This window comes from Typopeltis vanoorti, chromosome 24 (genome assembly GCF_054136105.1).
Source record: "Typopeltis vanoorti isolate ZY-2024b chromosome 24, IOZ_Tvanoo_1.0, whole genome shotgun sequence".
In the NCBI taxonomy this organism is placed as follows: Eukaryota; Metazoa; Arthropoda; class Arachnida; order Uropygi; family Thelyphonidae; genus Typopeltis; species Typopeltis vanoorti.
Window position 1 is genome coordinate 22,773,548 of NC_143572.1, and position 72,089 is coordinate 22,845,636.

A 72,089-nucleotide genomic window follows, 5' to 3' on the forward strand; every position below is an offset into this window, starting at 1 on the left:
CCCCAGATAGAGTGATGAATAGGTGAGATAGAGGCTAACTTTTTATCCCAAACTTCGTTTCTGTGTGTTGTGTTTTAAGTGCATCTCTTACTGCTCCATTCAATCTGTTAAGCACTGTCTTAGGCTGAGGTGCGCGAGTGTTATGAAATCTCTTCCTAGCTCTGATCTTCTCTCTGATCAGGTCCATAATGTCCTCAGGCAAACGATCAGGCTTGGAACACTCTAGTCCTTATAAGGACTGGCTTAAAGGGGTGAAGCAAGAATGCTTTTCATCTTCCCCGTTATCTGTAGAGGACAGTGTAGGGATAAGGTGTTATTGAGCAATTAAAGCTCTGATCATGACAGGAGGGTGACAGCAATAGCCGAGCCTCAGTTAGAACTTCATTGGCTACAGCATTGCCATCCATTACCCTCCAAGGGTATTGGATTTGACAGTACACTCTAGTCCTTATAATAAGGACTGGCTTAAAGGGGCGAAGCAATAATGCTTTTCATATTCCCCGTTATCTGTATCTGTAGAGGACAGTGTAGGGATAAGGTGTTATTGAGCAATTAAAGCTCTGATCATGGCAGGAGGGTAACAGCAATAGCCGAACCTCAGTTGGAACTTCATTGGCTACAGCATTGCCATCCATTACCCTCCAAGGGTATTGGATTGAATGAATCAATCACCGCATCTCACTCAGTACACTCTAGTCCTTATAAGGACTGGCTTAAAGGGGCGAAGCAATATTGCTTTTCATATTCCCCGTTGTCTGTAGAGGACAGTGTAAGGAAAATGTGTTATTGAGCTATAAAGCTCTGATCATGGCAGGAGGGTAACAGCAATAGCCGAGCCTCAGTTAGAACTTCATTGGCTACAGCATTGCCATCCATTACCCTCCAAGGGTACCAATTTTAGTCGCCTCGTACGACATGCATTAGCTACATTGGTGCTATTCTTATCCCGGCAACCACACGGGGAGTACACTCTAGTTCTTAAGTTCTTAAAAGAACTGGGCGATGGACTGAGTCCTTGACTCTTTATCCTGTCATCTGAATGAAGAAAATCTGTGTGGATGAGATGTTATTGAGCTAAAGAGCTCTAGTTATGGCTGGGTAACGGCAATAGCCGAGCCTCAGTTAAAACTTCATTGGCTACAGTATTGCCATTTGTTTCCCTGGAATTCATTTTCCATTTAGTACACTCTAGTATCCATTAATCCTTATCCTTATAAGGACTGGCTTAAAGGGGCGAAGCAAGAATGCTTTTCATATTCCCCGTTATCTGTAGCGGACAGTGTAGGGATAAGGTTATTGAGCTATTATTAAAGCTCTGATCATGGCAGGAGGGTAACAGCAATAGCCGAGCCTCAGTTAGAGCTTCATTAGCTACAGCATTGCTATCCATTACCCTCCAAGGGTATTGGATTGAATGAATCAATCACCGCATCTCACGGTCGATTGATTCCCTCTCCATTGTAGTACACTCTAGTTCTTATAGTTCTTATAAGAACTGGGCGATGGACCGAGTCCTTGACTCTTTATTCCGTCATCTGAATGAAGCAAATCTGTGTGGATGGAGTGTTATTGAGCTAAAAAGCTCTAGTCATGGCTGGGTTACGGCAATAGCCGAGCCTCAGTTAAAACTTCATTGGTTACAGCATTGCCATTTGTTACCCTGGAAGTCCTAAAAAGGACTTTTTTTCAGTACACTCTAGTTTTCTTATAGTCCTTATAAGGACTGGCTTAAAGGGGCGAAGCAAGAATGCTTTTCATCTTCCCCGTTATCTGTAGAGGACAGTGTAGGGATAAGGTGTTATAAAGGGGCGAAGCAAGAATGCTTTTCATCTACCCCGTTATCTGTAGAGGACAGTGTAGGGATAAGGTGTTATTGAGCTATTAAAGCTCTGATCATGGCAGGAAGTTAACAGCAATAGCCGAGCCTCAGTTAGAACTTCATTGGCTACAGCATTACCATCCATTACCCTCCAAGGATATTGGATTGAATGAATCAATCACCGCATCTCACGGTCGATTCAGTACACTCTAGTCCTTATAAGGACTGGCTTAAAGGGGCGAAGCAAGACTGCTTTTCATATTCCCCGTTATCTGTAGAGGACAGTGTAGGGATAAGGTGTTATTGAGCTATTAAAGCTCTGATCATGGCAGGAGGGAAACAGCAATAGCCGAGCCTCAGCTAGAACTTCATTGGCTACAGATTGCTATACATTACCCTCCAAGGGTATGGATTTTCATTCAGTACACTCTAGTTCTTAAAGTTCTTAAAAGAACTGGGCGATGGACTGAGTCCTTGACTCTTTATCCCGTCATCTGAATGAAGAAAATCTGTATGGATGGAGTGTTATCGAGCTAAAAGCTCCAGTCATGGCTGGGTAACGGGCAATAGCCGAGCTTCAGTTAAAACTTCATTAGCTACAGCATATTGCCATTCGCTACCCTGGAAGTCCTAAAAAGGACTTTTATAATTCGGGGTCACCACCCAGTACACTCTAGTTAGTTCTTAAAAGAACTGGGCGATGGACTGAGTCCTTGACTCTTTATCCCGTCATCTGAATGAAGCAAATCTGTGTGGATGGAGTGTTATTGAGCTAAAAAGCTCTAGTCATGGCTGGGTAACGGCAATAGCCGAGCCTCAGTTAAAACTTCATTGGCTACACATTGCTATTTGTTACCCTGGATGTCCTAAAAAGGACTTTTTTATTTTTCTGTACACGCTAGTCCTTATAAGGGCTGGCTTAAAGGGGCGAAGCAAGAATGCTTTTCATATTCCCCGTTATCTGTAGAGGACAGTGTAGGGATAAGGTGTTATTGAGCTATTAATTAAAGCTCTGATCATGGCAGGAGGGTAACAGCAATAGCCGAGCCTCAGTTAGAACTTCATTGGCTACAGCATTGCTATCCATTACCCTCCAAGGGCATTGGATTGAAAATCAATCACCGCATCTCACGGTCGATTGATCTTCATACCTGTACACTCTAGTTCTTAAAAGAACTGGGCGATGGACTGAGTCCTTGACTCTTTATCCCGTCATCTGAATGAAGTAAATCTGTATGGATAGAGTGTTATGGAGCTAAAAAGCTCTAGTCATGGCTGGGTAACGGCAATAGCCGAGCCTCAGTTAGAACTTCATTGGCTTTAGCATTGCCATTGGTCACCCTGGAAGTCCTAAAAAGGACTTTTCCGGGAATCAGGTGTTCATTCCCTGTACACTCTAGTATGTCGTGATAAAACTATTTCAAGTTTAATATTAATTAATTAAAATGGTATATTAACATTTTTAAACTTAAATTTCAAATTTCTCTTTTTTTAAAAATATTTTAAGAATATAAATATATCATAATATTTGACATATTATATTATATAAATACTAATAATTAAAAGAAAGCTCAAAAATATCGAAAAATGTTAAAGAAACTTTATTTACACCGTAATAATGTGTTAAATATTATATTATATAAATACTAATAATTAAAAGAAAGCTCAAAAATATCGAAAAATGTTAAAGAAACTTTATTTACACCGTAATAATGTGTTAAATATTAAAACTAGTTCTTTTCGTGGTGATATAAAATTTGAATTATTTGAATATAATATAAATTTGATAATTTAGAAACAGGTTTTTAACCTCGACTTTCATCTTTTTATTTTCATTTGTAGAACAGTTTGTGGTTCTAGTTGTCGTCGTCGTCCGGTAGTATCCTCTAAGAAGAGGGTTGCAGCAGATGAACAGATCTTCACCATTTCTCTCTGTCTGTCGCTTCCATCATTCTTAAACTAGTCCATTCCACGATGTCATTAAACCACTCTCTAGTTGGTATTCCACGTCTTTTCTTCCCCTCAACTTTCCCTTGTAATGTAGTTCTTGTCAGGTGTCCCGAAGAACCTCTCAGAAGATGTCCTGCAAATCTAGTCTTTCTTTGCATAATATTCTTTAGCAGTGTTCTTTCCATCCCAACTCGTCTAAAACTTCTTAATTTGATATTCTTTCAATCATCTGTACAAAATCCACAGACAGGTTAGGCATGCACTAAACCTCCCGGATACCAGTGCTGATCATATAGCTAATCTTTTCCATCTTTCTATAACACCACATTTCCAATGGATTAATTCTTTCCATATCTCTCTTTCTTAGTGTCCATGACTCACTTCCATAACTTACAATACTCCAAACTGTTGCTTTAACTATTCCAATTCTAACGCCTATTTTAGTGTTCTTGTTTATTAAAATTCTCTTCATTTCCATAAATGCCGATTTAGCTTTGCCTCTTCTATTTCTAATGTCCAACTCTGAAGTTCCTTTCTCTGAGATCCAGCTACCTAAATATTGAAATCTTTCCACTTCTTCTAAAATCTTTCCTCCACATCTTATTCTATTTTTCTGCCCATTATCATTATCTTGGTCTTTTTTGTGTTAATTCTTAGTCCATACTCTTTACAAGAGTTTTCAATTCTTTGAATAATTTGTTGTAACCCATTTTCACTTTCTGCCATCACCACTACATCATCCGCATATCTTAAGTTATTAATGATTCTTCCGTTTATTTTTATTCCTTCTTCAACATCCTCAAGTTCCTCTCTAAACATTTGTTCACTATAAAAGTTAAACAATAAGGTGATAACTTGCATCCTTGTCTGACTCCTCTCTCCACCGGGAATTCTCCTGTTTCCTCTCCATTTACACATACTAACGCTATTTGTGACCAATATAATCTCTTTAAAATTTCCAAATCATAAGAGTCAATATCAGTATTTTCTAGAATGTCAAAAAGCCTTTCATGTTTCACTGTATCAAATGCCTTTTCAAAATCTAGAAATCTCCAAAACACCTTTCCACCATAGCTTAGTGTTTTCTCCCTAATAATTCTTAGACAAGTTATAGCCTCTCTAGTTCCTCTGTTGGTTCTGAATCCAAACAGTTCTTCATTCATTTCTTTTTCTATTTTACTCTTAATTCTCTTTAAAATTATTTGCACCAGAATTTTTGCTGTGTGAGTTATAAGACTTATCGCTCTAAAATTGTTACCGTCTAAAACTCCCGTCTTTTTTGGAACGGGCATAAAAATTTATCTTCTAAACTCCTCTGGTAATTCTTGTCCTTCATAAATTCCGTTAATAATTTGCCATAACACTTCCATACCTTTTTCATCCATATTCCTTATAAGTTCTATCTATATACCATCTATTCTAGGCGATTTTCCTTCTTTCATCTTTTGAATCTAGTGGTTCTAGTAAAAATCTATATATTTTTTATTTTGTTCGTGTGGAGTTCCCCCTGATCCTTGACCGCCCTTTAGGACTGGCCCTCTCCTAATGAGGGGATTAAGTATGTATTTTTTGACTGTAGCAGCGTGTGTTCACGAGGAAGGTTTGCCTGTTCTGAGGGAAGAAAAATCCGACTGAGCTACGGAGGCTCAACTCTATACCGACAAGTACAGATTCCTTCATTGGTCTAAATCTAATCTCTCTCTCTCTCTCTCTCTCTTTCTCTCTCTCTCGATATTGCAGATTTTTATGCGACTGCTTCATAACCTACCAGTTTGAACAGTAATTTATTATATAGCACAATAATCGTATTTTAACTATTTAATTAATAGTTTCATTTAATAGGTTTATGTGATTAACTAATTAATTTTGTTTTGTAATGGAATTTTTCTAATATAATATAATATATAATTAATGTGATTTGTGGTTTATCTGATGCTATAAATAAATTCCCAGAAAGAATATTTGTAAAGTTGAACACGTGCCTAAAACTTATTATTATAGTTTGGGCATCTGTACTAAGTGAACTCTGTAAAAAAAAAAAAAAAGCTTACATCAGGGAAGCCGAAACAAGCTAGAGCAGGTAGTTCCTTTGAAAAGGTACTAAATTCTTCATATCTTAATGCAGATACAAATGGGGTTTTCATTTTGATAATCTCTTTCGTATAAGAATACCAGATATCAAAGATGCATTTCTATTTATTCAGTATCGTCACGATTCTCCCCCAACCTCCCTTTTCACTTTATTAATGAGAAATAATTAATATTTTCATTCAGAAAAGACCATTAACTGTACCAGTTGCTAGGCTTAACACTTATTGCCATTCTATTTATTCCTATCTACAATATTTCTGCTGAAATGGCATGCTTGACAGAGGTCAGAGGTGAATGACGGAGAGATGCCAACACTTTCGAGATATCTTTCCGTCCTTGGCCTTGTAAGTCCTGGCGAATACCTCCATAATGCTTACTAAGCGGTTGATGTCCAGTAGTGCAACGTCACCTTCACGTGTTTCTATGCTATGGCTAAGAGGGGAAGTATAAAAAGTGCCCTTTATCTCTGTGTCCCTGCAGTGGATTGCCATCAGACACCACGATGAGAGTCCTCCTCCTTGTTCTTTCGGTTCTATGGGTCGCAGGTAAGCGAGTTATCTTCTCTTTGTATGTTGGCATTGTCTTATTCGACAAGGTTTCGTAGTGATTACTTTTCAAAGAAATGAGCGCCATGCATATTAAACGACTTAGTATTTATTTAAAAATTCATACACTATTGTTTTTAAAATAGTGTTAGTCCTTCTTCCCAAAAGATTACCGTTTGACAATCGCACTTGCAAATACAGAAACAGTTTTGGAGACAACTTTTTTTTTTTTTTTCGACCTCAAAGATTATAGCATTGGTGCATTCCTTTTATTGATGGACATTATTGGTTTTAAGAAAAAAATGTTTGCTGGGGATGGGTTCGAAGCACAGGTCACAGGGAGTAGAAGAATGGGAAAAAAGAGTATGCAGGATATTGCAATCATTTATATTTATAACAGCTGACGATAAAAATAGAGAATGCTAAACATAGCACAAAACTTAAGACCATTCAATAAATCCCCGTATTAGATATTATTTATCATTTAATATATAAAAAACAAAACACTGTATTAAAATAATTTAAAAAGAAAAATAAATAATCAAAAATTATTTTATTTTTTAAAATATTTGTTAAAAGTTAAAACTTACAATACTGTTATATATAAAATAATTGAAAATTTTTAAATAAATATAACATAGTCAAGTATTAAGAGTTATGATTAGTATTAACTTATGAATGGAATTTTTATACTTAACTACTATTTTCCATGTGCAACTACATTAACGACATTGGATTTCGTGATTTATAAAAGTAGTGGCATATTTAGTTTTAATATGCTACTAAAACGATAGATATTAATCATTGCTGCATTGATCAGAACATTCAAAAGCGACACACACACACACACACACACGCACGCACGCACGCCTGCGAGGTTAGGTTTATTCAGGCTATAAGACTAGTGTATCATGTCTGGTCTGTTAATTGCATGTATTCTGATGGTTGGTTTGGCTGCTTTGTGGGATGAAAAACCCTTCATCCATCGCATGAGCCCTGTTAACTCATATTTAGTTGAAAAGCCCTGCTAAAGGTTCTTTGCGTCTTAGGCGACCTGGAAGCTCTGCTGTCAGGTCTTAGGAATAAAAATATTCACATCGGGACTACGTGTGGAGCAATCTGGCCCGTATGCACTCTCGATGTGAATCAACAGAAACCAACTTAAAAAACTGCTATAATAAAGTTACATTTTACATTCCTGAACACAGCGGTGGCTTTAAATAAAGCTATTTTGATTTATCGTTTTTAAAATAGGGATTTTTTTTTTGACGTGAATCTCACCCATGAAAGGTTGTAAACCTATAGTATAGTATTAGTACCAGAGATAGGCAAAGGACAAGATAATTCCAGAAAATCCATTCTCTAGAGACCAAACATGGATACTTTTCCCATATCACTTCAAGTCTCCAATAAGCAGGTTGGTGATCTCTCATAAGGATATGAAATTCATCTACCATCTAAAAACATTCACAAACATGCATGCTCACGGTGGGATTCGAATTCGCAGCCTACTGGCTGGAGAACGGATACGCTCGCTACTGAACCAACCAAGTTGTACTTGGTTGAATAGTTTGCGTAATTTTCCCGCAGAAATCTAGTTCTTCTAAAACATACTTGTCAAATGGAGCCAATCATTGTATTGATATGGATTAATGCAAGGATTAGCTTGTTTTTTTTTTTTTAATTATTCCACTAAGCAGAAAAAAAATATCCGAACGGATTGCTATCATATCAGAATTTGGGACATCCCATTTTACCATCTATTGAATGAGCAGCGAAGATCTGTGTAATTCCCTTGTTCTATTAATTTTCCCCTACTCCATTTAGATCACTATAAACAAACGTTTAGTTTAATCCAATGGAAAACATGCTGGGAATTTCTAAGATAGTAGATTTTATTATTTACGCAGTGCGTAAATACTATTGAAGAAAAGTGAAATGCATCATGTATGAGAATTGTTACCAATAAAAATAAATGTACATGTGTACACAAACGAGGTACAGGAATTACTACCAATTAATAATAACAACAACGCTACTGATATGATGGGTGAAGCGAAGTGCTTTTCATATTCCCATTTATCTGATTAGATAGGCAACCTGATAAAAGAGTAAATTGTGAGCTTCAAGCTTGTCCTATGAGGACTGTGGGATTAGATACAGTCATTGGATAGTAAAATGGCATTAGATCTTCTATGCTTGTAGTGGCCATATTCATTGTAGTGTACAGCTTGTTTGTTCAGCTAACTTGGGTGCATGGCCGAATTTGAAACGAAGTTGACTGCTAGAGAATGAAGAAGACAGGAGATATATGGGATATTGGTATCACGGTGAAAATGTTCATTTCTAATGAACCATGAGGCATCCAGTATCATCTGTAAGCACTTGTTTTGCACCTTGTAATCTTAGTACGTTGGATTTGGAAGTTGGCTCCAAGCTGGCGAGGCATAAGTAATTATGGGTCTTATCGCCATCTGATAAAGTAATAGTTTGTTTCTTGTGTTTAATTTACTGCTTTAGTTAACCATGAATGAAGATGAGTTGAGCTATAGCTTTGGATGCTTTCGCACAGATGATCCTGCTACGACTAATTAAATCGCAGACCTATACCAAATTGTATCCCAAAATATCTATTTTCTGCTTGCCATGGGAGTTTGGCAATCATCAGTTCGATATCACCTTTGGGAGATGCTAGCCATCTAGTGAAGGGTATGGCTGCGCTTTTTTTTTGATGGCTTATTTGAAGCCTCCAATCTGATAACCATTTTTGCAGGTGGAGATACTGTCTTGGAGTTTTTTTGGTTACCAGACAAGGATGGAAAGATCTTGTTAATATCGCAGTATCGTCTGCATATAGGGCTGTGATGGAAGTCATTGGATTTTGTAGGATATCTAGCGTGTAGATTGAGAATAAAAGCAGGGCCAATAGGGAGAAAATTGTGGAACTCCAGCTAAAATTTTGAGTTGGGTAGAATTGTGCTACTAATGTTGACCTACATTTTCTGAAGTATGATTTAATTAGATATATCATATTTATTGGTATGTTTCCTCTGATAAAGGAGACCTTGGTTCCAGATATTATCAAAAGCCTTTGCAATCTCCAGGGAAAACAGCACCGATGTGTTGTTTCCAGTTATATCCTATAATAATATATTCGACAAGTCGATGGAATTGCTGGACAGTACTATGATTTTTATCGGAAGCCGAATTATTCGTTTGGAATGATGTTAAATTTGTCTGTTGATTCTAGCAATCTAGATAGGATGATTTTTTCTGCAATTTTACCTAGATTGGATAGTAAACTGATGGATCGGTAGTGTTGAGGAAACTGCGGATCTTTTCCTGGCTAATGAATCGGAATAATGTCAACAATTTTCCATGTTGGAGGGGAAATACTGCAATCTAAATATTGCTTTTATGGTGACAAGATACACTATAGCTTGCGAGGTGATGACTTTGTAACACCGTCCCGACTGGTACTTTTTTATTGTTGAGATGTTTAATTATGTTAATTATTTCTGCTGGAGAAGTGGGGGTTGATTAGCTGTAAATTGTTTTGGGGTTGTCATAAGGTGCGTCTAACATGTTGATGAACCTTGTAAATGAGGTTGATATTTATGTTTTTGTATGATGGACTGTACAGTTTTTCCAAATTGCTGACTACAGCTTCGCTTTCTCAGCATCTGTACATAAATACCGTGCTGGCCTCAGTGGCGTACTCGGAATCTTTAGTACCCGGGAGGGGGGGGGGGTTGTCCCACTCCAAAAACAACACATCTGTTTTAACTTTCAACACACATTTTATTTTACATTCTGCGGCACTTAATATCTACGTAATGTTCAATAATTTTGTCAAAGTTTATCTTGCTGGCATAATAATTTTGTATAGAAAGTATGGATAAATTACTTAGTCTGTCTTCTGTCATATTGGACCGCAAGTAACTTTTTATTAATTTTAATTTAGAAAAATTTCTTTCACAAGAATCCACTGATACACAAATAGTTAAAAAAAATCTTAAACAGCGAAATATTTGGAAGAGATTTCACAAAATTCCACTCCACAATGAACTGTAATAATTGAAGAGCTGTCCACGTTCTTGTTTGCTGATATTAACAGCTGTTAGATGTCGCTGAAGTATTTTTATTTCAGGAATTACATCTTCGCTAAATTCATCATAGACATTTGTTAAATTTGCGGATGCAATTGTCGAAATCTTTTTCTGTGCTATGTATAAAAATATTGAGTTGTAGAATCCTAAAAATCGTCATTATTTCATCCGTTGCTTTGTTACGGCTACATAATTCTAGAAAAAAGCGACGGAGGCACACAAACATTGATCTTCTCACCTCCTCTTGAAGTGTAAGACCCAACATCGTCCAACAATTCTCCCGGCATTTTTTTTTAGACTTTTTCTGCCCCCACCCCCTTTTTTTTTCTATAGGAATGTCCAATTTATCACATTTTGTTGTTGCATAATCGATTGCTCTATTCACCATTCCTTCTCGTTCATTTTCAAGAAAGAGTTTCAGATTTTCAAGTATTGCACTACATTTTTCTAAAGTTATTCCGATAGTTTGCATGTATTTTTGAGTACCATTTGCTTCTTCATTCCAAAAACAAAACAAAAAAAAATAACACAAAAAAGTAAAATCGCAACTTGCACCAAGTAAATTTTGGCTGATCCTCGTGTGTCAATATTTTCTTTTATATCACATCGTGCTTCTAAACTTAAAATTAACTTTTCGATATTATATCATGCATTATGACCTGCTTCATAGTGAGCACTCCATCTTGTGTTTGATAATCTTTTTACTGTTAGTCCTACATTTTCTTTCAATACTTCCTAACGATGAGTTGAACTTGAAAAAAATGAATAAAATTTTTCCAAAACTGCAAAAAATGTTACACAAGTAGAAATGCTTCCAAAAGCATGAACTCCACAAAGATTAAGTGAGTGATCTGCACATGGTATAAATAAAGCTTTAGAATTGATACTTTTTATTTTACGTTGAACACCACCATGAATTCCAGACATAGTTGCAGCATTATCATATCCCTGGCTACGGCATAGGTTGATGTCAAGTGTGTCCTCTTCTAATTTCTTCAGAAGCTCAGAAGTAATTGCATTTTTTCCTGAGATAGAAAAAAAATCTAAGAATGACTTCCTTACTTCAACTTTTCCATTTTCGATGTGCACGTATCTGATAACTTCACGCATTTGATCCACGTGAGATACATCAGGAGTACTGTCGAACAAGATCCCGTAATATTTAGCCTTTTTTATGTCCGCCAATATTCCGTCTTTTACATGGTTTCCTAGTAAATTTATGAATTCATTTTGGATTCTGGGAGATAAGTATGAGCTGAATCTTCAATTATGTAAAGCAGAATGTTCAGTTCTTAATAAATGTTCTTTTAGAACATGATCATAATGAGATAGAAACTGAATTGACTCCAAAAAATTTCCTTTATTTGTCGCTGACGAATCTCCTCTATGATCTCGAAGAGAAAGATTTTGACCAGCTAAAAGGAGAATTCCAAAAACTCTCTTCAAAACATCCTTCATTCTTGTCTTTTCCTTAATAATTTGATCTCGAGTAACTTGATCTATAGTCTTATTTAATTTTAACCTCGTTGCTAAAGTTTTCCACATTTCTAAGCAATTAAGGTGTTGTTCCGAAGTTATGTGGTGTTTCATGTTGCGAAATCTTTGGATTTAATGTCCACCATTTATTAAAGCCATTCACAAAACTCGATACTTGAGTTGTGTCGCCTCAGGCAAATAAACGGCAACAAAAACTGCATAATTTTTTTTTTTTTTTTTTTTGCTGTCTGAGAATAACCCATCCAAGTTCCAAAAACATTTTCGCCATTTGGTAGTTCTTTATAAAACCATGATTTTGTAAGTTGGTGACGATCTCCTTTAAATCCTATTCCAGATCTTTGTGTTGCATCAAAAGGTCCATCTTTATTTTGAAATACTTCACTTCCTTGCTTAGTAATATCAATTTTAATTTCATCTGCTACTGGGATTGACCAAGCAGCAACATCGCAGAATATTTCATTTGTATTTGTCAATTCCATTTCCTAATTATTGACGTTCTTTACTTGTTGTTCTATTGCTTCTGTCGTATTGAGTTCAATATTCTTTTCATCATCAATATTTTCCTTATCCTGCTGGACTATTGGTCCCAAAGTATCTTCCATTTCTTGCCGTTCTTCCGCCACTATTTCTTCTGCTATGGTTGAAACTGATGTCACTGGCATTATGTATTTTATAATAGCTTCCGACATATTTGTAACAGCTTTTTCTTTCATTTTTCTCCTTTGATATCCACTTGGTCTTTGTCGTTTCATGTTCCTATAATTTTTAAATAGGGTTTGATTAGTGTTTGATTAATATAGATTGTATCGATCAGAAGCAAATAAACAAATAATAGTAAAAATAAGTTTTAAATTTGTGCTTTTAAAAACTGTACTTACGACTGTATCTGCTATGTAGTACAACACAAAAATACTTCTTCTTCCAAGTTTCCTCTCAACATCCCTTCACAGTACACCTTGAAACCCACTTGAAACGTCACCAGAACAAGTTTCTTTTCCTTCTCCTTCATCCCTGCTATTGATGTATTGTGGAACAGTCTTTCCCTGAGGTATTTCCCAAGGAATACAATATACAGGCTTTCAAATCGAATGTTAACAAGTTCCTTCTTTCCCATCCCACTACCCATATACGGTACTAAAGTACTATAGGTTGACCAGCCAACCTCTTGTATATGAGCCCAACATAAAAAAAAAAAAAAATAATAATAAATAAATAAAATCCCCGCTAACTGTAAAATAGAATATTACACGCTCTGTAGCTTTGACGTTGCAATAATGCAAAAGTAACTAAACAAAATTCGCGCGTTTTGATTTGAATGCGAATTAACTATCTACATATTGTATATGTATGTCGTATTTAGCACCAAATTTTAAGGAAAATATTTACGAATATCAATAATATTAAACAAGTTTTAAGAACTGAAAAGATACAAAAATTTTTATTCAAATAACTGGTGAATAGTAATGCTATTCCATGCTCTTGGCTCCTATTCAGCTTGGTGCTCGGCGCGGACCCCCCCCCCCCCTCTGGGTGCGCTACCGCTCGACCTGATAGGGGGAGGTGAAGATTTATGTTTGTTACGAAGAGTTTCAAAAATTTCCATATTGTGTGGTCTTCAGGACAAAGAAATGTTAGCTTAGTTTCCCACTCGTGATCTCTGAGAGCTTCTCTAACTTGGTTCGTTTTGTTAAGGATTTTTCGATCCTGCGCAGCACGCGTGTTGTGATATCTTTTCCAGGCTTTGTTCTTTTCTCTGATTAATTTCATAATATCATCCTGGAGATGGTTGGGCTTATACGTAGTTTTAGTCTTGGTGACTCTGCTAATGCTTTGTTAATTTGATTTGTGAAGTTGGTTATTGCTTCGTCTTTCTCATCCTTTTTTGTATGGTGCGCACTGCACCAATGTGTTCGGGGATTACTTTCGATAGTTTTTCCCAAGCTATGAAGGAATGGTGGAGAGAGAATTGTTCTTGAGTGCTTAATTTAAGTAAGATGGGGTTCTGATCTGATGGCAACTCGTTAATCGTTTGTAGCTGATACTGATATCTGACATTCGGTAGGATAGCAATATGTAGACCATCCGGACTGCCAAAAGGACCATGATGAGTAGGTTCTGTGGGACCAACTAGCTACTGCAATGTAATCGAACTCATGTAATTGTTTTAGTATACGACCATTTCTATTGGTCGTTTTACTATTCCATGCTGAATGCTTGGCATTTAAATGATGGTGGAATATTTATTTACTAGAATCGCGTCTAGATCTGAATCAGTAGAGTTTTACTTGGCGAGTTTTATGCAACATAGATTTTAAGTTTTCTAGCGTTGTTGATGTAAATTTCAATGTCTGTTATCTCTCGGTTCTTGGTTTGGTTGTGGCATTATGTTTAAGATAGTTTTGAATATAAATGGCAGTGCCACAACCTCAGGAATCAAGTCTGTCCTTTCTATACATAGTGCGTCTTCTTAATTTCAGATTGTTTGCTGGCCTAAAATGCTTCTCAAGATTAGAATTAAGTCTGGGTTGCATCAGACTGCGAATTCTTGCAGTTCAAGGATTTTGTTGGTGAGGCGGTTGGCATTCCGAGGGGAGATCAGGAGAGAGTTTTATAGAATTTTGTTTCTATTCATTGCTAAGTGCAGTTAGAATGGAGTGGGTCTCTTGTAGAAATCAGTATTGGGCTGGATTTACTAAAGTACGTAACGTGGAATGGTAGCCAGTGGAGTGTTATGACCGTAGCGTTATATTGGGATTTATTTGTTCATGGCGTGTCGATTTCTTTGAACGTACCGCATTGTCTTAAGTTTTGTTTAGTAGTAGCTTTCCTTCCTGATTTGTAGAGTTTATTTGAGTTCAAGGATGCTCAGCTTGAGTGATGAGTGGACGACTTGTGGGAGGAGTCTGTGGATTTCTCTCCGTCAATCGATTTTTTTTGGGGTTCCATGAAAATTCATCGAAAAGCAGTTAATTGAAAGACAATTCATCGAATGAACAATTCACCGAAAATTTTAACTAAAATTTCATCAAATTGATCCAGCCAAAGCAGAATTGCTAATATCATTTCGAAATTTTTTTTCGAAAATGGATGATAAAAGTGATCCATTTAGAACAAGAACTGAATCGTGCAGACAGCTTCTTGTACTGACAACTTCTCCTGATTCCGCTAAGTCAGAGACTTATTGTAATACATAATTTGGACACGTGATTTCTTTGTTGTCCCGAATATAGCTGAACTGAAAACTGGAACGGTTCGACATTTTCTTGTAAAAGTTTCAAATAGTGAATCTGAGTAAAATTCATCCCATAATAATTGCTCTATTGAAGTAGCATATTACTACTAGTAGCAATAATAATAGTGAAGCCTGCGTAGGCTGGGCATTTCCTCCCGGAAACAGGCAAATCATCCCCATGAACGGACATGAAACAGTTATCGGACAAGAAAGACAATAAGAAACTGTATTGTTCTACAATTATTCCCTATTAAAGTAGCATTGCTATCTCGCTCTGCACGGTTCAGTTTTTGTTCTAAATGGATCACTTTTATCAGAACATTTTCGAAAAGTTGAAATTTTTGGTGAATTGTTTTTATTATGAATTGTTCATTCGATTAATTGCCTTTTCGATACCAATTTTTGGGTAGAAACTACATCCTTTGCAATTGGCAGGATGAGGCCCGCTGCAATTGGCAGATATGGTTCTGGGCTTGGCACAGGAGTTAGTTGGTTGGGTGATTTTCACCACATTTCGAACATCTGTAGTCAGCCCTACACAGCTTCAGGGCATGACCAAATTTTTGGCATCTATTGCATTGCCCGGATGATGCTCTCTTTCTAAGGGGTTTCCACTAACTCAAGTGCCATTGGCTTTTTTATCTCGGTACATTCGATTCACCTTTATTGGAGTGAAACTATGATTAATAAGATGGAATATCCTTTACAGGAGTATCATCTTCCATGTGACTGTCTTTGTGAACTTCTTCAGTCCTTTGCTTTTCGCAAAAGATCAAATAATATAATATAATATAATATAATATAATATAATATAATATATATATAATATATAATATATATATAATATATATAATATAATATATATATAATATATATAATATAATATAATATATAATATAATATAATATAATATAATATATATATAATATATATATATATATAAGATTATTATCATAAAAGACGTTAAGACTAAGCTTACATAAACATTCTCATTCACCAGTAACCTAAAAAGTGTCCAAATAACCAAATTTCAAAAAGTCGGCAAATACCAATCAATATATATACCAATCAATAAAATTAAATTCTTAAATAAATATTATATATGATTATTATTGGTGTATTTTTTGATTTACTAAAATAAAATCAAAACATTTTTAAGCAACAAAAATATTAATAACTAATAATATAGTATGTACTATATTTAATATAATATTATAGTGGAATATAATGAAAAATATATATTGAACAATATAATTAAATAACTGTTCATTATTTATTTATCTATTTCATATTATATAATTTATCTCTTTCAGATGCGGCCGAAAGGATCGTATACCCAAGTAAATATTTAAAATTTTTCGTATTTATTTCTTTCATATATATATAAAGCTAATTATGGAATATAAAACACAATTGGATGATTACTGTGGATAATTCACCAGCAAGGCCACCTATGTTATCGAGCGATTTATTATTGAAATTAAATATAAATATAAAATTATCTTTATTAAATAATCTACTATTATTAATAAATAATAATTATCTATTTTGTAACATATATATTAAAATGTATAATTAAAACAATAATTTGTATTTGTGTAATTTTATAATACACCTATAATATATGTAAATTGAACTACATTATTAATCACTGCCTTTGAGTAGTTTGGTTGGGTGTGATGGCGGTTGCCAAGTGTCTATCTATTTATTATATGATCCTTCGCGGCTGCGGGATGATATTATATAAAAAAAAAAAAAAAAAATTCTGCTGTTAGGTCTTCAGACCTGCGGGATTTTTATTAACGCTCATGCGCAGTTAAAACGATATGAGCGTACCTGATCTAGACGTATTCACTGACTTGCTCGATAAAGAGCCGGCTCTTGTACTTATTGATAAACTCCAAAAGAAGTTCAAACTGACAACATGGCCTACTAGCACGATTGACCCCGACATCATTATCGAGTCACTCGATAAAAAGCTAGCACTCACTTTTATTAAAAAGCTTCTCAAAAAGTTTGAACGGGATTGGCGCGGCTACCTAAATTTATATTCCTCACCTGAAGTCGACGTCGAGGAAAATGAAGACTCTCCACAAACGGAGGAAAAACTCAATCTAGTTGTTTCTACCTCTAATCCTTCTGATCAAGGAGAAATCCACGTTCGTAAGAAGAGGAAAACTCTCGCTGCTGAGCCAACAAATATTGGTATGGATGAGGATGTTCCCATTTCAGATCCCTCTGCTTCCTCCAATGAAAAGGTGCCACCGATCATCCTAAGGGAAAAGCAGAGATGGACAACACTCAGAACCATCATGGCTAATTTACAAATAAATTATACATCTGCCAAAAATGTAGACGATGGGATAAGAATTCAGCCCTCCACGGTGGCTGATTATAGAAAGCTAACAAAGGAATTGGATGGAAGAGGAACTCAATACCACACATTTTCACTTGCTTCCGAAAAAAATCTGAAAGTAGTCCTAAGGAGTCTCCGAGGATATTGACACGGATGAAATAGTTACTGACCTTAACTTACAGGAACTACCTCCCATTAAGGTCACTAGAATGTTTAGATCAAATAAGACACCTATGCCTTTGGTCTTGGTTGAGATTCACAACATTTACAAAGACATCTATAATTTAAAATCAATCTGTGGACTCAAAATCACCTCAGAACCATTGAGAAAGAAAGCATCTTCTGGGCAATGCCACCGATGCCAAAAATTTGGCCATGCCCAGAAGCTATGCAAAGCTCAGTTCAGATGCCTAAAATGTGGCGAGAATCACCCCACAAACACCTGCGCCAAGCCAAAATCCACCCCGGCTAAGTGCGCTAATTGTGGGGGGTCCTCATTCTGCTAATTATAGAGGGTGTGTACATCACCCCAAAAACAGATGGAATGATCCAAATAATCAATCTAACTCATCATCTAGTGCAAGAGTTCCTGAAGCTCAGGCTCCTCAGTTCACCAATAATGAGGTCATGACAACAGGTGCTCGCCCATCATTAACTGAGCCCCTTAAGAAAACGAATCTTCAACATCAAGCGAGAACATATGCTGATGTGGCCCGCTCCAAACAGACAGTACAAACTCAGAACCTGAGTAATCCACATTCAAATCTATCAGCTGTTATCACCTCTTCTCTTGCAAACATGCTGCAGGATTTCAGCAACTCAAATCCATCCTTAAGTGTCACAAAAAGATTCTTACAGCAAACCCAGTCCATACTATCAGCACTCTCTGATGCATAGGAAAAAAATCACCCCAAACTCTCTTAGGATTATCAGTTGGAATGCCAACGGTATAAAAAATAAACTGTTAGAAATCCAGGAATTCAATAATAGATACAACCCAGATATATTACTAATCAATGAAACTCACCTGAGGCCTGCTGACACCCTGAAAATCAGAGGGTATCACATTTACAGAAAGGACAGACTTGGGTATAGAGGTGGAGGTACAGCCACCCTTATCAAAAACTATATCAACCATCATTCAATAACCAACCCTAAACCACTAACCTCGAAATCACAGGAATTATTGTCTTCACAAACTCAATTGGAAGCCTTAAAATTTTTTCTGCATACAACCCTCCATTAAAGATATTATTGACCTCAGATCTGGATGCCATCTTTGGAGTAAAAGGACCGGTCGTCATTGCTGGAGACTTCAATGCAAAACATCCAGCTTGGAACAGTAAATCTACCAATAAAAATGGCCGCATCCTTTCTAGCTACACAGGATCAAACTATGCTGTTGTGGCTGGACCTACCGAACCAACACATCTCAGTACGTCTGGCACTGCTGACATCCTGGATATAGTCATCCTACAAGACATTAGACTACATTACAGCCTTATATCACTAAATGAGCTGTCGTCGGATCACAACCCAATTCTACTGCAATTGGGAGAACAAGAATGCCTGTATCCTCCTCCCTTTCATTCAGGCATATCGTGGGAGAGATTGTCTAAAGCACTTAGGGATCAAATAGGACCCGTCCCTCACATAGGCACACCAGAAGATGTGGAATCTGCAGTGGCTAGCCTCACCCAACAGATTAAGTCCGCTATAATGGTTGCAACCTTCCAAAAACCTGTTCCCAAGCCTGATCATTTGCCTGAGGACATTATGGGCCTGATTAGGGAGAAGAGCAGAGCCAGAAAGAGATTTCATAACACTCGCGTGCCTCAGGACAAGACAGTGCTTAACAGATTAAATGGAGCAGTAAGAGATGCACTTAAAACACACAGAAACCAAGTTTGGGATAAAAAGTTAGCCTCTATCTCAATTATTGATCACTCTATCTGGGGACTATTGAGAAGCATCAAAAATAAAAACAGATCCCCCCTATAATCTCAAACCAGGACCTAGTTCACACAGATGCAGATAAGGCAGAAGTTATACTAAAAAATCTTGAGGATCAGTGCAAGCCTTCCTATAACAATTTATATTTCAGTCATCTCTACAAAATCCACAGACAGGTCAGGCATGCACTAAACCTCCCAGACTCCAGTGCTGACCGTATTACACCCGTATCACCTGTTGAATTATATGATATTATTAAAAAACTTAAAAACAATAAAGCTCTTTGACCAGACAACATCTCAAACAGGGTGATCAAGCTGTTGCCCCAAAAAGCTATAGTGCACCTGACCAGTATAATAAACGCAATCTTAAGACGTCACTATTTTCCTTCCTCCTGGAAACTGGCTGATGTGATTCCTATACATAAGCCAGGCAAAGACCCACACTTACCGCAGAATTATCGTCCAATCAGTCTCATCTCCAATCTGGGTAAGGTTGCAGAGAAGGTCATCCTCTCCCGACTCCAAACCTCAGTAAATGATCTAAACATCTTCCCTAAAGAACAGTTTGGATTTCGACAACACCATAGTACTACCAAGCAAATCCACAGAATTGTCGAATACATCACCACCAGCTACAACTGGCGCCAGTGCACAGGAACAGTTTTCCTAGACCTATCCAAAGCATTTGACAAAATCTGGCATTTTGGACTCCTGCACAAACTTATCTCAGCCGGTACCTCACTAAAAATGGTTCATTTAATCCATTCATATCTTCAGATAGATCAATGCAAGTAAAAATTAACGCTTCTACATCCTCCCAGCGCCTGGAGTGCCATATCTTTGCTGGAGTGCCGCAGGGATCTCTACTGGCTCCATTGCTGTTCTCTATATACATGTCAGACATCCCGCACAATCCGATGACTCCCATTTTGGCCCTGTATGCGAACGATACGGCAATACTAACCAGATCTCTCAGACCTCATCTCATTACCAGAAAGCTTCAAGAAAGCATTCTAAAGCTAGAGGGCTGGTTCTCTAAGTGGAGATTGGAAGTCAACCCCCAGCAAAAGTCAGCTGTTCTCTTCTCAAAAAGGCCAATGTCTCCTGCAGGAGATGTGTTACTATTCAATTCTAAAATTCCCTGGCAGACAGAAGCAAATTACCTGGGTATGATTCTCGACAAAAAGCTATCTTTCAATCAGCACATCAAGTCTCCGTGCGCAAAGGCATCTAAAGCCATAGCTCAGATCTATCCGCTAATTAATAGAAATAGCAAGCTCAGCAACAGAATCAAATTGCAACTATACCAGATGACGATTCTTCCTATAATCACCTACGCCTCTCCGGCCTGGAGCCACACCTCTAATGCTAACATTATCAAAATACAGCGAGTGCAGAAGAACAAGTGCTTGAGAATGATTCTGAACGCTCCATGGTATGTTAGAAACAACCAGCTCCACAGAGACACAAACATTCCCTATATTCTCTCTTTTCAGCAATCCTTAGCATCCAAGTTTTTCTTAAAGACGTGTATGCATCCTAATGATTTGGTTCAACAAGCTGCAGCATACGAGTCAACGGACATATTCAAATATAGAAGACCAAAAGCTATAATAGCCTCCTATAACGATGCATAATCCCCATGCCCATTCAGGGCGGCAAACTGCTCGTAAATTTTACCCTCACTGTAACCACAACAGATAGCGGGGAATATGAAAAGCATTTTGCTTCACCCTTAAAGACATAAATGTCAATTGTTAATAGTCTGGTTGGGATAGGATGAATCAATCGACCGTGAGATGCGGTGATTAATTCATTCAATCCAATACCCTTGGATGGTAATGCTGTAGCCAATGAAGTTCTAACTGAGACTCGGCTATTTCTGTTACCCTCCTGCCATAATCAGAGCTTCAATAGCATAATAACATCTTATCCTTACTAGTTTAATTGGAATATTGTTTTCAATTAGTTTGAAGATGAGACCTTGATGCCAGACCTTATCAAAAGCCTTGGCGCGACCAGACTATTTTTTTTATTTAATAGTCCTTATAAGGACTGTCTTAAAGGGGCGAAGCAAGAATGCTTTTCATCTTCCCTGTTATCTGTAGAGAACTGTGTAGGGATAAGGTGTTATTGAACTATTAAAGCTCTGATCATGGCAGGAGGGTAACAGCAATATCCGAGCCTCAGTTAGAACTTCATTGGCTATAGCATTGCCATCCAAGAGTATTAATCACCGCATCTCACGGTCGATGAAAAGCATTCTTGCTTCGCCCCTTTAAGACAGTCCTTATAAGGACTATTAAATAAAATAAAATAGTCTGGTCGTGCCAAGGCTTTTGATAAGGTCTGGCATCAAGGTCTCATCTTCAAACTAATTGAAAACCATATCCCAATTAAACTAGTGAAACTCATATATTCATATATTAATGAAAGATACAGGCAAGTAAAACTCAACGGAATTGTGTCATCAGAGCGCAAAATTCTGGCGGGAGTACCTCAGGTTTCTCTTCTGGCCCCAATACTTTTCACAACTTACATGGCAGATATTCCTCTCAATTCAAGAACAACTACTACGGCCCTTTATGCCGACGACACCGCTATTCTAGCCAGATCGCTCAGCCCTCTCCTAGCAATCACTAGACTCCAAGGAAGTATCAATGAGCTAGCAAACTGGTTCACCAACTGGAGGATTCAAGCGAACCCCCTCAAAAGCTCAGCCATGCTGTTTTCAAGAAGAAAGGTCTGCAACAAAGAAGACATCCTGCTCTCTGGTCATAAGATCCCATGGCAATCAGAGACCAAATATTTTGAGTATTAATGGATAAGAAACTCCTTTTTAACAAGCACATCAATCTCATTTGCTCCAAATCTTCCAAAGTAATAGCACAACTCTACCCATTGATCAACCGCAAGAGCAAATTGAACTTACATAATAAATTGCTTCTTTACCGGATGGTAATACGTCCAGTCATCACCTACGCCTCACCAGCATGGAGTCACACTTCAAGATCAGACATTTCAAAATTGCAGAGAATCCAAATGATCCTGGATGCACCGTGGTTCATCAGAAATTCACAGATTCACCGAGAAACTGGCACTCCATACATTTCCTCCCTTCTTCGTGATCTTGCAGAAAAATTCTTCATGAAGTCAAGTTCACATTCAAACCCACTGATCGTACAAGCTGTCCATTACAATGAGACTGATTACTACAAACAAAAAGACCGAAGGCTATTCTTCTCTCAACTGATCATAGCTAACACAACTGCCCTCAGAGGGAGAGCTTAACTGCTCACAAATCTCCCTTTACCAAACAACTCTCATTACAAATAAATGGGAATATGAAAAGCACTAGTGCTTCACCCATCCTGTCAGTAACGTTAATGGTAGTCTGGTTGTAAATGCCATTAATTACTCAAATTAACACTGTGGCTTCATCTGTGTAGGAAGAAATCATTTAGATTTATTCGAAATATCTAAAACACTGGCGAATCGATTTCTATTTTCGATTTCTTTTTTTTTTCCTTACAAATATTTTAAAATTCAATTATTTATCTACTTATTTTATTTTGTGTTTTGCAGACTGGCCTATAAACCCAAGAGTTGTTGGGAGTAAGTATTTTATTTATAATATAATATTTGTTATATAAATGCATAAATAAATAAATCGAAAAACCTATCGTCTTTATGCAGAATATTTCAGATGAGCAATGGTGTGAAATATCCAATAACAATTCCACATGATTTTTAAACGACTCAAAATTTTCTCAGTTTCATGCACAGTATCACTGTATAACATTTCACACACTTCAATATATTATAACGTTTATTAGATATTGATATCTGATACGTATGTTGCCGTGCGTTCAAGTGGAGCGCTTCTTCACTGTCCAACCAAAGAGGTTGCGGGCTATTTGCAAATTTAGCCATGCATGATTATTTGCAAATATCTTTAGATGACAGAATTCTCTTGACGACCACTTTTTGATTTTAATGCCACTTTACCGTATACCTTCTTCAGTTCTAACTGCTGACTCACAACTCAAAAATACACCGTCTGTCCAAAAAGAAACCGAACGTTTAGAAAATAGAAGAAACTAGTGGTGCCACCTGTTGTATCTTTTTGTTATCGAAACCGGCAACCATCTTTAGTGTTGCGTCAACTGTTTATGGCATTTGTTTCATTAGAAGCCGAGTTATAGTGCAAAGAGTGACAGTGTGTTTTGACGAACGGTCGGTCGTCACGATATTCATTCCGTACGCCATGAATTCTCGCTATCAATCGCTTCAAAACTTCGAGATAAAACTTACCATTGACCGTTTGGCCAGGAGGAACGAATTCTTTATGGATAATTCCCTTGGAATCGTAGAAACAAATCAGCATTGTCTTTACTTTTGACTTCTCCAAGCGACTTTTTTTCGGATGCCCCTCTTCTGGTGGTCTCCACTCAGCACTCTGTTTCGGTCTCATACTGAAAACACCACGTTTCGTCACCAGTAACGATCGTTTCAAGGAAGTTTAAGTCCTTACCAGCGGTTTTAACGAGGTCCTTGCAGTGTTCAATTCCATACATTTTTGGTGGTCGGTCAACTTGTGGGGAACAAATCGCGAATTCAATTTACGAAGGTCCAAACTCTCGGTCAAAATGTTGTGCACAGTTGATTTTGGAATCCCCAATTCATCTTCATTCAATCTCACAGACGATTTCGGATTTTCTTTGATGAAATCACGCACTTTTTGGATGTTAACTTCGCTCAGTCCAGGTTTTGGACGGCCGGCTTTTCGTCGTCCTCCAGCATGTCACGACCACTTTGAAATCGCTTAAACCACTCGTAAACTTGAGTACGGGATAAGCATTCATCACCATATGCTTTTTGAAGCATTTGATGCGTTTTGGTAAAACGTTTACCAAGTTTAACACAAAAGTCAATCGCAGCTCTCTGTTTGAAACTCATTTTCCGACCGTTCATCAAAACACACTGTCACTCTTGGCACTATAACTCGGCTTCTAATGAAACCAATGTCATAAACAATGACACAACACTAATGACGGTTGCCGCTTTCGACAACAAAAAGATACAACAGGTGGAGCCACTAGTTTCTTATATCTTCGAAAAGTTCGGTTTCTTTTTGGACAGGGAGTGTAGATTATGCATTGCCTCTGTTAAATGTTTCATTGACATGTTAGTTATAACTTTAATGTTAGTTATAAGAATTTTCTCTTGGCACCTTGTCATATGCCTTTCCCCGATCTACAAAACCTAAATACAAATCGTTATTATATTATATTCCTATGATTTCTCAACTATTTATTGTAAAGTGAAAATCTGATCCTGACAATTCTTATTTGGTCTCTACCTTCTGCTTCTCCTCCAAGTTTTTCTTCTACAAATTTTCTTAGCCTCTTCTTAAGTACACTTTGCAACATTTACCAGAAAAAATTTCCTCTACTTCAGACATTCAGAATACATTAATACTATTCAGATAGAATTACTTCAGATCAGACATCCTATTCATTTTCAGTTTGCTATTTTCCAATATTTATTATACAAATTTATAAATGGTGTTAAAGCTATTTTTAAAAATTATTTGAAAATTCTAAAGTTATAACAAAATATCTATTTCCTTTATGTTCCTAAATTTATATTAAATAAAGTTTTATTTTAAATTTATCTTTATTTATCTTTTTTAACAAATTATATATAATTTGTTACATAAAAAAGAAATATGATGTTATCAAAGATGAAGCAAAATGTTCGCGGAAGCACGATATGTTTATTTACATGTTACAGTACTAATTACGTAAAAGTAGAAATTTATAATCTCATAAATTCAATATATTTCTTTAATTTTAGGCACAGTACCATACAGAAGAGATGGAGGTTATATACGTAAGTAATATTTGATTAAACACTATAAGTAAATTTAAAAAGAAGATTGAAAGCTTTTAAGTAATTTCAATTTTTCTGGCAGTTATTTTTCAAATTTCAAATATAACGTTCATATTTTGCTCATATCACATCTATCGAACTGATAGCTTCGATAGATGTGATATCATACGAAAGATGTGAAATTATATAATATAATATAATTTCTTTCATATTTACATGGCTTTTCCAGGCCACACGCTTAGCTGGAAATATTAACACCGCCATCATAATTTAGTAATTAACGCCCGCTTTACAGGACACAGGACATATATGGCGCAGAGAGTGAAGCTTGACGCTTTTCGTATTCCCTGTTGTCTGTTTCGGGAGCAGTGATGGGGGAGATTTGTGAGCTATTTCAGCTCGCCCTGAGTGGGCAGAAGTGGTTATTCGTCGTTGGGTGTTAGGATGGCTTTCGGTCTTTTGTGTTTCCAGTGGTCATTACCGTCATAGTTTCCGGCTTGCTGTATTAGTTGGTTTGGATGGATAGATGTCTTCATAAAGAATTTCTCTGCTAGGGAGCGTAGTAGTGGAGAGATGTAGGGGATATTTATGTCCCGGTGGATCTGGGCGTTCCTGATGAACCACGGGGCGTCCAGAATCATTTGTTCTGTAGTCTTTGTAGCTTGAGGATGTTTGTCTTGGAGGTATGGCTCCAGGCTGGGGAGGTGTATATGACTGTGGGACGGATCACTGTCTTGTACAGTAGTATTTTATTTGTTGAGCTTAGTTTGCTGTGTCTGTTGATCAAGGGGTATAGCTGGGCGATAACTTGAAGCTTTGGTGCATATGCTCTTGATGTGGCTGTTGAAGCATAATCGTTTATCGAGAAGTATTCCTAGGTATTTTGCTTCAGTTTTCCAGGGAATTTTAGAGTTGATGTCTCCTTTAGGAGATGCTGGTCTTCTTGTAAAGAGTATCGTTGTACTTTTCTGGGGGTTTAATTCTAGTCGCCAGTCTTTAAACCATTTTTCTAGATTCAGGATGGTGTCTTGTCGTTTTTTGGTGACGAGAAGTGGTTGGCGAGATCTGGCTAGAATAGCCGTGTCATCAGCATAAAGGGCGATGGTGGACGTGAGAGGATTTTGAGGGATGTCTGCCATATAGATGTTGAACAGGATCGGGGCTAGCAGTGATCCTTGAGGAACTCCAGCGAGGATTTTCCGTTGGGTTGAGACTGTTTCATTGATTTTGACTTGCATCCTCCTGTTGGAAAAGTATGATTTGATCAGCTGTATCATGTTTAGTGGAAGGTTAGCGATGATAAGTTTGTAGAGGAGGCCTTGGTGCCAGATCTTATCGAAGGCCTTTGAGATGTCTAGGAAGACAGCTCCAGTGTGTTGATTCCAATTGAATCCTGTGGTGATGTATTCTACCAGTCTATGGATTTGATGGGTGGTGCTGTGATTTTGACTGAAGCCGAATTGTTCTTCTGGAATGATATTTAATTGGTTGACATGATCTTGGGGTCTGATGAGGATGATTTTCTCAGCTATTTTCCCTAAGTTGGATAGCAGGCTGATGGGACGGTAATTTTCAGGTAGGTGTGGGTCTTTGCCTGGTTTGTGAATTGGGATGATGTCAGCTATTTTCCATGACTGGGGGAAGTGCTGCCATTTGAGGATGGAGTTTATGATGTTTGCCAGATGTGCTATGGCTTTGCGTGGTAGTGCCTTGATGACTTGGTTAGTGATGCCGTCAGGACCTGGGGTTTTTTTGATCTTGAGATGGTTGATGATGCCGATTATTTCGGTAGGTGAGGTAGGCATTATAGGACTTGGATTGACATCGGGACGATTTACTGTGAACTTGACTTTACGATGGATCTTGTATACGTGGCTGATGTTTAGGTTCTCATATGCAGGACTGCATTGTTTCTCTAGGTTTCTTGCTATGGCTTCGGCTTTGTCCGCATCTGTGTATGCAAGTTGCTGTTCTGCTTGCAGAGGGGGGAGGGATTTGCGCTTGATCCTGAGGTTGTTTAGGAATTTCCATATAGAATGATCTGCTGTGGATGTGGAGATGGAGGTAAGCTTGTTGTCCCATTGTTGGTTCCTGTGGTTCTTTAGTTCTAATAAGAACTGGGATGGACTGAGTCCTTGACTCTTTATCCCGTCATCTGAATGAAGAAAATCTGTGTGGATGGGGTGTTATTGAGCTAAAAGCTCTAGTCATGGCTGGGTAACGGCAACAGCCGAGCCTCAGTTAAAGCTTCATTGGCTACAGCATTGCTATCCGCTGACCTGGAGGTCCTAAAAAGGACTTGATATATCAATTTTCTCCAGTCTTCGTGGTTCTTTAGTCCTTATAGTCCTTATAAGGACTGGCTTAAAGGGGCGAAGCAAGAATGCTTTTCATCTTCCCCGTTATCTGTAGAGGACAATGTAGAGATAAGGTGTTATTGAGCTATTAAAGCTCTGATCATGGCAGGAGGGTAACAGCAATAGCCGAGCCTCAGTTAGAACTTCATTGGCTACAGCATTGCCATCCATTACCCTCCAAGGGTATTGGATTGAATACTCAATCCCCATTCAAATCCTCGTGGTTCTTTATGCATTTTTTTTTTTTTTTTATCTTATAAAAGTAAATTATAAAAAACATTCTTAATTTTTTTTTTTTTTCTTATAAAAGTAAATTATAAAATTTAAAAAATGATATATAAGTAAAACTTTAATTTATAATTTAATTATATTTCTTTTAGATGTATTAAATGATACTTAAATTTTATTATTATATTTACAATATTATTATAGATAAATTCTTATTTTATTACATTCTTAATTGTTTAGAATTTAGACCGGGAAGAACCTATCATTACAATCTAAATGCCAGTAGCACAATTGCTGTTCCTGATATGTCCGAAGAAAAAATCGGAGGAATCATTTATGCTGATTTATTTCTACATGTGGACAATGCAGACACCATTACCATGCACGTAAGTTCAAATATATTTTTAAAGACCGACATTGTTTTCTGGTAGAAATATATAGTGTAATGTCTAATGTGTGCCAAAAAAAAAAAAAAAAAAAAAAAGAAACAAAGGGTTTTTTTCTTTGTAATTATTATTTTTCACATGTAATCAGGTTTAACTAATTGGTTTACACAAGGTCCAAAAGATGGCGATATTTTTGGCACGTGGCAGTGCGGGATTGGTTGTGATATATATGCGAACTATTACGTTATAGAAACAGCGCTGCTTTTAATGTTTGACTTTAAATGCAAAAAATCGACACACTTAGGCAATTAGGAGACTAAAATAAATAAAAATATTAAAACAGAATTATATTATATTTTTTTTCCTTTTTATTAATTATCAATGATTTTAAATAACTTCAAACAGCGTTTAACGTATATTTTAAACTTAAACAATAATTAATTTTTTTAAAACGTATTTTTTTTTATGATAATTACCCTAAATATGGTCAAATTTCTATTTTGATATTTGTCCGAAGATATTAAATCTCTTAACGGAGGAGAAATTTATTTATTATTAGGTTAATTTTTTGATAATGTGTATATCCGAATAAATACTGTTTCAATTTTAATTTAATTTTATCATCATCATAATCAAATACCTAATATATGTCCTCAAGTTTGATTTGTACAGGATGCTGGGATAGTATGGCATGAAAGGTTTATATTATTAATAACTTCCTTTCGACAATTTAATTCTGTTCAATATTTTATCAATCCTGAATGTTTTTTAAATCAAAGTACAAATTAAAAATAATCGGTTTTTTTTCTGTTTTTTTTTAGATGATTATTTGCTAACCAAATTTGTTAGAGCAGTTATTCAGTTTAGTCAAGGAATCCTACAGAATGCACTGGATTTATTTAGGAATATAATTATTATTACTATTATTACGGGCAACTCCAGGGAGTCATTAGACTCATCGAGGGAGGCCCCAAATCATATTCATCACAACTATTTGACATTTCATACAGTATCTATCATACCTCGCCTTAAACTCATTCACTGTCACAGCATCCACCACAGACTCAGGGAGCGCATTCCACTCATTCACTACTCTAAAAGTAAAGAACCCAGCTCTAACACCTTTACTAACCACGCTTTTGTCCAGTTTCCATGGATGTCCCCTAGTCCTCCCACAACCAGCCCTGTTCTCAAAAATATCTTCTGAATTAATTTTATAGAAACCCTTCAGTAATTTGAATGTCTCAATCATATCTCCCCTCCTACGCCTATCAACCAATTTTTGCAACCCACAAATCCTCAACCTGTTCTCATACGGTTCATTCCACAGACCTGCTATCATCTTGGTCACTCGCCTCTGGATCCTCTCCACCTCCTCCCCATCAAGAAGAAACCTAGGTGACCAAATCTGAGCACAGTAGTCTAGATGGGGTCTTATCAAGGCTCGATACAGAGGAACAATAACCTGCTTGTCTCTGCTTGTCAACGTATTCTTCAGCAACCAAGTGATTTGATGAGCTGATTTGGCCACTTTTGCAATGTGTCCCCTAAATTTCAATTCCTTATCTTCCAACACTCCTAAATATCGTTCCTCATCAATTTCCTGGAGCACGGTTCCACCAATGCAGTAAACTGCCGCCAATCTTTTCACCCCAAAATGCATAACCTTACATTTTGCCACATTAAACTGACATCCATTCTCCTTAGCCCAGACCTCCAATCTATCCAAATCATCCTGCAAAATTTTGACGTCATCTGCATTCACTATTGCCCTACCCAACTTCGCATCATCCGCAAACAAATGAACTGTATCATTTATGAACAAATTAAACAGCAGTGGTCCAAGAACAGATCCTTGTGGCACGCCACTAGTCACAGGCCGTCTTGTGGACTCTACTCCTGAGTAAACCACTCTCTGATATCTCTCCGTCAACCACCCTCCTATCCATCTCACCAATCCTATGTCCATCCCCATATGCCCCAATTTACTGATTAGAATTCCATGTGGTATCCTGTCAAAGGCCTTGGCAAGGTCCAGTAGAATCACCGTAAACCCATTACCCTTATCCAGTTCAGCCGTCACTGTGTTATAATGCGTGAGCAAGTTACTGAGGCATGACCTACCCTTCACAAAACCATCCTGTCCCCGATACAGTATCCCATTTTCTTCTATCCAATCTTCTATTTTCCTCTTGACTATTTTCTCTAAGACCTTGATAATGATTCCTGTTATGCTGATTGGCCGGTAATTTTCAACAGCAGCCTTGGAACCACCTTTGTGCAGTGGAACTATTTTCCCCTCTTTCCACCCCCTTGGGACTGACCCAGTCCTGAGGCTCAAATTAAACAAAATGGTCAAGGGCACTGACAATTCTTTGGCCGCTTCACGTACGACACGAGCTGGTATACCATCCAATCCCACAGATGTATTGACATTCAGGTTCTGTAATAGACTAGTTACCTCTACTTCATTCATCACAATTCCAGTATAAGCTGTTGGTTCTTCCATTCCTGCAAAGTCACCACCTGGATGATATACTCTTGCAAAGTGCTCGCTCAGTAATTCCACAATATCGACTGATTCGGTTACCTCCCTACCCTCAGCATTTTTTAAGATCATTCTACCATGAGCATTTTTCCTTTTACTTGCAACATATTGAAAAAACTGTTTGGGATTCTCTTTAGCCTGCGTGGCCAATTTCCTTTCGTAATCTGCTTTTGCTTTTCTTACCACCCTTGTTACCATCCTGGCCTGAGCTTTATACTGTTCCTGCGCCTGATGGTCACCCTTCTCCTTAAATTTCCTCCACAATTGTTTCTTTTTTTGCAGCTCAAGCTTAATAGTGTTATTCATCCATTTAACCCCTAATTGATTTATTATTCGGACTCTTGGTATACAGTCAACCATTGCCTCCTGCAAACAGTTCTTAACCACCTCCCATGCACTATCAACATCCAGCCCTTGCAGTTTTACATGCCATGGCATTGAGCCAAGCACACACCTAAGCTTGTCATACTTACCAGCCCGGTAATTCCACATGTACCCTGTCTTAATTGTAATTTCGACTCCTTTAGCCACCTTCCAAGTCATGACTTTATGGTCACTCTCACCAATTGGTGGCAACATGGTCATGTTCGTTACAGCCACATTCTCGGTTGCAATTACTAGGTCCAGCACTCTCTGCCCCCTGGTATTTTCCAATACATGTTGCCGTAGATAGTTGTCCCTTAATAACCGCATAAAATCCAATTCCTTCCTCCCATGTGCCCTCTCCTCTTTCCAGTCAATGTTACCATAATTGAAATCATCCATAATAATCACCCTCCTTCCACTCATTTCTTCTATTTGCTTATGCATACTATCCCCACCATCCACTCCATCACCCGGTCTATAGCAGCACCCAATTGTATATTTTGTTCTGCTGGATTGTATCTCACACCAAACAGCCTCAAATGTGCTTTTTCCCCCATCATGCAGTTCAACTACTCCTTGGCTGAAGATCATCAGCTATCATCAATAACACTCCTCCCCCCTTTTTATTCACCCTGTCACTCCTGAACACGCTATACCCGTCGCATTCAATCCCACTAGCTTTATCATCTTCTGTCAGCCATGTTTCACTAATACCGACAACCTGTGGCCGAAGTGCCAACCATGGCCAAAAACTCTTCCTTCTTGTTCCTAATACTCCTGGCATAACGTTGTTGTATTTGTCGTTTTATCATGTAATCATTTTAAAAGGGGGGGGGGGCACTCAGTGTTATTAAAAATGAGAGAAGATTTATATTTATGTAATATAAGCAAACGTTTTTATATTAAAAATAACAACGATGTTGCCCAGGGTTCTGTACTTGAACCGGTATTGATTCTCTACAATGGTCTAATTTAATAACTAGTTCTACGTGCTTTAAATCTTACCAGCCGGTTTGGTTACTTACATCACTGGTTTGCCGTTTTTAACATGTACAGTTTACATAATTCTAGTTATGCGACTTGCAAACTACTTCATATTTTTATCAGTAGATGGCAGCACAACATTTATGTACTTTCTAGTCAAAACTTCACTAAGAAATACTTCAAGTTTACAACTTTAAATTCATACACTGGTGTCCAAAACTTAAGGATAAGCTGACCACACGTACCGTTTTGAACGGGACAGTACCGTTTTTTTTTTATTTCCCGGTCGTCCCGTCGTTTTAATAAAAATGTCAATTTTATCCCGTTTTTAATAAAACCTGTAAATATAAGTTAAGTAAAGGGGGGGGGGGATAATAAATCCCTCATTATTTTAAAGCCGGATACGAAACTCGGAGATCGAAATCTAAGAGTTTCATGACGAAGAACTATCGGCGAGTCCAGGCGTAAGTGCTCACCTGGGTGGTACAACACTAGGGCAACTCGGAGCAAAGGTGGAGCAAGCTCCATCACTATCCTTAATATTTTCTCATAATGTAAAACGCAGCTCCTAGGAGATGTATTACTGTTTTACATTATGAGGAGAGGTTACTACCCAGACTGGTTTCGACCTTTATTGAGGTCTCATCAGTGAGTAGGTAGACCTGGAATACCAAGGTTTAAGTGAATCGAACTTACATATACCCCTACTTGCCACACTCTGATGTACCCACATATTATTATTACTACGATAAATATACTTTAATATTAGTCGATCACAAATTATTATCCATAAACTATAATCGTATATCAATATCATGGATACCAGTAATTTGTATAACCATGGAGTCGCATTGTTCGATACTAAATATCGGTATCTGCAGCGATTTATTCAGAGAAAATAATAAATACATTTTGGCAACACCTGCATCTCCGAGTTTTTGTTTTGCCTGTAGGCTAACCAGTGGCTTTTGTTATTCAATGGGGATGGTTTAAATTTCATATCTTTAAAATTTTTACATTTTACTTTTTAAAGCTTCAAGTCTATTCTTGCAATATCAAAGAGGCGAAACTGTAATTTTAATGACGATCTCCAGAAAGAATTCAAATTTATTAAAATGGACAAGCTGTGTAGTGATGGAACAAAAGTGGTATGCCAACATTGTAATGTCCATTTTTGCGTTGCTCATGGAGGTAGAAGCGACATCTGGCTATGTAGCCAGAAACACAAGAATGCTGAAAAGACTCTGGCTTCAGTTAAAAACATCAGCTCGTTTTTGTGATACGTGATGGTGATAGCGACATTGTTAAAATTGCAGCAAGTTAAGCTCTTGTTGTTTATCATACTATGCATCAGGGCCAAAGTTCCCGCGCAAGTGACTACTCGTCGACATTGATTAATAAAACGCATGAACCAAAATTTTCTTCAGCACGTACCAAATCAGAAGCAATAATAACGTTTTATCACCCTACATACTGGGCAAAGTAAAACGTTTTTTTATCGTCTTACTTTTTCATAAATATGGTGATAAAAAAGTACATGGTTAAAGAAATATGGTCAGCCTACTTAAGGATGAACATTATTTCTCAAGATTATAACCGCAAATTCAGACAAATCAGCTTGTCGCAATTTGTATAACTGACGATTTCGAGTAGAAAGCGGCTACACGTTCAAATTTTCGATTAATTCGATATTATATTTCGAATTAAACATGAAATATAATATCGACTAAAATTATTTATTCGTTTAAAACTGTTGCTTTATTGGATTTCACATCGTTTTTCTGCTTTTATTTATTCGTTGTTGTTCTTATATTTTCACCCGTAGCTGAGTTGGTTTTGACGAAGTTGTTTGTTTGAAAAAAAAAAAATAATAATAAAAATAAAATAAAACACTGGGTTCGAATCCCGTCTCATACGGGAAGGAAATTTTTTTTTCCCGGAAACACGGAGTTTTTGTCCCTTAAAACAGGCAAACCGTCCGCGTGAACACATACTACAGACATAAGATCCCTTAGGGTTACAGCAGAGGTGTGTCAGGAATATTGAATAGGTCGGTCCACCCTGGGAGGATAATGGATGGCAATGCTGTACCAATGAAGTTCTAACTGAGGCTGGGCTATTGCTGCTACCCTCCTGCCATGATCTGAGCTTTAATAGTTCAATAACACCTTATCCCTACACTGTCCTCTACAGATAACGGGGAAGATGAAAAGCATTCTTGCTTCACCCCTTTAAGCCAGTCCTTTTAAGGACAGAGGTGTGTCAGGCTGGCTATATTAATTGCATTAATCCCTTAATTAGGGGATTCAACCTGTCTCGGTCGGACGAGAAATGGATGGATGGATTTTGCCACAAATTCCATGCTTTATTTTGAATTCCAAACAATGGTATTTTTAATTATATTGCACGGTGTACATCATACGTCCGAACCAGAATAGCGTGTTTCTATTCATATAATACGAATATGCATATCCATTCTTCTTTTAAATGTCCACATTTCTAATCCATCTACATAGTAAAAATGTTTATTTTTCTATAATTTCCAAAACTTCATCTTTATAATGAGATAATACTGCAATCATTACAGGAATTTCTCTGTTTCGCTGGAATTTTCCTAGCTCATAAAATCGACTGCAGTTGCTGCAGAGCTCGTTACCTGTTTGGTTTAACTACATTCTATTTCCGATTTCCTTTTTAACTTGCTCCTATTGTAGATTCCTTATTATACCCAACATCTCAACTACGTTATCATTTTTAAGAGTTTTTTCTTTTTTTAACGCAGATCAGAATTAGACATTTCAAAGTACTAGACGTCAACACAAATTACAAAAGAGCTCGTTACCTTTGCAGGGCCGGTTTTATCATTAGACGAACCAAGGCAATTGCCTAGGGCGCTATTATTTTTATAAATATTCACATGTGTAGGTGTACGTGTGCTTGTGTTAGTATGACAAAATATAGAGAGAGAGACAATGTATAGGGGCACCTAAATTTTCTTTGGCCAGGGGCATCAGATACTCTCGGACCGACCCTGCCTGTAGCTAGTAGTCTGATGCAAGAAGCATAACATTCCCAAACAATGTCCAAAGCTTGGACATTCAAGGTGCCAGGGGATTTTTTCCTACTGTGGTTGTTCTATAGAAACAGTGCGCTTGGCTATCAACATAATAGTGTCACCACGTCATAGAAGTAAGCCAAAGTTAGGCTAATAGAGAATCTCCATTAAAAAAATGGAGAATCTCCCAGGGAAGTGAAAACTCCTTCTATTGAGAGTTGTAAAACTAATGGGTGTATTAAACACTCAAATATTAGCATAACATTTGCATCACGATGTATTATGTTGAAAGTAATTCTTTATTTTTTCCACTCGATTTCCTTAAAATATGCAATATTTCTCCTTTCTTAGATCAAGAACGTATGGGCAGATAACGCTGAGACTGATTCCGAAGAAGCTCACTATAGGCGAGATCCTGAAATGGAAGCTGCACTAGAAAAGCCGGTGATCTTTCAATACAGGAACGGAAAGGTAAATGGAGCTTCTTTATTTTGTTTTAAATCACTTTTCTGTATTTCTCTTGTGATTACCAAAGTTTAATCATTGAAATTCAATTTTCAATCGTCAGTTAATCTTTAGCCTGAATCCATTAACTTAAAGATGGATTTCAATCTTAGCTTATGATCAGTAATACTATTTTTTACGTCAATATAAAGTGAATATAAATATTTAAACTATTTTATAATTAGTTATTATTTATATATATTATATATATTATTTATAATATTTTATAAGTAAGTTAGCGATGAAGAATAAGCTTCATAGATTGTTAGTGGTTTTTAGTAGCGCAGTTCAAGTCTGTTACTAACTCCTTCTTTATATATTGTTGACTTTAATTATTTTGCTAATCAGAGCTCTATACTGCTAGCAGTAGCTTAAGCAGGAGTAGCTTAAGTTTTCAAAAAATAAATTACTGAAGAAATTTTGAAGTCAAAGTAATAATACAGAAAATGATTGGTGAATTGAGTTGGTGTCGAAAAAAGTATGAAAAAAAAAATTTTTTTTTTCTTCCTTAGATCGTGTCCTATACGATGGATGCTCAAGATGACATCTGGGGAAAGAACCTGAAGAGGTCCATCCTCGAAAAGCTGCAATTGATGACCAATATAAGCGAAGAATATCCAACTCTGTCATCCAAGGTTTACAACGTCATGGAGGTAAAAGTGTTTCCTAATTACAAGCCTTAAGACACTCGTAAAATAAGTCACTTGTATGTCTTCAACTATATTTTTGTTTACTTCTTATTTCTATAGAGTGGCGTGAATGGTGAATGTGAAGTGTGGTATCAGGAGGATACCATTCCAAGTCCTGATCTTCCTGGCATCTCGCATCCTAGTGAATACTTCAATTTGACAAAGAACTGGAATTATGAGAACTGCAAACGAAAACGTCTTTACGAAATCCATAATTTTGACTCTCGAGGATGTCCTGGTGCCTGTGGACCACTTCCGGAAATACACGAGGATAAGAGACGACTCTTTGAGTGTCCCATCAGCGCTGGATGTCCCTATAACCAAAAGCCTGTAAGCAAACATCGATAATTCTGCTTATAAAGAAAATTTTGTCTCTAATTTTTCTAAAGTTAATTGTTGTTTTCACAGAATAGCATTAATGGAAATTCATCTTAGTTTAATGAATTTATAGAACAAATTATTAATTAATAGATTCACAAACGTCTTCAGTTCTCTGTTAAAATAATAACTTTGATGAATGACATAACTGAAAGGCTACGTCACTGTGTAATGAACTGTTGAATGAGTCTTTATCATTAAAAAATAAATGGAATTATTATTTTTTTTATTGGAGTTTGTCGTTTTGTTTTGATTGTGATTTTTAGAAAAGAGTGGAAAACAGCTTTACATTTTGGCAATTTTCAGTGACTTATTATCAATAATCGTTTTTTTAGTTGATTAATATGTTTCTGTTCGACAAATTAATCAATTTCTTTGCTAAAAACTAGACAATATTCAAAGCAATTAAGTCACCATTTTAATTTACTTGCTTTTAAGTAAGTTTTAAATTTTTTCGCAGTTTCAATTATTATTTTTTTCGTTATAGGATCATCATCTGATGAAAGTGTATTCTTCTGCCCGCTATAATATCACTGGCCCAATAGGAGCAGGTCGTCTCGAGGAATTTTATAGCATAATGAAAACATCCTATTCGTTGTTTGACAAAACAATTGTACACCATGTATAGTGAGTATTGTCAATAGTTTCTCTCTTTCTCTTAATTCCCCTCTATGCCCATATAAAAATATAACGCCTATAAAAAATCTTTTCGTGACTTATAAGATAAAACCTGTATTAGTAATATATATTGAGTTCGGATTTTATTTGAATTTTTTGTAATGAGCTTACTATATTATACTGACAGCTCATGGACTGATTTGCTAGATCGCCATGTAGGAAATAAAAATTTCAAATAAAGAATTCCCTTGTAATTGAAAACATTTATCTGAGCAAAGAAGTGCTCGGATTTGCTAGCTAATGAATGGACGGTTACATTTTTGTGTTCACACTATAAAGTAAAGGAGTATGCATAATCAATGAAAGTTAATCATACGGATAATAGATGGCGTTACGAGTTTCTGGATTCGTGAAGGAGCTTTTTTTTTAAACTTTCGTAGGACAGAGAAGAGTATACGATACTCATCTGAGTTTATTATTATTATTATTATTATTATTATTTTAAATAACAAAAACGTTTTAATTATTTAATTTACTTGTTTAATTTTAATTTAATTATTTAATGTGCATACTCTTAAAATAGTTATATTGCAAATGAACTTTTTATTTATTTATTAGTATTTAAAACGAGTCGGATATCGTCATTTCACTGAAAACATATCTTTGCAGCCATAGCGTGAGTCTAAAAGCTGTCTACGAAGGCTCAAGAGAAAGTCCAATTGGAATTTCCCAACCAGTCCAATACACTTCTTTAGAATTCGAACTTCCCGATATTAGTTCTGGTATTAGTTCTTACCCTCTCCCAGTCCCAACACGTGGATACGATGATCGAAAATATCCATCAAGTTATCGGCGATCCCCATCTAGATTAGAGCAACATGCCATAGAACTTCTTAGAGAAATATCTTCTTACCTTAATGAAGAAGCTCCGGACAAGAGCCGAGATATCGGCGAAAAGATAATCGAATTGAAAGAAATTCTTCGTTTGTTGGACATTCGATCCTTAGAGAATGTGTGGTCGACTGTTTCTTCTAGAGCTGGTGCGATGGATGTTCAGCAAGTAACCCGGTAAGTTTGTTTGTTTTTTTATATTGAAATTCGATAGGTGTGGCAAATAGGATATTCAATAAATTAAATGGTAAATGCATTTAATAATTTAAGTAGTATTAAAATGGTACGTATTTAATCATTTCATTAATATTTTAGAAAATTTAATTATGTTCTTTATATTTTATTTTATTTTTCTGTCTGTAAAGTTTCGTTTTTCTTAGTCGCTTTTACTTTTGCATTGTTTCAGCCATTTGAAATTTATTGAAATATCTGTGCACATTTTAAAACTGTTTTGGTATACATTTTAAAGATTCTACATTATTTATCCCCAGAAAAGTCTTCCTGGACATCCTACCTCTCAGTGGAACTGTGCCTGCATTGCATTTTGCAGCTGCCCTTATAGAAAAAGGAGAACTCTTGGAATACGAAGCTATCGAAGTCGTCGAAGCCATACCAAAGAATGCAATCTATCCCCGTGTGGAAGTTGTCGATGCTTACCAGGTAAGATTTTTTAAAAAAAGTTATTATTTATTTAATTTGTCCAGTTTGGTTTCTCAATAATTAAAGTGTCTGTCTTACTCTACTGAGATATAATCATCTTTAAATTTATTATGATTATTATTTTCTTACAGAGTCTCTGTCGTGCTCCACACGTAGCAGCAAAAAGATTTTTATCCAATTCCGTATGCTTAACTTATGCAAGACTAGTTCACGAGGCCTGTGTGGTTCCCAAGTTTGAAAGAACTGCTTATTCTACTGCATTCCGTCAAATTGTGGAGCCTTACGTTCATAGCACAACCCCATACCCTAGAAGTGAAGAAGAATGCCCTACCTCCAAACTTCAGATGTACGTCCAGGTAAGTCGCCTGATCGTTGAGGCTGAAATTAGATTTGAATTTAATTCTGATGATAATTTCAGAGACTAGAGGAAACACTACAAACGCATATAATGCTGAATCCGAAAATACAAAGAATTGCAGTCCTAGGAACACTTTAAAGACGCCCACATTTTATTTTCGCTTATATCTTGAAAACTCGATGATTTTTAGTTTTGTTTTTAGAGCTCGTGAAAGATTATAAACCTATAGCGTACCAACATTGTGGGTAAGGGGTTAAATAATTCGAAAACCCATTCAGCAAACATGGTAGTTTTATAAGCCACTTCAGGCCTCACATACACAGAATGGTTCAAAGAACAATTTTTGAATTTGAGTTAACTTAAGCCAACTTTTTTTTTATTTTTCAATTAAAAAAAGTTTCCTTTCTTTAAGTAGAAAATAGTTCAAGATATCGGGATCACATATTTTGTTGTATACAACAAATTTACAATGGAAAATGACGCTGTATACAAATCCATTTTATAGAACGTAAAAAAAACGAATAACCGTATCACTTTTACAATCTTTCTATGTTTTGTACTTTTCAAGAAAACTGACTTCGAAACAAAATAATTTGAACACACCTTTTTAAAAATCCCACGGAATCTCCTATTAGATGTACGTAATAATAATAATAATAATAATAATAATAATAATAATAATAATAATAATAATAAATTAACAGCAAATGCAGATTCTGCGATCAGAAAGATGAGACTGTAGAACATCTAATCAGTGCCTGCAGCAAGATAGCTCAAACTGACTATAAATACCGCCATGATCAAGTGGCCAAAATAATTCATTGGCATGTATGCAAAAAATATGGCTTTCCTGCTTCTGGCAACCGGTGGCAGCATAAAATAAAGATGGTATTGGAAAACGAAACAGCAAAAATTCTCTGGGACTTTCGAATACAAACTGATCGGCATTTGGAACACAATAGACCTGACATCACAATTATCGAACATCGACAGGTTTGGATTATTGATATCGCAGTATCCAGCGATAACAACATTAACAACAAAAAAGTGGATAAAAATTACTAAATATCGAGATTTGGCAATCTTAGTTGGCCGACTGTGGCTTAAACACACCAAAGTCATCCCAATAGTTATCAGTGCACTTGGTGCAACTTCAAAGAAGCTATCCAACTATTTACAGCAATTAAACATCAACGAAGTGATCCCTTATGACCTACAAAAAACAGCACTGCTTGGAACTGTCCATATTTTACGACGTTACCTGACGGACTATTCTTAGATTTTTGGATAGAATCTCAATTGTTCTGTATCATCAGTCAAATTTTGGTTTATATGATATCTTGTTTTGACTGTGTATCAATTATGTGAATATAATAATAATAATACATATGAGCACTGATTGGCGTCCATACACTCATCTTGAGAAGTCCATTACATCAACCCTAACCATCAACACCTACAATACCTGTGATATTTTGCTTTAAATTCATTACTGACAAAGCACTCACTGACTCTGGCAATCTGTTCCACTCATTCATCACCCTCCAAACCAAAACTCTAGTCCTCATTCTCTTGCTAACCATACTCTTACTTAATTTCCATGGATGACCTCTAGTTTTCCTCACATAATTCATGTACTGAAATATTTCCTTCACATCAACTCTATAAAATCCCATAAGTAACTTACTGTATATCTCTCATGTTTCCCTGTTACCCAACAGCCTCTATTAGCCCACAAATCTTCAATTTCTCGTAAAATGGAGAATCACACAGACCTGCCACTATCTTGGTCACTCGCTTCCGAATCCGTTTCAACTCTCCAACAAAAATATCCAGATGAAGCCTAATCAAAGCCTTATAAACAGGAATAATAACCTGTTTATCTCTGCATGCTAGAAATTCAACCGTAAAAGCATCACCGAGGATTATGTTTTCCATCATTAAGATACACGAAGACTTTTGACTGCGTCTTCAGAGTACACACTTGATCGCAGAGACAGTTCCTCGTATTACACTATAATGACTGACCATTGACTTAAAATAACTGGATTTGTTTAAACGAAATTGGATTAAAATGAGCATTATTCAGTGGGATAAGAATAAAGAATACGAAACGTGCTTATAACTGCATAACTTATTCTGTTTTATCGTATTTCAAGTTAAAAGAATTTAAATTAATAAAAAATTACAAACGACTTTTAAATTCAATCATACAATATATAATGATCAACAGAATTCATCTTTATTGAATTTTAATCTTCTGCTTAGAATAATTTTCGATAATAACTCCATTAATCCACTTCAATTAATTTTTTTCCATCTTTGACAGGAAATTGGCAATAGTTTGGTTTCTGCCAACAAAATGGAAGATAAAGCGCTATATTTGAAGATGCTTGGCCTGACTAAACACCACGAAGCTCTGAAATACATCCATCCGTATGCTACTGGCGAATCGGGAGATTGTTACTCAAGATTTGACCCTGCAGACTGCAACTTTATCCGCGGTGTCGCTATTTCGGCTCTGATTCCAATTGCATCATACTATCCCGAAAAGGTAAGTTGACATATTGTCACTTCATCCATTCGTCATCGATAGTGATTTAATATTCACCGATTATCGTACAATTTATAAATAAATATAAATAAATACTTTTATAACTCTCTTTATTTGGCAAAGGGAGTAGGCGAGGTCCTTTGACCCCCAACTAACTACAATTTATTATTTCAGGTCCTTCCAATAACTACCGATGTTTACTTCAACTATGCTGAATCTTACGAGCTCCGCATACAAGCTTTCAGCGTATTACTGATGAGTGCACCTTCCACAGTCCTTCTAGAAACAATAGCTAGTTATACATGGAGAGAGACGAGTAAACAAGTTGGAAGTTTTGTGTACAGTTCCATCTATTCCCTGACTAACGTCTCTTTACCCTGCATGCAAGTGATGTAAGTAATTTATGAAAATAAGACGTAATACATTTCCAACAGATTCCATGTGTGTGTGTGTGTGTGTGTGTGTGTGTCCATCGACTACCCATCTTGAAGTGGCAACCATGTACTGTATATTGCTTCGCTTCAAACTTGGTAAGACATACCACAGAAGCATATGGAATATTACAAAAAGGACTTAGGGAGAGAGAGAGGTTCAGTAGGTTCAAGACATTCCCAGCATGTTTAGTTATCATGCAGAATTACGAAACTAATATCATTTATATAAGCATTACAAATTATTATAAAAAGTAATTACAAAAAATAGTCTAATTATAATATTTATTATTAATTTCAGCTGTATTATGTAATCTATAAATTACATTAACTTTTTAATACTTACAAAAGAAGTCCAATTGTAAAAATTTTACGTTATTATGCTGAAATATTTAGACTATTCTTATTAACAAATATTTAATAAATACTGATCGAAATATTGCTATTTACAACGCTTGCTAAAGAAATGTGATTATTACAGCGAAAAGCAAAAGAAGGCGGAATTAAAGTATTTATTTTTAGTATAACTAAGTCAGCTTCAACAACGTTACTATGACAACTCAATTATTGACAACTGTTTTTCCCCTGGTGTTAAATTGGGTTTATAAAATAGAAGCTTTTGCTTATGTAGGGCTTAATCTACTGTCTACTGTAGGAGCTTTAATATATATATATATATATATATATATTTTTTTTTTTTTTTTTACTATAATGATGTCGTTTTTCCTTTTATAGGGCTGCACGTGCTAGAGAAATCCTTCCTAAATTACAGCCATTTGATGACCTAGGTTTCGACTACTCTAAACTTCTCATTGCCGATTATTACGATGGTAATTCGTTTTTATCTGGTTCTTTGTTGTAATTTTAATTTTTCTTAATAACCGATTCAATTTCGTGATTAATAATTTTTAATTTATTTTGTTTTCAGAAATGCGAAATTATGGTGCCCAAGTAAAGTATAGTTATGCTAGTAGCAATGTGTCTCGCTTGTCGTACTCATCTTATCTCGCTTTAGTTCACAATGTCGGACCATATATGGATCATCCATTCGAGGCAAGTTAATACAACTTTTGATAATACCTATATTTTTAAATTATTTTATAAATACATTTCTATATATAAAATACTTCAAGAAATTAAATAATAAAAAATAAATAAAAGCTTTTTAAAATATCCAAATTTCGGATAATTTTCGCAACATAATGCATTAATACTGATGAGTTTGATTCCATATTTTTAATTCTTTTTAGCACATCATTTATGAGTTATTCTGTACCTTGCAACTGCCTTTTAATAATTAAAAGGTACCGAGATACTATTTGATGATAATTAATTATTACGCTGACAAAAATAATTATTCAGTCAGCTTTTGTTTGACAAATTGATGAAAATTAACAACATAAAGTTTCACTTTTCACTTTTCGCTTTTGTTTGACAAATTGATGAAAATTAACAACATAAAGTTTCACTTTTCATCCATCAATCAATAAATACATTTAATTCATCAAATGTATTTATTTATTTTTGATTTTTGCAGATTGCTTATAATCTGCGTGGAGTTGACGATCTTCTGGATACCCTTGCAGAAAGTGGAATTATCGAGAGCGAAGAAGCAGTTCCGGAAATCAAAGAAATCTTTAGAAAAGTAAGTTTAATCACTATTTTTGTTTACAATCTTAAATCCAAAGTTTAATTTTGAAAGATGTACTTTAGTTTTTTGGTTTATTCTAATTTTACATTTTAAATAAAACATTATAGAATTCAAGTAAAAATAATTGAAGACAAATACTAAATTTAATTTATAATCTGATTTTATTTATTTCAATATTTACTTTTTAGTAATAAAATAAAAGTAACAATTTAAAACAAAATAAAAATCATACTTAAAATTTTGAAATAATCGAAAAATTAATAAACTTATTAGATTTTTGTATATACACTTGTCATTGGAATTCATAAGTTTATTAATAATATTACAATTTTTTAGATTATCAGATTAAAATTTTATACTTTATTGTTTAAGCGCATTTTTAAGCGAGATTAATTTAGATGTTTGTAAATAATTTATAATTGTAATAATTAAACGATGTGTTGAGTAAATCTATGCATTTGGTTATAGTTAAACATCGTTCCCCGATCTGACGAGGACTTCAAATTCTCTCTATATACTAAATTGTTCTACAGTTTAGGCTTTCATGTAATGGATAAACGTACTCTTGTGGACTATTTACAGAAAGGTAAATTATGCGAGTTTGTCTTTATTGCTGATACTAAAGTGTTTTTTTTTTTTTTTTGTAATAACAAAACTACCTGTGAGCGAAGTTTCTCCTTAATAATACACGCTAGAAAGACGCATTGAAAGGTTTACGCTAGAATAAGTTGAATGAAATATTCCTTACTTGTTTAGGCGCCCTCTATTGACAGTTGATGTTTTCCATGTTTTGCCTAGTTTTGTAATTTTTTGTTGATTTATTATTGATTTTCATGCTAGATTTGTTAAATCAGTCATTCAATTTAGTTAAAATGTCCTGACGGCATGTACTAAATTTATATATGAGTATAAATTTAGTATATTATATGCATCAAGTAGTCGATCTCTGGTTAGTTAGTCGATCTCTGGCACGGGCAAGCAGGTTTTTCCTCCCGGAAACTCGGGTTTTTCGTCCTGTAAACTCAAGAAAATCGACCGTAGAACCCACATTATTTCAGACATTAAATATATTGTGTTAGGGTTAGGGACCACGAGATGGCGGCACATTTGAGCCGTCTCTCTTCACTGCGTACCGCTTAATTAGTGATAGCCTTGGGCCATCTATCTCTGATTGGTACCAGTGGAGATTGAACTGCCCACTCAGTCTCCAAAAGTTAGATAGGGCTAAATGGCCTCGCCTACTCCCTGTATACGGGAATAAAAAAAGGCGTTAGCTGATTTTTTTTTTTTTTTATGCATCAAGTAAAGAGATGAGTTGAACATTTCTGACTTGGCTGATTTTAGGCTTAATAGTATTTTTTTCCCCTTTCATAATGTAATCCATATTGCCACATGACAAGCTGGTAATTAAATTGGAACGGATGGGACTGAACAGTAGATTGGTTCACTGGATTGGAGATTGGTTGTCTGATAGGTATCAGCGAGTTGTCTATGGAGGAGCGATATCCCAGAAGAGGAAAGTTACTAGTGGTGTACCTCAAGGGTCTGTTTTGGGTCCACTTTTGTATGTAAATGATAATCTGTTTAATTTGTATGTAAATGATATCTGGAGAGGTCTGAACGGTGATGTGCAGTTGTTTGCAGATGATGCAAAGTTGGGCAGAGCTATCAGTAGTAGTATGGATGCTGTAGCTTTGCAAGAGGACTTGAATACACTATCTGAATGGGTAAATAAGTGGGGATGTCAATTCAATGTTTCAAAGTGTAAGGTTTTGAAATTTGGGAAGCAGAGATGGGATGTAAAGTACTCAATCGGTGCGAATATCTTGGAAGAGGTAGAGGAAATGACAGATCTGGGAGTGATTGTAGACAAGGACCTAAAATTTCGGGGACATGTTACTAAAATAGTGAAGACAACACAGCGAATAATGGGAATGATGCGGAGGACATTGACTTGTAGAAGTAAGGATGTTATGGTTCCTTTGTATAAGGCTTTGATCAGGCCACATATGGATTACTGTGCACAGATCTGGTCACCTGGTTTTCAAAAAGATGAAATTGCGTTGGGAAAAGTTCAGAGGCGATTGACTAAGGTGGTTTCTGGTCTCTGGAATGTAGAGTATGAAGTCAGATTGACAAAATGCAATTTGCAGAAATTGGTGGATAAAAGGAGGAGGGGGGATATGATTAAGACATATAAGCTGTTAAGTGGTTATTACCAGATTAACGTCGGGGAGGTTTTGCACAGAATGGGTGAGGATAGCAGGAGAACAAGAGGTCATTCCTGGAAGCTGTATAAGGAGGGTGTGAGCAAGGGAGTGAGGAGCAGGTTTTTTGCATGGAGAGTGGTGAGTGATTGGAATGCTTTGCCCGAGAGTGTGGTGTGTGCAGAGACAGTGAATATATTTAAGGCACAGTATGATAAACTATGTGTATAACAGTGGACCTCCCACGATGAGTCTTTGACTCCATGGAGGTTTTTATAATAATAATAATAATAATAACAATAATAATATAGATGATCAATAATAGTGAAGATATTAACTGAAATCGCCTTCTATACTTTCTTGTTAAGTCTAGACAATATATCTTGGTTTCCTGACTTCTTTCTATCATTTTTGCTTCAAAAACGTTTTTTTGGTAATATTTTATCTTCTATTCTGTTTAAATGTTCACGTTACCTTAGTCAACTGTTATTTTACGTTTCCATGTCAATAACGTCAAATTCTTTTTTAAAGTCTTAGTTTTGAATCCTATTACATTTGTAACATTATCAAGAAAAGTAAAAATATTGAGAAATATTTCGTAATTTTTTAAAACTATATTTGAAAATAAACTAGTTTCCTGGTAAAAATTTCGCTTACTCTTCTACCACCTCGCAGTTTAAAATATCATTTGTAGATTAAACTGAACCAGAATACGGAACATTTAAACATATGCTACGCATCACCAAACTGCATAAACACTTCAATTCGGAATTTTTTAAATAAAAAAAGTGACTAGTGGGAAGTTATGATTATTTCAGGTTTTTAGAATTCAAACTTTATTTATTGTTGGGGTGTACAAATGCTTTTCAAAAGAACTTTGTTGCTATAGTTTGCAGAAAAGCGTAAATATGGGGGACATCTGTGTCCCGATGGAGTTGCACATTTCTAACGATTCATGGAGTGTTTATGATCATATGTAAACTTGATGTCAATTATAGTCCTTATAAGGACTGGCTTAAAGGGGTGGAGCAAGAATGCTTTTCATCTTCCCCGTTATCTGTAGAGGACAATGTAGGGATAAGGTATTATTGAGCTATTAAGCTCTGATCATGGCAAGAGGGTAACAGCACGTCCTTATAAGAACTGGCTTAAAAGGGCGAAGCAAGAATACTTTTCATCTTCCCCGTTATCTGTAGATGACAGAAAACGAGCTATTAAAGTTCTGATCATGGCAGGAGGGTAACAGCAATAACCTACCCTCAGTTAGAACTTCATTGGCTACAGTATGGTCCTCCATTACCCTCCCTCCGCCGGTAACAGCACATCTTTAGTCCTTATAAGGACTGGCTTAAAGGGGCGAAGCAAGAATGCTTTTCATATTCCCCGTTATCTGTAGAGGACAGTGTATGGATAAGGTGTTAATGAGCTATTAAAGCTCTGATCATGGCAGGAGGGTAACAGCAATAGCCGAGCCTCAGTTAGAACTTCATTAGCTACAGCATTGCCATCCATTACCCTCCAAGGGTATTGGATTGAATGAATCAATCACCGCATCTCACGGTCGATTGATCCCATTTTTCACATGTTGTTACATTAAACGTTTAGTAGTAACCTATGAAAAAAAATGAAAGGTTTCTGATAATTTTTTATTTACACAACTAAAACTTATCAATATCGATCTATTAAAAGAATTATCATTCAAGAAATTAAACTTCATACACATTTTTTAACATAGTCTTCTCTTCCAATGAATTTACGATACATAAATAAAATTTAGTAGTTTTAATACTATATGCTAACAAGTCATGGATAACAAATTTGTTTGTGGAAATATTTCAAACATTAGATATTTTATATTCGTTGGTTATTCGTTTCAATTGTTCACATGTCGATTGAAATACTCCATAGAATATTCTATGGGTCCGACCACAACATTGTGCAAAGTTTTCTCCTCCCACGTGGTATGCATTTTTCAGAATTTTTTAAATAAAAAATGATTAGATTTGAGGAGTTATGATTACTTCCGCTTTTTAGAATTGGAACGCATAGGAAATGTTGTATACGTCATAAAAATCTAAAATTCGAAATAGGATTTTTTCCTTTTCTTTACTGCACGTCTCTGGACGATTTTTTTTTTTAATTTTTTAATTTTTTTTTTTTTTTTTTTTTACTTTGTCAGTTGGCAGCTAGAAGACTTCCTGTTAGTAGAGTTAAATCGCTCTAGGGAATATTTTAATTGACTTTTCCACATCAAGGGCATTTTATGATTAAAAACAAACGTGTGTGTCAGAGTTTTTGTTTGTTCGTTTATTTTTAAGAATTCTCTTGGTGGATAGCTACGATCTCTCTGTGTACTTTCATTACTAATTTAGGAAATTTTTTTCGTGGATGAAAACACAAAATTTGGAATACGATCCACTTCCATCATCTGATATACCTTTTAAAAAAAAAATCCTCTAGATGGAAGTGACGCTACGCATTCAATTTAAAATAGTATTTTTAATTTAAAAATCATTATATTTTTGTATCTTTATATTTTGAATATCATTATACTTTTTAAATTATTATAAACCATCCATATCAAAATCAAACAATCGAGTTCTAGTGTATGTGTGTGTATGTGTGTGTGTGTGTGAGAGAGAGACAGAGAGATTTTTATCTGAAGATGAATAGCAAGTCTAATACGAAAATGGAAGAATCTGAGAAATCTGGTTTTTCGTCTGAAAACAGGCAAATTGTCCTGAAGAACACACGCACACATTTAACAGACATTTTATAATGTACTGTCCTCATAGCCTTAGATTTTTTTGTTTAAAAAAGTTTATGATATTTAAATAATCCAACTCATTTGCATAACGATCGCAATTCTATTCTTGGAATTTTCATTATTTACGTTTGTCTTTTTTTACAGGCAAGGCATGGGCAAACAGTAGAGTTTTCCAAGGACTAAGAGGCCATTACGTAAAGATCTTTATGCCCGCATCTGTTTTGCAAATACAGTCGAGTTCTGGCATACCAGTTGTCTTAAAAATGGAACATCCGATTGTTCTCTCAGTGAAGTTGAACCATCTGTCGTTCGCAAGTAATCCTAAAGAAACTACCCTTGATGCCCATATCCATCCTAGGTAAAAGATGGTGTGTCGATATACGATTAATGTGTTATACGTTAGGTTAATCTTTGACTACTTTATATCTTTAGTTCCTAATATTAATCTTCTGGGAATTTTTTTTTTGCAGCATTCACTATAGTTCGCATGTGTCGGGTAGCGCGATTTCACCTATTTGGAAACGAAGATACGCAGCAGCTGTAAAGCAGATTTATCAAGTTTCGTTGCCAATGAAGATCCAGGCATCACTTGACTGGTCCGAAAGCATCGTAAAACTGTCTGTGGAACCAAAAATACCCCATGAAGTGCTCTATCACACCACGGAACCAGTCCTGTTCATAGGAAGCATAGATCCTGACCGACTTCTTGACTACAAACCAGAAACTGTCATTCCAATCACAACACTGCCACTTCCTTACCAGGTGAGGATAATTTTCTGGATTCAACTTCTTTTATAGAGTTATAAGAAGCACATTTAGAGACTGTTTTATCTACCAGTAAATAGTAGGTCATGGTTTCACGTTAGGTTAATGTATTTGATTTCATATTGCACACGGTCAGTCTTTTTCTAACACAAATGCTATAACATATAAACCACTATAAAGAAACACATAAATAAACTCAAAAGTGATGTAAAGGTTTATTTCGATTTCAATTCTTAATCTGTGTACCATATATTTGTGTCTTTTTTTATCTAAATAAGCCCATTTTACTTTACAGCACGAAATTAAACTCGGTCACGAACTCATTGGTGTTGGAATCCACACCCAAATCTCCACAGACAACATCTGGTCTGACATTCCAATATGGGACGATGTTGATAGCATTAGAGATTTAATTCCTACCCTAATGGAAGTGATTCAAAATCCTGATTGGCAGCAAAGAGAAGTGATTTCAGTTCTAGATGTCGATAGAACACGTCCAGCATCTCAGGTAAGTGTGAATAGATAGCAAAAGAAATTGCAGTGACTGGAATTTAATGAAAAAAAAAACTTTTGCACGCTGTCCCCAACTGTGATTCGTTTTTAATTTCTTCACTCTTTTAGGTTACTTTCACCGTCGCTTTCGACTGGTCTCCCAGTACAGGTCCTCATCCAGGAAGTTATCCTGAAAGTAAACACATAGAAAAACTTGAAGCATATGCGAAATCGTTGTGGACAAAATTCATGGAAAGGGTACCAAAATCCATGTCTAAATATGGTCTTAAAGATTACGATATTGAAGGTGATCGAAGATTACCTAAATACGGATCTAAACGCCACCAGGAAACAAGATGGGATCACAGATCACCAGAAAAACAACCACAAATGTTTGGCACCGTTTTGGCAAAAGTAGAACTTGACCAACGTCCAGTGATTGAAGCGGCTGCCACCTATGGTGGATCATACAGCGGTAGGGATCAACAGCTACATCTCATTGTTCGACAAGACTTGCAACAGTCCTATGGGCCAGGAAACTCTGAAGTAAGTTTTTTTGGTAATTTTCCTTTTTAATAGACTTATCGGATTATTTTTATTATCACCTGATTGCCATTTTATAGATGATGGCGAAGTTTTAGATAAAAGCAATATTTTTATTGGTTGTTAATCTAAACTGCATACTGAAATTGACTGCAACTACAAATCATACTCATGCTCAGGGATTTCATTTATTTGGTTCACTTTAGATATTTACGATTGAAGAAAAGGCTGTGAAGTTAATGTATTATGTACTAAGTTAATGTATTATGTCTGTTAAATGCATGTGTTCTCCGCAGGTCTGTCTGTGTTGAAAGATGAATCCCCGAATTTCTTGGAGCCTCCGTATAAAATGGATTAACTAACCCTCCTTCAGTTGAATAAATAAATAAAAAACTTATAAAAGGTATCAGGTCGAGATGCATGCTTTGTAATGGACCTTTACAAAGTATTCATTTGCTTGTTATGGAGCTAGAATCATTACACTGTATATCGAAAAATAATTGCATATTTTTCATGAATAATAGAATAATTTTACGAACACTCAGTTTATTGTATGTCATTAAGAGTAAGGGAGGAGACAATTATAAATGTCCAAGCGAAGTAAACTCGAAAAAGTATTTTTTTTTGTTTGTTTGTTATGGATAATCAACTCAGTGCATATTTCAATTGATAAAGCAAAAGATATCGATGCATAATAAGTTGTACAACTTTTCGTCGGTGTTATATATATATATACACACACACCTTTTTTTTTCAATTTCCTCTGTATTGCTATCCTGTGTTATTCATATGTAAAAGTAATCACTTCTTAATTTTTAACAGTTTATTATTTCTAAGTTAACTAATAAATTATAAAAAAAATTAAGTAAAGTAAAATTAATTTTATATTTAAAAATAATAAGTTTACTTTTTTCATTAATTTCCTAAATAATTAAGTTGATAGGCAAATACCGTTTTCATTAAATAATAATTTCAAAATATTAATTTTGTCCGGCTCGGCTTCATTTAGTGTGTATGTATAAGGCACTAGAGAAGAACAGAGATCTGCAAGTTGTCTGTGGTATGCAGATTGCAGATAAGAGTATATAAAAGAACATGCAGGTAAATTATTAAGTCTGTACATGAATGCTAGGAGTATCAGGAACAAATGAGTAGAGTTTGTTACCTCAGTCAATATGTTGGGACCTCAGATTGTAGGCATTAGTGAGACCTGGCTTTCAGAATCAGACATACTAACTGGGATCGAGTGTCAGGGTACGGTATTTTTAGGAAGGATAGGAGAAGAGGAGACGTGCTCTAATGATATTGGATGACTTGAATCCAGTTAGAGTTGAGATCTATGATTGTAGGTAGTACTACTACTACTAACAGTATTTCATGGCGGTGAGTTCGAAGCCATCTGGTGTGAGGTGGAATCCAACAAGATCAATTACATACTGGGATGTTGTTACAGACCTGGTGGATCGGTTGCTGGTGAAGAAATGCATCACCAAATAGAAAAGATGAGCGCGAAAAGAGTAATCATAATGGAAGATTTTAATTATCCAAATATTGATTGGATAGCAGTAAAATCTCATGAGAAGAATGAAAATGCATTTATTGAGCTGTTGCGGGACAACTTCCTCAAACAGCATGTGACAGAAGGAACTCGAGGTCAAAGAGTGTCAGATCTGATTATAGTGTCAGAGGGCATTTCAGTTAAAGACGTAACCATTCTGCTCCGGTTGGTGACAGTGATCATGCGGAACTCATTTGGGAAGTGACAAGTTTATGAATGTTCCATTCAGAAAAGTTTACATGCTGAACTACAATGCAGGAAATTATGACCAACTGAGGTGTATACTGAGTTCAGTGGAATGGGATCGGTTGCTGGATGGAAAGAATATCGACAGAGCATGGGAAACATTTACAAAATACTTAAATGATGCGATATCAAAAAGTGTTCCGAGGATTCGAAGAATAAATAGGGTAGGAGTCAAATGGATGTGTAATCCTATTAATCAAGAGATTTGTAAGAAAAGAACGATATGGAAGGAATACTGTGCGCATAAGTTTTCGTAACAGACGATGTCTGTTAGGAAAATTATAAGCAGCAGGCTATAATAGTCACACCTGTTGTAAGGAAAGCAAAGTCTGAGTATGAAAAGAAATTGGTTCTTTGTGCTAAAGACAACCCAAAAGAATTCTATCTATTTTCTGCAAGTAAAAGGGAGAATAAATATGAAAGAATTACTCTTCTAAATCCAGATGGCGTGAGGGTTACAGATGCAGAAGAAGTTGTGCAACTAATGAGTGCCCATTTTGTTAAAAGCTATTAACAGGGTGTATGGAACATTGAACTCACTGCTACCTCTTTACTGGATGAAGAAACTCGTGTGTGTGAGGCCGAGGTATTAGAGCTGTTGCACAAACTGAATAAGAATTCAGCAATAGGCACTGATGGGATATCAGTACGCGTGCTAAAAGAGTGTTCATCTGAACTGGCTAGTCCTTTGATCAGCTGTTTATTATATGAGTCTCAGAACAAGGAAGATTCCACAGGAATGGAAAAATTGTATGGTAATTCCATTGCACAAGAGTGGTGCAAAGACCGATGTATCCAACTATCGACCAATTAGAATCTCAGGAGTGGTGGTGAAGATTTTGGAAAAATTGGTTAGGGCCTACATTCAGAAATGGGTTGACAGTGAATATCTACTTTGCAATGAACAACAACATTGGTTTACTAAAGGAAGGTCATGTTTTAACAACTTGCTCACATTCTATAACAATGTTACCATTGAACTAGACAAGGGGAATGGATACACCGCGATACTTTTGGATTTTGCTAATGCTTTTGACAGAATACAGCATGGTAGACTGTTGCATAAATTGGAGAATATGAGTTTGGGAATTTGAGAATAGAATATTAGCGTAGATAAGAGGATGGCTGACTGACAGATATCAAAAAGTTGTATATGGGGGATGTAAGTCTGCAAGATTTAAGGTAATCAGTGGAGTACCACAAGGATCAATGCTTGGTACACTGTTATTCAATCTGTACATTGATGATATTGGGAAGGATTTACGAAAAAACGACATACAGCTATTTGCTGATAATGCAATGATATGTACGGTAATCAGTAATGCTTCTAATATGCAGCACTTGCAGAATGATTTGAATAGGCTGAAATTGTGGGCATGGAAAATGGATGTCAGTTCAATGTCAGTAAATGTAAAGTCATTCATTTCGGCATGATTAGATATCCAATGTCGTATTATATTGGTGGGATTAGGATAGAAGAAACTGATGAGGCTAGGGATCTTGGAATGTTAATAGATAGGAAGTTGAAGTTTAGTGGCCATGTGGCAAAGATTTCAAATACAACTCAAAAGATAATTGCAATGCTGAAAGGAACGTTCACATGTAAAGATGTTATTTTGCCTCTTTACAAGGCCTCGATAAGAACTCACTTGGACTATTATGCTTAGGTTTGGTCTCCTGGTTTCCGTTGTGGTTTTGATACAGTGAAGAATGTAAAGGAAAATGTTAAAAATGATATCAGGATTGTGGAATACTGATTATGCTTATTATGAGATTGAGAATTTGTAGACCGCAGATACTTGCATACAGGAGAAAGAGGGGTGATAGGATTGAGACTTAAAAAACTTCTGGATGTTGTGAGTTCAAGCAGGGTGAATGAAATTAAGAATAAGACTCCTGATTCCCTGGAGTTTCTTAATAATAAATAATAATAATAAGTAGCGGCACAAAATTCATGTTTACAATTAAATAGAAGTTGATATTCTGTTTATTGGTTGCTAATATTTATGATATGATTTATTCTTCTTCAATAGATGTGCGCTGGTATATTGATACGTTATCCAGAATTGCCGAATGAGTTTTATTATCCCCCAGTGTTCCATGGAAAAGGTTATTTCCGAGGTGAACTAAATTTTGGACCAAAGTGTGACTACGATCCTGAAGTTGAAATTATGGTTAGTTACATTTAAGCATCATTTCATTTTGTCAAAATAAAACAGAGAACTAATGAAAATAACGTTAGATATCTTAATGCACGAACTACTACCCATAGTGTTAGTAGTAAAATGTTTTACCAAAATAGTAGCAATCTTGCCTTTAAAAAGCAGTTTTTCGGGAAAGACTGTGAGCTCTTTTTTTTCTGGTATTCAAAGATGTCGCATGTTAAGAAAATATTAGCACTTATTATCACTGACACATTAATTTAAAGTAATGAATATTGATTGAGGGAAGGTTAAAACATTAATTAAATGCTTTAATATAATATAATATTATTTAATTTATAAATACCATTTTTTTTAAAACTAATTTTGAATTTCACTTATTTATTTAGGGTACCTTGGACCGATTGCTTCCAGGAACAAGCCATGATCCTATTCGTGGTAAAAAGATTCTTTCTTGGTACCACAAACAGTGTCAAGTGGATCGCAGTGAAGGAAAATCTCAAAGTTACGCTTGTGATTTGGCAATTGATGAGGAGTCCCTTCTCAACAGGATTGAATTCAACGTTACTGCTCGCTCTGTAAGTTCCAAACAAATACGATTAACAGAATATTATTTTTAACGACTTAACGGTAATCAATATGAAATTAACTGAATTGTTTGATTTGATGCAGTTTAAAACTTGAAAATGTATAAATCTTAAAAAAATAGATAAATTATCAGATAAGCTGAGGATGATATTGAAAGACGTAGATGGTTAATGTAATACTATCCGAATTGGTATTCTTTCTCTCGGGCAAACAGGTTCCCATTTAACATTGATATCTATAGGTTTAACCCTGTATGCCAGGTATATAGACTATCCTATTTAATCTATAATTTTTCGATCAAACTTCGCATTATTAATAACAAGAATTCGTTAATTAGCTCAAAACATGATTATTATCAAATATCTTTACTACTGATGCAGTATTGTTTCCACTATAATGGATATCGTTTTTTAAGTACACCTTCTGTCCAAAAAGAAACCGAACTTTTGATAGAAAATAAAATACACGCCAATTATAATTGTTCAAATCATTTATTTCAATCAATATACTCTCCCTCAGCTTCGATACAGCAATTGGCACGGTCAATTAATTCGTTGAATGAATTTTTTATATCGGTTTTTCGGATACTGTTTTCAATGGTGTTGTATCGCTTCTTTTCATCGGCAAGTGAAGTCAGGGAAAGAGAAAGAAGTCACAGGATGCTAAATCAGGTGATTACGGCGAGTGACCCAACACATAAACTTGGTTTTTGCTCAAAAACTGTCTCACAATGTTCGCACGATGAGATGTTACATTATCGTGTAAAAGTGACCAGCTGCCTGCATCACGATATTCAAGTCAAAATGTTGTGCACAGTTGATTTTGGAATCCCCAATTCATCTTCAATCAATCTCACGGATGATTTTGGGTTTCCTTTGATGAAATCACGCTCTTTTTTGGATGTTAACTTCGCTCAGTCCAGTTTTGGGACGGCCCGGCTTTTTGTCGTCCTCAAGCGTCTCACGACCACTTTGAAATCGCCTAAACCACTCGTAAACTTGAGTAGGGATAAGCATTCATCACCGTATGCTTTTTTTGAAGCATTTGATGCGTTTCGGTAAAACGTTTACCAAGTTTAACAAAAAAAAATCAATCGCAGCTCTGTTTGAAACTCATTTTCCTACCGTTCGACACACTGTCACTCTTGGCATCATAACTCGGCTTCTAAAGAAGCAAATGTCATAAACAGTCGACACAACACTAATGAAGGCTGTCGCTTTGGATAGCAAAAAAAGATACAACAGGTGGCGCCACTAGTTTCTTCTATTTTTCCGAAAGTTCAGTTTCTTTTTTGGACAGAGGGTGTAATATCTTGACTGTATGAAATATATTCCTCCCCTTGTTGAAAGGCTGTATTTTTTCTTATGTCAAATAGGTACCCCCTGCAATACTGAACGTCACTAACAAACTGGTGGATGCCGCTAAAACTTATTTTTACCCCAATATGGAATACGATGACGTCAGTGCCTATAATCCCGAAGGACGTACTCACGTGGAGATTGAATACTTGACCAATGTTCCTGACATTCCCCTTACAAATGTATACATATTTAAACCCAGGGAAAATGTCTTCTTTAAGAAGATATACTCTCCACATATCTATCCCCCTTCAGTCCTCCAATATTATCCAGAAATGTACGTAGAGGACTGGCTAGGACCTGTTGGCAAAGGTATGATATCGTAAGCTTTTCTTTTACGATATATATTCCTTCCTAATTCATTTTCAAATAAAACGTACAATTTTTTCCCTAATTAATTATTTTTTTTCAAATGATGTTTTAACAGATGAATGTAACATTATGGAAGATTACATCAGAACGTTTGATAACGTTACCTATGAACTTCCCGACCATACTTGTGAAGAAGTAATCGCTATGGATTGTTCAGAGACTCCACAGTTCGCAGTTTTGGCTCACCAGCTGGACATATCATCGAAGAAAAAGGTATTTAATTTATTATTTGTGTTTAAAAACCATATTAATATCTATCATACTCTCTCTTGTAAAGCTTTGAGTTATTGATAGCTTGGGCTCACTATTACTGAAGGCTTGAAGGATGGAGACTGGCTGCCCATTTGTCTTCAAAAAGGTAGTTAGGGATGAAGGAGCTCCGCCTATCTTTGGAGAATAAAAGGTGTTAGAAGATTTATTTATTTATTATAGTTTCTCTTCATATTACCATGTCAACAGTAGGATCTGCCTGGTGATTCATAAAATATATGTTTTGCCAATAAATTATGTTACAACATAGACGCTATATCAACAGGGTACGTACGCAGAAGTTTTAGCTAGGAAATGATGATACAATTCTTTGATCTTTTAGGGATTTCAAGGCTATAAAATTTCTAAATATTCATCTAGATCTATTTTGTTTTTATCATAATTTATATTTACATTTGAAACTGGGTAAGATTTCGCAGTCACTAAAACTGATTTTTCGTTTCTTTGCAGCATGTAAAAGTAGTCATCCAAGATTACGTTATTGAACTTCCTCCCATGAGAGACAACGAGGAGGAATATCGTCTTACCATCAATAACCAGCCCAAACCACTCTTGCCAGAAACGCCTTTAATGATTCAAAAGGAAGGTGATATTATCATTACTGCAGTGTTGTATGATCCCGAATCTGCACCAAGAATATTGTATTTGGATCTACCACAAGAGGATATCCAACTGGCCTATGATGGACGAAATGTCAAAGTTGCAGTAAGTGAATTCTAATACATTTTTTTTTAAAATCTCAATTCTGACTGAAAAAATTCATTGAATATACGTATTCATTCTAAATTTCAGATAGAGTATCTTGGCCCTCTCCTCCCACACATTACGCAATTGTGCCTGCGATAAAAAAAGTAAATAAATAAAAACAAATAAAGAAACAGTTAAGCAATGTTTTGCTTAACTGTTTATGAGTTATATATATAGTGGCAGCGTTGTTACTATCACTTTTTAGTGCATACCACTAATTTAAACGTAGATCACAAAAATATACTTCTTTGCGACCATTTAATTTCATCCAGTAATCTTAATTCAAAAATGAATTTCAATTTATAAATTTTATTATTTCCTTCAACCTTCATAATCATCATAATCGTGTACACTTCAAACTTTATATGCTGTAGGTGTCACCATCATATCAAGGCAGAATTTGTGGTCTTTGTGGAGATTATGACGGAGAAGATATCCAAGAATTTGTGTCTCCCGATATGTGTGTGTATGAAGACAGCATCCCATTTGCCAACAGCTACATTTTAGGTGGAACGGATTGCCAAGCTCCAAGCAGTTCCCAATACAGTTATGAAAGAGTTTGTCCTGGTGGACGAGGTTATTCTTCCATCCATGAGAAGTATAGATCCCACGGTAAGATATTTAATTCATTCCGTTGATTAGTCATATGGAATTACTAACATGGATTTAAAAAATCCTCAAGTTATCTTCAATAAGAAACATCCTGTAATAAACTCACCTCGAAACCATGTTCGTTTAACAATAATATTTGTAGAAAATGTCTTATCTTCACATAATCTCTCATGTAATTAATAATTAAGGGTCTGAACTAATTAGCTTTGCATATTTTATTTTTATAGGCACTTATGAGAGTCGAGAGTACTTTGACAGGTCGTGTACACTCAACAAAACTATGCAGTACGAACAAGGGAACACGGTCTGCTTTAGCGTCCATCCTATGCCGACATGCAGCAGCGAATGTGTTAGCGGAGGTCACATCGAAAAGCACATTGGGTTCCGATGTCTTCCACGTGGCCGAGCTCTGACAGAACAGATAACTTCAGACCTTTTCCATGATCCTACACGACCCATTGGCGGAACACCAATGGCGTGGAAAAAGGTGTACGTGCCAAAAGGATGTTTCCGTCCTTAATGGAAAACTATTATTTGTAGATCTGTAATGTATTTGATAAAATGAAAATAAACGGAGTGTGTGTATTTACATATCTTGGGTTTTCTAAGACTTTGTTTGATATTACGGATAATCTGTTTTTAACAAATAGTCAACAGATACTTGTAGTTAATGAGACCACACACATCTTCACGGCAACTTTAGTTACAATGTGACAAATATTTGATCTTCAATTAAACGCAAAATGTTATCTAAAAACTCCGACAGTTTTGAGTAATCCAATACTTGGAGGTTTTTAGTTAAAGTCATATTAATATGAGTCTTAAATGACTGTTAGTACTCGGATATTATAGTGAACATGCAATCTTAATCTATTTTAGCCTTCAGTTTATTTATATTTGACTTAATCCACTTAATCTTAGTCAGTGGTTTGTTTAGCAATTATACCACGCAGACATTAATTCAGATCAAAACAGCCAGACGGTTTGGGGGGAGAACAGGAATAACACATAAAAACTAACGTTAAGCTCGTGTTACTTCGTCTATATACTGCCGACTTCTTTGCCTACAAAACCAGGGTGGCATGTTGAGATTTATCTGATAAATCAAATTTACTTCAAGATACAGAGAGCAGAGTGTTAAATTTCTTGGTTTTAAGGCACGTAATCCATCCTTCTTGCACAAACAAACTGGCATACATTAACCACACATAAATTGCACGTAATTAACCTCTACCCCCCAGACTAAAAAAAACAAAAAAAAACAATCCTTATGACACTAGTTATAAAATTTCTCGGGGGGGGGGGAACACTTCACGGTTCAAAATCACTGGATTTCTAGATTTCACTTATTTATTATTATTTTTTTATTGCTGTAGTAAAGACAAATACTGCACCAGTTTTTTTCCCCTTTTTTTAATATACTATTAACTGTCAAATGAATATTATGGAAAAGTTTTAGAATTTCAGAGGGCGCTAATGTCTCATTGTGCGCAGAGTATATAAACCCAATGTTATGAGCATCAGCTGAGGCAGTGATAATACTCTTGGAGGGTAATGGATGGCAATGCTGTAGCCAATGAAGTTCTAACCGAGGCTCGGCTATTGCTGTTACCCTCCTGCCATGACCAGAGCTTTCATAGCTCAATAACACCTTATCTCTACACTGTCCTCTACAGATAACGGGGAAGATGAAAAGCATTCTTGCTTCGCTCCATTAAGCCAGTCCTTATAAGGACTATATATAAGAAGCATCAATTAATATCGGTCTAAACAGTAGACTACATAAAATATTTGCGCAATTATGGGACACACAGCCTTAGTAAAGTAGAATACAATCTGTGTGAGACTATCACTATGCTTATTTACAATTTTTTTAACCTTATCCTATAATAGTATAAATGTGCGATAGGTTTCGAACATTTCGTGTGTGCAAATGTCATAAATATATCTAAAAATTAAAATATAGATAAAATGGACTTTAAAGTATGTGGTCTTTTAGCTATACTTTACATGTTATTCATTCGTTTACTTTGCAGAGTTTATTTACTTTTCATTTAAGTGTTAATTTGCAAATAAATATGTATACTTTTGAAGAAACGGATAATCACCCACAATCTCTGTTTTCATGTGCTTTTTTTTGTTGTTTTGTTTTTATTCCCCAAAGAGAGCAGGCTGAACTCTTCTAGTTCTAGTTAATTTTTATAAATCGGTGGGCAGCTGGTTCCTTAGCCTTCACCAATACTTGACTCAGTTCATGGCTAATTAACTGCAAGCATAAGAGAGAACGAGAGATTACAGAAGACAAATGCTACCACCTCGTGATTTTAAATCGCAACACTCGTATTATGATCTAAAATATTGTAGGTTCTGCCTCTATTTAGTCTAAGATGTGAAGGTGAAACCCTGAGTTTCTGGGAAAAAGCTCTACTTGCCTATACTAGAAAAAGACTAACTCTGGAACCAGCTGAAAAAAAATAAATAAAAACACCTAGAAAAAAGTTTCTCTAGTTGCGACTAGAATAGAACTTATAACTGGAAGTTTTTCACACTTGGTTACACTATAAATTAAAGATAATGCAAAACACACTTGTTTTGCATTATGGGATATTATTATGGAGTGTGTTTGACATGTATAATGCTATGCATTATACATGTATAATTTGATTATACATGTTTAACTGAAAACATGTATATATAAATGTTATAAATATTTTCAACTTTGGAGATATGTATATAATGCATAACGCATAACATTATATACATGTCTGCAAGACGCAAGACGTTGCTGACTATAAGGGCGAAGCAAAAATGCTTTTTTATTCCCTGCTATCTGATAAGGATTACTGTGTGAGGAAAAGTTTATGAGCTAAGAGCTCTGCCTGAGTGGGTGCGATTCAGAGATCTTCATTTGGAAGTAGGATGGCCTTCGGTCTCCTATATTTTGAGAAGTCTGTTTCATCATAATTGGCTGCTTGTTGCACTAATTCATTTGGATGTGAAGAGGACACTGAGAAGAACTTCACTGCTGAAGACTGCAGGAAAGAGTACATGTAGGGGATATTTGTATCCCGGTGAAGTTGGACATTTCTGACGTACCATGGTGCGTTTAATATCATGCGGAGACATTTGTTTTGCACTTTCTGTAGTTTGAGGATATTTGTACTTGAGGTGTGACTCCAGGCTGGGGACGCGTAAGTAATAATGGGTCGAATCAACAGTTGATAAAGGAGCAGTTTTATTTTGGTATCCAGCTTGCTATTCCTATTGATAAGAGGGTAAAGCTGTGCAATGACTCTTGATGCTTTTGAACATGAGGCTTTTATATGTGAACTGAAAGTTAGTTTTCTGTCCAACAGTACACCCAGATATTTGGCTTCTGCTTTCCAGGGAATCTTGGTATTAAATAGGAAGATATCATCTTTGGGGAATATTGAGTTTTTAGTGAAGAGCATGGCAATACTCTTCTGAGGGTTTACTTGCAGTCTCCATTCCGAGAACCAGTGCTCTAATCTCTGCAGGTTTTCTTGCAGTTTCTTGGTGACGATGTGCGGTTTAATAGATCTGGCTAGTATAGCTGTGTCGTCTGCGTATAGGGCAATGATGGATGACATTGGATTGTGCGGAATGTCCGCCATGTAAATCGTGAAAAGTATCGGTGCCAGAAGGGACCCTTGAGGAACTCCTGCCAAGATGCGTCATTGGGTAGATAATATATCATTTAGTTTGACTTGCATTCGTCTGTCACTAAGAAATGACTTTATAATTTGAACTAGATCTAATGGAATGCCAGCTAAAATCAACTTGTATAGTAGTCCAAAGTGCCATAACTTGTCAAACGCCTTCTCTAAATCAAGAAAAACTGCTCCGGTGTATTGATGCCAATTATAACTTGTGATAATGAATTCTATTAGTCTGTGAATTTGTTGGGTGGTACTGTGAAATTGGCGAAAACCAAACTGTTCTGACGGAAGGATGTTTAATTTTTTTACTGAAAGTTGAATTCTGGAAAGGATAGCTTTTTCTGCTATTTTGCCCAAATTAGATATCAGACTTATGGGACGATAACTTTGAGGCGCTGCTGAGGATCCTTGCCTGGTTTGTATATAGGAACTACGTCTGCCAACTTCCATGCAGAGGGGAAGTACTTAAACCTGAACATAGCATTTATTATTGTTGTGAGATATACGATGGCCTTTCGGGGTAGCAGTTTAATAACTTTGTTGGAGATGCCGTCAGGCCCTGGAGCTTTTTTATTCTTTAAATTCTTTATAATGTCATAAATTTCAGCTGGGGAAGTAGGTGTGAGTTGGCTAGTACAAGTATCAGGCCGTTTTAACACGTGTCTGACTTGGCGGTGGACTTTGTAAATATGATTGAAATTTAGATTATTGTATGAAGGGCTACACTGTTTTTCTAAAATTAGCTATAGTTTCGGCTTTTTCTGCATCTGTGTAAACAATGTTCAGGTCAGATTTGAGAGGAGGAAGAGATTTGTTTTTGTTTTTGATGTTTTTCTCAGGAACTTCCAAACGGATTGATCACCAGGTGATTATGGAGGCTAATTTATCTTCCCATAGTTTGTTTCTATGGACTTTAAGTGCATCTCTCACTGCACTGTTCATTTTGTTGAGATATTTCTTGTCTTGGGGTGCTCTGGTGTTGTGGTATCTTTTTCTTGCTTTATTTTTCTCCCTGATTAAGTTCATTATGTCATCTGGTAGTCGTTTAGGCTTGAAGGCAACTGAATTTGAGGTGATAGATGCTATGGCTGTGTTGATTTGATCAGTAAGTTTATTGACTGCAGAATCAATTTCTTCCTTGGAATTAATATGAGGGATGGGATCAATGTAATTTGGAAGCATTTTGGATAGTTTTTCCCAGGGAATGAAGGTATGAGGCGAATGGGGAAGATCCCTCTGATAACCCAGTTGGAGCAGAATAGGATTGTGGTCTGATGATAACTCATTCAATGATTCCAGGGAGTACTGTAGGTTAACATTCTGAAGGACAGCTATATCCAAGACGTCGGATGAGCCAGTAGGACTGTGGTGAGTTGGCACTGAGGGACCAGCCACAGTTGCGCAATTTGAGCTTGTGTAGTTATAGAGGATGCGGCCATTCCTATTTATAGACCTACTGCTCCAGGCGTGATGTTTTGCGTTAAAATCTCCTGCAATAATAACCGGCAGTTTAATGCCGAGGATAGCATCCAGATCTGTGGTCAGCAATGTTTTTGATGGTGGGTTATAAGCAGAATATATTTTTATGTTTCCGATAGGGTTTGTGATGACATTGATACCTGTAAGTTCGAGATTGGTGGTTGTAGGAATGGCTACAGTGATGATACGTCTGCAAGGTTGAAGTAATGTAGGAGTCATAATTTTATATACTAGTAGTTTAAAGGTGTCATAATTTATTGTTAAAATATTCTGGATTAGAGAGCGTTATTGGAAATATTTTCACTTAGTTACACTATAAATTAAAGATAACAAGAGGTTATATACTTGGTTTAATCCTTTATCCAAGTATAAGCAAACAAACTTTGCGTCTGAAGCATTTCCAAGACTGGGGCAACTCGTATAGAAGCTAATGACCGCAAGGATATGTGCTTTGCATTATGGGATCATAAGGCAAGTGATGTGAAGTTATTTGCTTCTATATACGAGTTCCCACAGTCCTAAAAATACTTCAGGCACAAACTTCGTTTGCTTACACTTGGATAAAGGATTAAACCAGGTATATAATTTCTTGGCATCTTTAATTTTTTGGAGCTAAAAACAGTGTTTTGCGTTTTCGTAATCTCAACCAAACCGGCCAGAACTTAGGTAGGTAGCTGGGTTAATTTCGCAGCTACCGATTTTGAAGACTTCAGAGGAGAAAGTACGAAGTGCCATATTGTGATTATAACCACTTACTGGTATTATTTTCTGAAATAATGTGAATTCTGTTATAGATTTTGTTGAATTATGGGCTTTAAAACATGAGTCTTGGAAAAACCGCACTCCTTGTGTCAAAGAACGACGAACACGGAGCAGCTGGAAAAAAAAGCCGAGAAAGCTCACTAGTTGGCCAGGAGAATCAAAAACCTATAAAGGTTTGATTCTCCCATAAGATGACGTCAAAATAATAAAGTTGTAATTTTGTGGAAAAAAAGGAACATATTGAAGAGACGATGACATTCTTGGAGATTAAGCAATGATGGAAGTCTATCTCATAGCTGTTTACTTATAAAAAAGAGGGAAATGACAGAATTATAAATGATTTACAAGTGATCAGATGTTTCTTGTAATTAAAGTGATGACATATTATATTAATAGTTTTCTGAGAAAATGGAGTCGAGTTAATTAGTATGCTTCAAGGTCTTCGATATCCATCTCACTAACATGATTCCTACTTCATACGATTGCATTTTTCTCGTTTTCAATGGCAAATTTTTTCGTAATCATCTTAAAACACCAAACAGAATAAGTAAGTACACATTCCCGTAAACAGCGATTTGGATTAAGGACCTTTTACACAGAAGATCAGATTCAAAGTAAGATATTTATTGCTTTATTAGAATTTAAAACCGGCAAAATTTCAGCAAAAAGCTAAAACTTTGATAAGCAATGAAAATATTTCGAGGTAATACAGACTAAAAACTATGAAAGCGATCACCGTAGAATAACCTTGCGAAACACTGAGATTGAATTACCGCTATTTCCAACATGTAATCTGTCTCCTTGTCATTTTTTTTTCTTTTTATTACTGCACCATATATGGTGTGGGGAAAGGAAAGAGGTCAGAGGCGCATTGAAATATTTGCTCTCGTGGCAATCGGAAACATTTGGACTAGCGATTGGAAAGAACGTGATTCATGGAAGAGAAATGATTCATGGAAGAACACACAGCAACCCGTTTCCTTCAGTGATGCAATAAAGTTTAACGTGGTGTTTGTCCTGTCTTTTGAAATGCACTGTTACACATTACATTACATATTAGACTGTTACAATTTTCTTTAGGATGACAAAACAATAATGAACCAAGCCAAATTGACGCAGTGTAGTCACTAAGATTTTGTCCACACCTTTGAAAAACATGGAATCTTTCTCCTGTACATCTTTGAAGAATTTGTTTTTCAGTGCTTCCTCGAATAACTAGCGGCATCATTAATTATGTCACAGAAATAGCAGTTGAATTCTTGGTTCAAATTTAAGCGAAAGACGAAGTTGTCCCCTTTCGTCATATGCAAATCAGAGTAATTTCTTCATCAGTAATACTACAAATTAAGTAGTGATACTAAAATATTCATTGTAATTTACAGGAACTTGTGCAGTTTACGTTAGTAATGTTAGCATCTTAATTTTACTACGACAATGCAGTTTTATTATGTACCAGATATTATATACTGTGCATTAAGTTATATGATGTATTGCGTCTTCCTTTTAAGTTGATACACTCAAGATGGTAGTTAAGGTAATTGCGAAATGATAATCAACATTGCTAAAAAAAAAAAAAAAAAAAAACTTGCGAATTTCACAATTAATAAAGAATACATCCCACTTTTATGGTAGATGAAAATACCTCTACGATAAAAGCTGAAAAATATATTTATTTAGCCATCATTTATCTATCTGCCGTTATTACAGGTGTTAAAGGTGGCTGTAAAGATGAGCACCGAGAGTTGTATACCTTCGTCGTAGAAGGTTGCCACCTTTGACAAAAACGACGTATTGACTGCTTCTTTGACCTCTTCGTCGTCTTGAAACCGCCGGCCACCAAGAAAAGATTTCAGATGTTTGAACAGGTGAAAGTCGCTTGGCGCGAGGTCAGGACTATATGGAGGATGATGGAATTGTTTTCAGCCTGGCGAGAAGTTGTTATGTTTCGTCGGCCGTGTGTGGGAGGGCGTTATCATGAATCAAACCAACGCCCCCTGGTAAGCATGCCACGTCGTTTATTCTGGAAATTCACGACGCAGTTTCTTAAGGGTTTGGCAGTACATGCTCGCGTTGATTGTGGAGCCTTGACCCAAGAAGTCTATTAATTACTTTCTTTTGTTAATTCGGCCTTGAAAACTTATTGTTAAGAAAAAGAGTAACAAGATATGTTGAGCATCTCATCTGATTAAAACGCTAAGCCTACTTCGTTACCACTTTAACCAAAGCGTTGGAGAATTGATACACCGCAAATCCCCTTGTATTGAAAGATTTGAAACTTGTACAATACTACTACCGTCAGTAAAACGGACAAATTAATACGAGAATCCTTTCCTTTGAACCAACCGTGTATTTTAAGCATTTTCGAAAACATCTAGTCTCGTCTACAAACGGGATTCCAACCCACAGTCTGTTGATTGCAAAGGAGTGATATTGTTTATTTGGCTAAGTAAACTGTCACAAATTTTTACTTGTTATAATTCATATTCTTCGAACTTCAGAGTTAAAAGATAGTATACTGATTTAAAACCAAACCTTAGTTACTAAGGGATCATATTTTATACATTTTAGTAACTATACTGTATTATAGTAAGAGTCGGTAATAGTTTAATTGTGGTATATAGCCAAAAAGTAATCAGTATATATTTGGAAAAAAAAAAAAAAAGAGTGGCAAAAATAATATATTTCAATCTTCTTAATTTATTTCTGCTTTTTTTTGATATTTTATGTGACTTCAGTCACATAAAATATCAAAAAAAAAAATCGGAAACCATTTATATAGGCTGAAGATTTTTTTCTATTTTTAGCAATTATTACTCTCAGTAGATACTTTCATAATTATATTATACATTAATTAAATCGAGAAAGTGACTTTTTTCTGATCATGGCGGTAGAATATCATCCCTGGGAATATATGAAATAATTTCTCAGCGCCCCTCGAAGCAGGCAATATTTTCTCCTAATTTTTACAATCTATTCAGGCAGTTGACATTCACGTAAAATACAATATGCCCTCAGAATAGAACACATTTAACAAGAATGGTTGGAAAATGACTGCAACAAGAATCACACTCTATATCCAAGAGGAATTTATTTAACAATTCAATTTTTGAACGAGCATACTTTGCAAATTGCCGGCCTGATTGGTTGAGTGGTTAGCGTATTCGCTCTCCAGCCAAAAGGTTGCAGGTTCGAATCCCGCCGTGGGCATGTATATTTGTGATTGTCTGTGGAAATACTAGTGTTGTTGGTGGTGGGCGGTAGATGGCGTTGGTGTTGAGATGATGATGGTAATTGCAGTTCGTTTTAGTTGGTGGATTGAGTGGTGGAAACAGAGAGTTGTAGAGTAGGTGCCCTCCTTCGATGAGTCTTTGGATTCCCTGGAGGTGTCACGTAATAATAATAATAATTTTTAGGTGGTTTCCCAAAAATGATTCTGTAGAGCGAGAAATAAAAATTTGCAACATCAAGTAAACTAAAAACGAAATTAATTTGTTCAAGACTGTTAAGGTTCTGGGGGATCCAGCAAAATTTCTCAAGAAAAAGCAAGACTTGATTTTTGTAAGGATCAAAAATCGTGGTTATCCCATGATTCACTGCAAGCCTTCGTTTCCTAGACAAATCCAGAAGACCAAGGCTCAATTTGGATGTAAAGACATAGAAAGAAGAGTAGTATTAGGGACTCACTTCTGCAGCTACGACCTATACCACTATAAAGCAAATCTCCTCTAACTGTTTCAAAAACCACCCTCAGCAAGCCATCTCTGATCTTTCGACATAAAGACAATAGAAAATTCCACCATTCTCGTGGAATCCATTTCAGTGATGGCTAATTTTACCTATCTTTGGACACAGACCATGAAGAGATTTGAAGAGTCTCACATGGTCGTTGATATCTCCAAGGCATTTGGTGGATATCGCGGCTTTCTTTTCAAGTTATCTTCTTATGGTCTCCCTCCTACCCTTTGTATGATTCACAGGTTCCTCTCTAGTTAGTCACTCCATGTCAAGGTAGATGGTTCTCTTTCATGTGATTTTTCTCATCAATGTTGGAGAATTCCAAATCTTTGTGCTTTCATCAGCACTCTTTTTCCTAAACATCAATAATCTTCTCTCACTGACGTCCGATTCTATTCGTAGCTTTACCAACGACAGTTTATTCTATTGTTCTTCGTCATTCTCGAAACCTTGTCGTGCTCGAATGACCCAAGCTTCAAAATATTTTTGGTCAATGTGAACATAGTAAATTTTTAATGCTCCCAAACACAGTCTTGTCATTTCTTTCCCAGAAAAAAACACTTTACTCTCCCTCAATTTTGGGGATGACACTCCGCTCACCAAAAAGATCAATTTTCTCTTTTTGCGATGCCTTTCACATCTAGCCTATTCTGGCATAAACACATCACGTCCATAACCTCTTGAGCTTCCAAAAAAAGCTCGCTATGCTTTTCGTTTCTAAGCATTACTTCACTTCTGCTCATCTCTTAACACTATATGAATCCCCAATTCGTTTAACCATAGAAATATTACTCTAAAAGGCGGATTGCCCCAGAATTATTCCTCACAATGGTACATTATACCCAGAAGATAGTTATTCGCTTAATTGATTCAGAATTCTCGACTCAATACAAATTCATACATTTCATATAATCATGCATTATTCAACTTTGAGAAATCCGACATGTAGTTGCAATGAAACCAATAAACCAAATAAAACAAAAAAAATGAATTAATTAAAGAATAAGAGATTATTTAATAAATCAATTAAACATTATGACTTCCAGAAATTGGAAAGCAAAGAAAAAAAACTCATAACTCGGCTGAAATTTGAATTTCCTTTGTAGTCCCGTTAGATTATGTGGTCTTTTATAGTAAGATCTGTAGACAGTTGTTTTTCTGAACGTAACAGGTAATCTTTGACAACAATTAGTATCATTAATCAGTAAATAACCTAGTTTCGTCAATGTCATCATAGCGGCGAAATGTTATTTGTACATTTTCTTTTCAAATCATCATCATCATCATCATCATACGTATCAAGGATTTAGGCCTAGCATGGCCTGTTCCGGCCTTAGAAGTCATCGTTGAATCGTTTAAGAGGACGTCCTGGTTTTCTTTCTGAATGGTTGACCAAATGGTTCGTCAGTCCATTGGCTAAGTGGATAAAATCTCTGCAATCCAACCAATAGGCTGTAGGTATGAATTCCACAGCGACATGGCTCTTTGAATATCTTCGGTTGTACAAGATTTCCATTACTCTTTGTGAACATCCCCACCTTGCTTACTGTAGGCCTGAAGTGGCTAGAAAAGGTTTCATATTGGTGTCTAGAGCAGGAGTCTCCAGTTTATCTTACTCTCAGTCCACCCACGGTAGTATCTGTTAAAGCTTTACATCCTCCATTTGGTAGGATTCACATAAAGTTCTCATCCTAGAATCCCAGTTCAGTTCCTCAGCTGCTTTACAGAAGCATTAATTAAATGCGACTGATCTTGTGAACCGATAGAGGGTTGAGGATAAGACAACATTTAAGTCACCAGCTAATTCTGGAAAACTTGACGAGGATAGGGGAGATCGATGAATCCAAAGGAAGAGATGACTATACAGTTCTCCTGAGATCTCATCTGATGCTTCACATGCGAACAGTTTGCTCGTAAATGTTCCTACCGTCCGTAGCGAGTTGTGCTTAATATTTTCCTGAACTACAGCTCACAAAACCAAAGACGTTTGAACTAGTACATTGTCTGGATCGTAAACTGGGACCATGGAAATTTGGCCTCCATGAAAAGCTGTTTTAGTATGATAATAATTCATCTTATATAAGACAGGTTTAAAAATGCATGGTGTGTGGGAAAAGAGAAATTCCTGATAATTCTTAGAGAATATCTTTTGGAACTTCCGTCGAAAGGGAATCAATGCATATCACTGCTATTGTAGTTCCTGTGAAGGTGAAATCTTACCAAGTGACGGTTTTATTGTGACGCATTTCGGTAATATTCTTACAAAGACTAACTATTATTATGTGCCTAAATGTTATTATTTTATTAAAAAGATTTTTATAATGTTATTAGTGACGGAATTCTTAATATGCATGCTCCGTAATTGTAAAATGGTATTCATACATGAGACTCTCTTGTTGTGAGTGAAGAATATTTAATGTCGCCATTAACAATTGAAAACAAAGAATTCGTTTCTATAATAAACAAGGTTTAGAAAGTTTTTTAACTTGGGTGTATTATGTATTCAATATACCATGTAATTTTGTATAAACTTGATCTTTAATCCTATTTCCCAAGTAGGCAAACAGACAAGTAAGTCAAGTTTGCGCCTGCATGTAGTGCAAGTCTGAGGCAATTCATGGTAGTGCCACTTGTCAGGTCTGGCTCCCACTGAAGAGACCTCAATAAAGGTCAAAAAACCGGTATGGATAGTGACCATTGCCTTTAATGCATGGCATCATACATCTCCGCAAGGGGATGTGCTTTACATTAAGGGAAAAATACTAAGGAAAGTGATCAGATCTTAATCCACCTTTACCACGAGTTGCCTGGAGTGGCACTGCCATGAGTTGCCTCAGACTTGCACTACGTGCAGGCGCAAACTTGACTTACTTGTCTGTTTGCTCACTTGGGAAATAGGATTAAAAACCAAGTTTATATAAAATTACTCGGTATCTTGATTAAATAAGGTTTCTCAGAAGTAAAAATTTCAACTTCATTTGAGAGGCTATTATCTCAACTTCTTTTCGAAGAAAATAAAACTAGTAAAAAATTCCAGTCTTTTTTTCTTGCTGTTCAATGATGACAATCATAAAAATTTTGGAATTTTTGTGCTTATGGAGTATTTTTTGTTCATAATAATCAAGGATAAAGCTCTCTTATTTTGTAATTTATTAAATACTTATAATAAATTTTAATTACTGTTATTATAAAATATTTAAAATTGCTGTTTTATTTAAATTATTATTAAGTAATTATATAAATTTATTGTATTATTATACTTAATTTAAATTTTTTAAATTAAAAATCGTTTAATTTTTAAAATTTTATTTTTTATTGATTTGCAACAATATTTGAAGCTATCCATGAGTAACTACAGCATTGATGAATCATTATAATTGTAATCTACGTCAACAAAAACTAAACTAGACTTTTGGTGGACTAGTTAAAGAAGTAGAAGGTTAAGAGGTTTTTGCCTGTAAAACCGTTAGTGAATTCAAACAATTTTATTTCCTGAAGGAAATAACTTGTGAACCACTCAAACACAGACGCATATTAAGAAATTATTTAATTATAAACAGAATTCGAACTACAAAGGGTAGCTCACGTGTACTTGTGGAAGCATTGTAAAGGAAGTCCACATCGACCCTAACTCACGGT

At 35.9% G+C, this 72,089-nt stretch overlaps 1 protein-coding gene across 1 annotated transcript; it reads left to right on the top strand.

Moving 5' to 3' along the window:
* Positions 1 to 6,340: 6,340 nt before the first annotated feature.
* On the top strand, positions 6,341 to 59,385 carry LOC150093014 (vitellogenin-1-like). Its single transcript, XM_090413989.1, has 29 exons — positions 6,341 to 6,405; positions 16,557 to 16,583; positions 23,140 to 23,169; positions 25,414 to 25,449; positions 28,275 to 28,420; positions 35,725 to 35,844; positions 36,390 to 36,530; positions 36,627 to 36,896; positions 37,432 to 37,571; positions 38,232 to 38,630; positions 38,945 to 39,113; positions 39,245 to 39,469; positions 41,801 to 42,025; positions 42,200 to 42,417; positions 43,192 to 43,286; positions 43,385 to 43,509; positions 43,994 to 44,101; positions 44,576 to 44,693; positions 49,226 to 49,439; positions 49,552 to 49,843; positions 50,142 to 50,354; positions 50,468 to 50,884; positions 54,719 to 54,859; positions 55,237 to 55,425; positions 56,811 to 57,105; positions 57,221 to 57,378; positions 57,886 to 58,140; positions 58,557 to 58,794; positions 59,022 to 59,385. The coding sequence occupies exons 1-29, from the start codon at positions 6,363 to 6,365 to the stop codon at positions 59,312 to 59,314; spliced, it is 5,340 nt and encodes a 1,779-aa protein (XP_090270115.1). The 5' UTR covers positions 6,341 to 6,362; the 3' UTR covers positions 59,315 to 59,385.
* The last annotated feature ends 12,704 nt before the right edge of the window (positions 59,386 to 72,089 follow it).

What these genes read in the sequence shown, in the direction of transcription:
- LOC150093014 (XM_090413989.1), top strand. Translation starts at nt 6,363, where the DNA reads ATGAGAGTCCTCCTCCTTGTTCTTTCGGTTCTATGGGTCGCAG. An exon ending in ACAATTGTACACCATGTATA is followed by an intron (nt 37,572 to 38,231) that starts GTGAGTATTGTC and finishes ATATCTTTGCAG; the next exon opens with CCATAGCGTGAGTCTAAAAG. An exon ending in GACGAAATGTCAAAGTTGCA is followed by an intron (nt 58,141 to 58,556) that starts GTAAGTGAATTC and finishes TATATGCTGTAG; the next exon opens with GTGTCACCATCATATCAAGG.